This window comes from Mesoplodon densirostris, chromosome 14 (assembly GCF_025265405.1).
Source record: "Mesoplodon densirostris isolate mMesDen1 chromosome 14, mMesDen1 primary haplotype, whole genome shotgun sequence".
In the NCBI taxonomy this organism is placed as follows: Eukaryota; Metazoa; Chordata; class Mammalia; order Artiodactyla; family Ziphiidae; genus Mesoplodon; species Mesoplodon densirostris.
The window spans coordinates 58,219,308-58,291,396 of NC_082674.1; the positions used below are offsets into that span (position 1 = coordinate 58,219,308).

The 72,089-nt window shown below is 41.7% G+C and overlaps 1 protein-coding gene across 1 annotated transcript; it reads left to right on the top strand.

Moving 5' to 3' along the window:
- Window positions 1-20,897: 20,897 nt before the first annotated feature.
- Window positions 20,898-47,213, top strand: PLEK (pleckstrin). The gene is made up of 9 exons (XM_060117730.1): window positions 20,898-20,945; window positions 30,157-30,312; window positions 30,561-30,742; window positions 32,545-32,636; window positions 35,812-35,996; window positions 37,656-37,760; window positions 43,229-43,312; window positions 44,158-44,227; window positions 45,572-47,213. The coding sequence occupies exons 1-9, from the start codon at window positions 20,904-20,906 to the stop codon at window positions 45,706-45,708; spliced, it is 1,053 nt and encodes a 350-aa protein (XP_059973713.1). The 5' UTR covers window positions 20,898-20,903; the 3' UTR covers window positions 45,709-47,213.
- The last annotated feature ends 24,876 nt before the right edge of the window (window positions 47,214-72,089 follow it).

Consider the following 72,089-nt stretch of genomic DNA (forward strand, 5'->3'; position numbering starts at 1 on the left):
TATCTGTAGAATATATATATCTGCTTTTTCTATATGTCTATCATCACTCTGATTTATTAAATAACAACTTGATATTATTTCAGAACATATACATCTGCTCTTAATTGGCCACCTAGAATATACACACTTTAGGCCTTTGCCAAAGATTATAACCTCAAATTTTTACTGCTAAACTTTTATCTTAAGCACTTTGATGAAAGATGATTTACACGGAAGATTGTTTAAAGGATATTCCTCTGAGATTTTATATAGGTGTGTGTGTTTTCAAGTTTTATTTCTGGATTAAGACAGAGAGTTTTATATATAACTCCTATTGTTTTAACACCTTTTTTGAAGGTGAGCATTTATTTCCTTACCTCAGATTTGTTGAGAGATTTTAAGAAATTGCTATACAAAATCCAAGATTACATTTATCGTAGGGATATTTTATTCAGTGACTTTTGTATAAAAAAACACAGTAAGCATTTTTTTTAAATGAAGAGTCAATGAGGCTTTGTCTCTTCTTTTGAAATGGTGACTCTTTTTGGGGTGGGGTTGATGTGAATTTAATGATTGATTTCTCTTGGCTGCCAAGCACCTGAGCTTAAAGGGACGGTATGCCAGGTACTGTGTGGAGCTTGTAGGTTCTGGAATGAGACAGATCTGGATCAAATCCCATCCAATTGTCCTTATGAGCTGAGCTGCCTTGGGCAAGCCATTTATTTATTTGTTTGTTTATTTATTTATTTATTATCCAAGCGTTCTCATTTATTTTTATGAATAATGTTTGTCCTTTAAATAATTTTTAATTGAACTATAGTTGATTCACAATGTTTCAGGTGTACAGCAAAGTGATTCAGTTATACATATATATAGATTTTTTTCCATTATAGGTTATTACTAGACATTGAATATAGTTCCCTGTGCTATACAGTAGGTCCTTGTTATTTATCTATTTTATGTATAATACTGTGTATCTGTTAATCCTGAATTCCTAATGTATAGCTCTTCCTCCTTTCCCCTTTGGTAACTATAAGTTTGTTTTCTGTGTCTGAGTCTGTTTTGTAAATAAATTCATTTGTATTATTTTTTAGATTCCACATTTAAGTGCTATCATATTATATTTGTCTTCCTCTGTCTGACTGACTATCATATCATTAATATGATAATCTCTAGGTCCTTAGGCAAGTCACGTAACTTCTCTGTGCTCACTGCCTCACCCGCAAGCCAGGTATAATAACAGTTGCCTCGTTAGGTTGGGAGGATTAGATGAGGTTAAAATAAATGAAGGGTGAGCACAACACGTTCAATAAATCTTAGCTTATAATAATAATAATTATTATTATTATTATTTTGCGGTACGCAGGCCTCTCACTGCTGTGGCCTCTCCCGTTGCGGAGCACAGGCTCCGGATGCGCAGGCTCAGTGGCCATGGCTCACGGGCCCAGCTGCTCCGCGGCATGTGGGATCCTCCCGGAACGAGGCACGAACCCGTGTCCCCTGCATCAGCAGGTGGACTCTCAACTACTGCGCCACCAGGGAAGCCCTATTATTATTATTGATCCATGTTGATCAAAGTGTTAAGAAGTATGCCATTTTAAAAATGGTTTATAGCATTCGGAAGATTAACATAAGTCTTAGATGCACTGCTATCTGTCCTTCCCAGGAGGAGCTGAATTATTTCTCTTTCGCTATTGTCCTTAACATCCTAGAAACCAGGGGCTTGAAAAAGATCAAACTGTCAAAAAACAAACAAACAAGGGGCTTCCCTGGTGGCGCAGTGGTTGAGAGTCCGCCTGCTGATGCAGGGGACACGGGTTCGTGCTCCGGTCCGGGAAGATCCCACATGCCGCGGAGCAGCTGGGCCCGTGAGCCATGGCCGCTGAGCCTGTGCGTCCGGAGCCTCTGCTTCGCAGCGGGAGAGGCCACAACGGTGAGAGGCCCGCGTACCGCAAAACAAACAAACAAACAAAGCAAATGTGAGTGAATCCTGTTCATTTCATAGAATCTAGGTGTCAGAAAGGAATTTAGATGTTATTTGCTCCAGGTTCCCTTCCCAGAGTTATTTGCTAAATATTTAAATAAACCTCAATTTTAACTTTTTTCCCCTATAAATGAGACTAAGGTGTCTTTTAAAAGAAATGGGAAGTCAGTTTGAATCGGAACGAAATGTATATTATTTCTAATTTGTCAAATATTTTCAGAACTAAATCAGGATCTGATATTTCACTTGGTTTAATTCTTTTGGGAAACAATTTCCTCCATCTTTCATGGGAGGTTAGCTGCTAGAGGGCGGGAGATCTCACAGTGCTCCTGGCACCCACTCAGATCTGGTACCCGCTGTGGTCCTGCGCAGTCAGGCAGTAATCAGCAACCACTGCCGCTGCTGCAGAGAGGACGTTGTGCTGACCCGGGAATAACAGCTCTGAGTTGATGATGTCAGTAACTTTTAAAATAGCTTATTTAAAAATCTCTTCCGTGACCTCAGCTACATTTAATGCCACTTAGCTCATCTAGACATGGGCAGGAAATGTAAGAAGGATAGGTGACAACTGGAACTCCAAGCAGCTATATCTTCAGAAGCCCGTTTTAGGAAAGAACTTGTCTGAACGAGTTGAAGATTGAAGATACACTTTGTATCAAGTGACCGTGATGTAGATATAGAACTTGTGTATCCCCAGCCCTGCAAGTCTGGGGAAAATCTAGCTATACAACAACAGTTGTACATGGTATTTCTCAAGCTCTGCACATAACTTCTGTGAGGGGAGCTCTGGCTCCCTTCTCTGGTCCCCTGTGTATTTTGGAAATTCTGCAGGAAATGATTCATGAGGACTCATGGACAGCTCTATCAGTTACCGTGTGTTTCCCCCGTTGGCCCTTCTTAACATTCTCTCCTGCAGCTCAGGCTGCCACCGCAGCAGGCGATGCCTCCCTAGGTCTGCTGCATCCAGGCTGGGGATTCGTAATGCCAAAGATGCTGATGTCTGCACTGAGAGCACGGCCCCCACTTGCACAGCCACTTGCAAAAGGTGCCACTGCCAGTCCCTGAAAAGCTGTGCTTAGTCTTCTGGAGCCTTCAGTGTAGCTGAAGCAACACCAAACCAGAGGGCATTTTGGCATTTGTTATGCTATTTATCTGTTCATTGGACACCAAAGCTGTACCCCCAAATCTCCAGCAATCTATGTCTGTTAGTATTAAAATTTTTATAGATCATTATTAAACATGCTCTTATTAAAAATTTGACAGTTGATTCCACAGCACCTAGATCATCCCAGAACTCAACAACTTTTCAGCCTAATAAAAATTCCAAGTTGGGGGTTTCCCTGGTGGCACAGTGGTTAAGAATCCTCTTGCCAATTCAGAGGACACGGGTTCAAGCCCTGGTCCGGGAAGATCCCACATACTGGGGAGCAACTAAGCCCGTGCGCACAACTACTGAGCCCACATGCCTAGAACCCATGCTCTGCAACAAGAGAAGCCACTGCAATGAGAAGTTCACGCACCACAATGAAGAGTAGCGCCCTGCTCGCTGCAACTAAAGAAAGCCCACACAGCAACGAAGACCCAACGCAGACAAAAATAAATAAATAAATAAATAAAAATAAAGTTCCCTTTAAAAAAAATTCCAAGTTTATTCTGCGAAAATTAGCACATATAGTTTTGAACTGGTTCACGTCCTGTTTTTTTTCCCACTTATTTCTATTGAATGCCTTTATTTCAGTCTATACATGCTTTGTAATTCATTTAACCAACATTTTATTCTGTACATTTAGATTCCCCCTAACTTCTCATTACAGTGGTCCCTTGGTACCCGTGGGGAATTGGTTCCAGGGACCCCTCTCAGATACCAAAAATTGGCAGACGTTCAAATCCCTTATATAAAATGGCACAGTATTTGCACGTAACTTATGCACATCTTCCTCTATACTTTTTTTTAAAAAACAAATTTATTTATTTATTTTTGGCTGCGTTAGGTCTTTGTTGCTGTGTGCAGGCTTTCTTTTTAGTTGCAGTGAGCAGGGGCTACTCTTGGTTGTGGTGCGCAGGCCTCTCATTAGGGTAGCTTCTCTTGTTGCAGAGCACGGGCTCTAGGTGCGCGGGTTTCAGTAGTTGTGGCACATGGGCTCAGCAGTTGTGCCTCATGGGCTCTAGAGCAAAGGCTCAGTAGTTGTGGTGCACGGGCTTAGTTGCCCCGCAGCATGTGGGATCTTCCCGGACCAGGGCGCAAACCGGTGTCCCCTGCATTGGCAGGCGGATTCTTAACCACTGCGCCACCAGGGAAGCCCTTCATGTATACTTTAAATTATCTCTAGATTACTTATAATGCCTAATACAAAGTAAATGTTATGTAAATATTTGCTGATGCTTAGAAAATTCAAGTTTTACTTTTTGGAACTTTCTGGATTTTTTTTTCCTGAGTATTTTCTATCTGCAGTTGGTTGAATCCTTGGATTTGGAACCTGTGGATATGGAGGGCCATATTATAAACCACACTGCACATAACATCTTCATGGCTATATTTCCCCCTCACAGCTATAATTATTTCCTTAAAGGGGAAAATTCCTGATTGCTGAGTCAAAGGAGTTGTATTTTTTTAAGGCTTTTGCTATACATGATCTAGTTGCCCTCTGCAATGGTGGGACTGATTTACACTCCTACCATGCTCTTGACAACTCTGAGTAAATCATTAAAATAAATGCTTACTTTATTTATATGTAATTGCTGCAAGAATACATGCACACTGTAACAAGTTCAAATGATAAGTGATTAAAGTGGCAGGTGAAAACCTTCTGACTTCCTAAAACATTTGGGGTTATGTTAACAGTTTTTGTTTGTTTGGTTGGTTGGTTTTTTAGTTTTTAGTTTTTTGCAGTGAAAGCACAGGGTCCTAACAACTGGACCACCTGGGAATTCCCAAGGTTAACAGTTTTGTGTGTTTCCTTCCACTTTCCTGAGCAGTGCACCTAGAAGAAGGCAGTTCTGAGACTTTGGCATTTACCTGCTCTGATGTGATGAAAACGACCCTGTTGAATTATAAAATCACTGCTTTTAATGGAAAACACTTAAAACATCAATTCACCCTCTTTCATTTCCATATTTATTTCATTCCTTTCTGTACTGTTTAAAATGTTTACTGGTTTGTACTATTTTGATAATCCAAAAAAATCCATGAGTATATTTACAAATATGTTAGAATTGAGATGACCTCTAAGGGATGTCGCCTGTTCCCCAAAACCATAAAAAAGAAATTTGTTATATTTATTATAATGTATGCATATTACAGAGTGCTGAGAAAACTGTTAGAAATTTAGTTGAGGGGTTTTCTGTTGCTGTCTAGAGTTAAGGACAAAGGATCATACTGTAGCCTGTTCCCCTAACCTGCAAAAAGCAGGAGTTCCCTCCCTCAGATTAGGAGTGGACAAAATGGCAGGCACATGGGCTAAACTGAGCTTGCCACCTGCTTTTATTTTATTTTATTTTTTTTGTGGTATGCGGGCCTCTCACTGTTGTGGTCTCTCCAGTTGTGGAGCACAGGCTCTGGACGCGCAGGCCCAGCGGCCTTGGTCCACGGGCCCAGCCGCTCCGCGGCATGTGGGATCTTCCCAGACCGGGGCACAAACCCGTGTCCCCTGCATCGGCAGGTGGACTCCCAACCACTGCGCCACCAGGGAAGCCCCTACCACCTGCTTTTAAATGGCCTGCAAGCTAAGACATTTTTAATAGAAAAATCAAAAGAAGATTAATATTTAGTAATACATGAACATGATCTGAAACTCAATTTCAGAGTTCACACAGAAAATTTTACTGGCACATAGCTACACTCATTCATTCATTCATATATTGTCAGTGGTGACTTTTGTGCATTTAAATTTTGAGAGGTACCAACCACATTGTTCCCCAAAGAGATCTTTACTAATTTATATTTTCACTAACAGTATATGGAAGTGCACTCATGCTCTCACCATTATAAAAAAAAAATTTAAGTCTGATGGGCAAAAAATGGCACATCCTAATTGTTTGAAATTCATTTTATTTTTTAATTGAAGTATAGTTCATTTACAGTATTGTGTTAGTTTCAGGTGTACAGCAAAGTGATTCGGTTATACATATATATGTATATATCTATATTCTTTTATTTTTCTGATTCTTTTCAATTATAGTTTCAAAAGATATTGCATATAGTTCCCTGTGTTATACAGTAAAACCTTGCTGTTTCTTGAGTTGCATTTTTAAAATTACTACTGAAGTGGCAATTTTTTCATCTTTATTGGTCATTTATACTTATTTTGTGAAATGCTTTTTCATATCTTTTGACCCTTTTTTTTCTCTTCGGTTTTTTCCTACTAGATTGGTAAGAGTCCTTCCTGTATTATGAAGAGTAACTTTTTGTATTTCACACTTATTTCAAATATTTTTCCAGGCTGTCATTTATGCTTTCACTTAAAAAATTAAAAAACCTAGTATTTACTAAGCACTTACTATTCAATACATACCAGATACTCACCTAAGAGCTGTGCATACATTACCTCATTTACTTCCCATAGCATGTTTATGAGGTGGAGACTATTATTTTATTTATTTTTTTTAAGAAATTAATTTTATTGAAGTATAGTTGATTTACAATGTTGTGTTAATTTCTGTTGTACAGCAAAACGATCCATTTATACATACATATACATTCTTTTTCATATTCTTTTCCATTATGGTTTATCACAGGATATTGACTATAGTTCCCTGTGCTATGTAGCAGTACCTTGTTGTTTGTCTCTCTATATATAATAGTTGGCATCTTCTAACTGAGTCAGGGACTATTATTACCCTAGTGTTAAAAACAAGGAAACAGTCATAGACCACATGGCTAGGAAGTAGTCAAGCTGGGATTAGAACCCAGACAGCTGGATCTGGTGCCAGAATCTTCGCCACTCTTCCATACGGCCTTCTTTGCAGGCATCACCCAACATCTCCTGTCATCTTCACAACAGTCCTAGAGGTGGGTGCCGTCGCTATCTGCATTTTACAGATGAGGAAATGGAGGCTCAGAGAGGTCAGGCCATTTGCCCAAGGTGAGAGGTAGAGCTGGAATTTGAATGTGAATCTGTCTCCAAAGTCTGTGTTCTTACAGTTTCCCAGCATCTCCCACTTTGAGGACCTCTCCCAAATGGAGGAGCTCTCAGCAGAGTTGGCTGAGCTCAGAAGGGCTTGGGAAGACCTTGCTAGGAACTGCAGGAGTCACAGGGCTTTGTGTTCAGGCATCCTGAGCTCCTTTAAGCCCCGCCCAGTTTTCTGACCTTGATTATTTAGAAAACTCCCTTCCTCCGTCCTAAACTTGCCCCTGAATCACAGCGGGATATGGCATTTATGGGCTGGTCAGTCTCTAATGGGACCCTTGAGTCTGTAGGACATTTGTATCTCACAATGCCCCTTTCTCCTTGTTCTGGACCACACCCTGCTTCCTACCTACTCTTGTTTTTGGAAACAAAAATTAATGTGAGTGCGGGTGGGTGGTGCTTGAATACACCATCTGTGTGAAAGGAGATTTCAGGGTCTGTGGGCAGCCTTCAAAAACATTCACCTTATGGTGGGAGCTGGAGCAGGCATGTTAGGCCATGGGATGGAAATCATGTGTCAAGGAGGTAGGACACCCAGATCAAAGGGGTCTGGATCCCAAACCCCCAGAGCTATATTGCGACACTGGATTGTTTAGGTTCAGCTTGTCGTATGAGAGAGGAATAAATGTATCTTGTTTAAGCCTCTGTTTTATTTGCTTTATTAATTATTATTATTATTATTTTTGCGGTACGCGGGCCTCTCACTGTTGTGGCCTCTCCTGTTGCGGAGCACAGGCTCCGGACGTGCAAGCTCAGCGGCCATGGCTCACGGGCCCAGCCGTTCCCCGGCATGTGGGATCTTCCCAGACCAGGGCACGAACCCGTGTACCCTGCATCCGCAGGCGGACTCCCAACCACTGCGCCACCAGGGAAGCCCTTTGCTTTATTTTTAAAGTAGCTACCTTTATGCTAAGGCAGCTAATGAACATATGAAAATAATTTCAATTTGTAAGGCCAACTGGCCCGAGGCAGGGGAACGCAATCAGATTCACAGGTTGCATCAGATCGAAACTCTCCGGACCACCCAGTTCCAGGAACTGACCTGGGGACCTTCCACCCGGCCCAACCTTCCCGCCTTTCGAGGGGCGGGACTGATGTAACCAAGACTGATGTAACCGGCACCAGATGTTGCCACGATACCCGAAGAGACCACCAGATAAGGAATACCCTGCGCCCTCCCAGATTCACCACACCCCTTTCCCTTCTTCCCCTATAAAATCTTGCCCAACCCTCGCCCGGGTGCGACTTCTCTGGCCCCTTTCTCTCGGACCAGTGAACCTCGCCCGGGAGCGCCCCCTAATAAAGCTCACTTGAAGCTTTCCTCTGTTTCGCGGTGCCGTTTGTTAAGATCCGACCTTACACAATTGTACTGGTGGTCAGAGAAAATACAAATTAAAACCACAAGATGCTGTTTAATATCAACCAGACTGGCAAAAATTTTAAAGTCTGATACTACTGATTGTAGACAAAAATGTGGAAAACCCAGAAATTTGTAAACTTTGTTAATTTGGTAAAGCTATGTGAAACAATTTGGTGTTACTGTGTAAAATATGATCCAGTAGTCCCAATCCTTGGTGTATCCCCAACGTAAATGAGTGCACTTGGGTACCTAGGAGACAAGTACCCAGCGTTCATTGGATCATTGTTTGTAGAAATAACAAACTGGAACTAACTCAAATGTCTACTAACAGGGGAAATATAAATAAGTTCAAGTCTATTTGCAAAATAGAATGCTATATAAAGGTGTAAATTAATGAATACATATATATGTGCATTATTAGGAATATAATATTGAGCAATAAAGTAAGTTACAGGAGAATCAATATGACACTTCTGGTTTTTATGCAATATATTCTTTTAACTCTCTATAATTTATTAATTATAATAAATCTTTTTTCTTTACCTCATTGCACTATTTCTGTTTTCACACAGTTGTTTGGTTGTCTTGTTTATTTTCATCTCTGGTTTCAACTTAACATTTTTCTTCCTGTATCCGGTTATCTTTTGATGCTTTTCAGATTCAAAAATAAGGTACTAGAAATCTGCTTGTGCTTGGGTGGAACTTGTTGACTTACGTAGTGCCCTGGGGCTGAGTGGGCAGAGACCTGGCTGTTTGGCTGGGGATCTCCTCAGTGTCCATATGTGATGGTCATTTCCCCAGGGAGGAATCCCCCGATTATCTTCTTGATGGAGATCTGCCTGCCTGCCAAGACGGTTGGCCCAAGCAGAGGCACTGCGCCTGAGATCTTGCTGGTTGGCAAGCAAACTTCATCTCTCTGTTTTCAGCATGTGCTTTATCTCCATTCTCAGCTGTGACGGTGGTCTCAGAGAATACTTTCTTGTCTTTCTTGTTCAGTAATTCTCAAATGAGTAGTTCTAATAGTGTGATTCCCAGATCCCTGAGACTTTCCATTGTCAGCCAGGTTAAAACTGTTTTCATAGTAATACTAAATGTTATTTGCCTTTTTTACCATGTCGACATTTGCAGTGATGAGGCGAAAGCAATGATGAGTGTAATTGCCTAACACAGTCAGGGCAGTGGCACCAAACTGTAGTTGTGTGTTTTTTGCTGTGACACAGCTGCAGATTAAAAACACCAAAAACCAAAAACAAGTTTTACTTAGGAAGGTCCTTCATGAAGCAGTAAAATTTATTAATGTTATTAAATCTTTACCCTTGAGTACAAGTGTCTTTAATATTCTGTTTGACAAAATAAGTGTGCATAAAGCACTTCTATCTTATAGCAAAGTATGATGACATCTCAAGGAAGGGGACTTGTGTGATTCTTGGGGCTGTGAGCTGAACTAGCCCCTTTGTTTTTGCAGAAACGCAATTTTTCCTTGAAATAATGACTGACTAGCTGGTTATTCAGACTTGGGTATTTGCCAGACATTCTCTTGAAAATGAATAAAGCGAGCTTGTCAATTTAGAGACAATGGTATTCGTTGCCAATGATATAATTCAAAAGCCCAAATGAAAATTAGAAATTTGGAAAATCTGTATCTGCTACCATGATCTTGACAGCTTTCCAATATTTTAAAACTATTTTGATGAGGTTGGTGATGATAGTTTTTAAAATGTGATTTTATTTATTTATTTAAACTTTTTATTGGAGTACAGTTGATTTACAATGTGTTAGTTTCAGGTGTACAGCAAAGTGAATCAGTTATATTAAATGTAATTTTCAATATTATGGTAAAATAAACTGTCAGCATCTGGAAGGGTGAACCAATACTTTTCAAATGATCAATGAGTCATGCTACAAAACTGTCCAGGGGCTAAAAATATCCATTCAAAGTGCCAGGTAAACTAATAATTTTAATAGAACAGAGTACCAAAAGTCCATTCATATGGATTCAAATTCTATGTTGGAACTAACCTTTAAGAAACTTCTCGAGTTTTGGTGTAGTTTGTAAGAAGAATATCTAAAATTACCTAGAAGGGCTACTAAAATATACTCCTTTTCAAAAGAATATTAAAAAAAAACGTGTATATATATATATATCTGAATCACTTTGCTGTACAGCAGAAATTAACACAACGCTGAAAATCAACTTTACTCCAATAAAAAAATACTCCTTTTTCCAACTACATATCTGTGTGATGTCATATTTTCTTCATTTACTTCAACTGAGACAGCATGTCACAAGAGTTCAGACACAGAAGCAGTGCTGAGAATCCAGTTGAAAAAATGTAAACTAATGTCACTCATCACTTATTTATTTTATTTTAAAATTATCTTTATTTTATTTCATCACAATATGTTACTTGTGTTAACATGCAGTGGGGTTATTGTTACTTTAAAGTGAATTAGTGAATACTTTTAAAATTTCTCATTTTTTCACTTGTTTTAAGGATAATTTTATTTATTTACTTATTTATTTATTATTACATTTAAAAAATTGAAGTATAGTTGATTTACAATGCTCCAGGTGTACGGCAAGGTGATTCAGTTATATGTATATAACTTTTTAAGATTCTTTTCCGTTATAAGTTATTACAAGATACTGAATATGATTCTCTGTGCTATACAGTTGATCCTTGTTGTTTATTTTATATATAGTAGTGTGTATCTGTTGGTCCCAAATTCCTAACTTATCCCTTTAAACTGAAGCTCTTTGAGGTCTTCAATAATTTATTTGAAGAGTATAAAGGGTCCTGAGACTAAAGTGTTTGAGAACTATTGCTCTGCAAAGTAAACCTTTTTTCTTCTATGGAGCAGAAGTGGGCCAGTCTTTGGGGTGTGCTGGCTGGGTAGGGATGCAGCCTTTCCATAAATAGACTTCCAAATATATTTTTTGTCACAGCCCTTGTCTGGGCTTCAAGAAATAAGCTGATGTCCTTTCCTGTAAATAGTTAGGGTTGTTTTCATTACTTTTATACTTGGGCCCTATACTTCGTCAAGTCATTTATTTCTTTCTTTTTCCGAAAAAGTATATAAGTATATCTTTTCCAAGTCCTTAAACATATGAAATATCTTACTGAGCCTTTGAACATACATGACAGATTTGTTGTGAGTCTAAGACAATTTTTGTAGCTAGTTTTCTGATTCATCAATTCATTTTTCTGTAGCTCCCATTTGCAGTTCCTTTGAACTGTTTAACTTGTAACTACATGTTAAACCAGATCTTGAAGTTTAGCCAGAAAGGAGCTAACTGGTGTTAAATACCTTTACATTCTGAGTGAAGCTATAGACCAGGGGGTTGGCATACATTTTCTGTCAGAGGCAATAGAGTAAATATTTTAGGTATTGTGGGTCACATGATCTCTGTCACAACTGCCCAACTCTATCTTTTAATGTAAAAGTGGCTGTAAACAAGACAGAGATGAATAAGTTACTCTGTTCCAGTAAAACCTATTTATGACCCTGAAATGTGAATTTCATAAAATTTTCATGTGTCACAAAATCTTCCTTTTTTTTTTTAACCATTAAAAAATGGAAAACCATTCTCAGCTGATAAGCCCTACAAAAAACAAGTAGCGAGGGGGCTATGGCCTACAGGCTGTAGTCTGCTGACCCCTGTGCTAGACTATTCACAGAGCACTTGTAAAAGAGGCATACAAGCTCCACTCCCATCAGTGATCGCCCGGCTCCTGCCTGAGTATTGAGATTGGAAAGGTTGGGGAGATTTCCTTGGAGAGTCGTCCGTGTGCTGTACTCCCATCCCACTTCCCCATCCCCCATTTGGAAAGGGAGGACATGCTCCCTTCACCTTGGACCAAGTGGAGAGGATTCAGGGGTACTTTCGGAGTGCTCCAAACCGGAAGTGTTTAAAGAAGGGAGCCCATGGGTGGAGTACTTCTCACTGGGAGGCAGAGATGAAAGAAATGCACTGGAGCAAAACTGCAGTCTCTCTGCCTGGAGGCCCAGGAGCTTGGATTCTGGGGCCAGATGCAGACCCCTTGAGGGGAAGCCTGCCTGGGGTAGCTTAAGAAGGATCCTTTCCACAGAGACCAACAGGAGGGATGAAGGGACCCTTTAAGGACAGCTTATCTGGTGAAACTCACTCCAGAGGCTGCGGGGTAATGGCAGGGAACATCCAGGAGGGAGACCTTGTCCACATCGAGGGGATTGTTGCCATCATCAGCAATGGCGGAATCAGGATGTACATCTTGGGAGAGAAGGAGCCAGCCACAGTGCACCTGCCAAGTGCCAGTGCCAGCTGGTAGCTGTGCCAGTCAGGCAAGACCTAGTCCAGGGCTGACACAAATGGGCTCAGCCCAACTGAATGAGCAGGGCTGCTCAAGGTGAGTGAGTCCACTGGAAAGGAAGCTGCACTGTAGGGCATCTTTCATGCCCTTTAGGTTATCATGAAAAGCAGAGTTTTTCAAATAGTGTGTTTTTTTTTTTTTTTTTTTTTTTTGTGGTACGCGGGCCTCTCACTGCTGTGGCCTCTCTCGTTGCGGAGCACAGGCTCCGGACGTGCAGGCTCAGCGGCCATGGCTTACGGGTGCAGCTGCTCCACAGCATGTGGGATCCTCCCGGACCGGGGCACGAACCCGTGTCCCCTGCATCGGCAGGCGGACTCTCAACCACTGCGCCACCAGGGAAGCCCTTCAAATAGTTTTAATGATGTAAAAAAATGAGGAATTAAGGCACAGTGCCTAATAGTCTCTCCCCTCCCCCTAAGCCCAGGAGCTAAGGCAGCTGTCCCAGATGTTTGACCCAGGGATAGGCCTGATGATGTACCTTTCGTCATATCCACCTCCCCCTTAGATCCCGGAGAGTCCAGAAAACCTGACCTAACAAATAAGATTGGAGAAGATAGGGCGAAGAAGCTGATCAGAAACTTCCCTCTTCACTCCAGGGTTCAAACTGGGGCTGAGGAAACTCTGTAAGTTAAACAAACATGTTAGGAGTGTTTAATATTAGACTGGACTATAGTTAATACGATTGTTAGGCTGATTTGGGTTGTTTGTTTTTAAGGCTAAGAGTTCTTGGGAAATACGTGGAAACTGCCCAAGATTTCACCCAAGGGGCCGAGAAGGAACTAACTGATTGTCAGAGTGGAGCACTGAGAAAAAGAATAGGTACCGTGTGCTTGTACCCTACTGGGTCTAGCTCCTTCAGGAGCATGTTACAGTTGGCACTATCAGATCTTTTCAAATGTGCTGATTGTTTTGTTTGCTTGTTGTTCTTTAAGAGAGAGCTCTATATCTTTCAGTGTCAGAGTTGAAATGAACTCTATCCCTGTTCATATCTTTCAAGCCCATTTCAAGGAAGTAGAAAAAATGTTAGATTTACTAGTGTTTTGTTTTATTTTTTTAATTTTTTAATTTTTTTAAATTTGAGGGTGCCTAATACTAGTATTTTTTTATTAGTTTCTGCTGTATAACAAAGTGAATCAGTTATACATATACATCTGTTCCCATATCCCTTCCCTCTTGCGTCTCCCTCCCTCCCACCCTCCCAATCCCACCCCTCCAGGCGGTCACAAAGCACCAAGCTGATCTCCCTGTGCTATGCGGCTGCTTCCCACTAGCTATCTACCTTACGTTTTAGTGTTTTGTTTTAAAAGACCAGAAGCCTACTTGCTTGGGGTAGCGGCAAGGAAATGGAAGCGAGGAGCTTCTCCAAGGTTCTGTTTGAGTTGCCGCTTGGCAGTTGTTTGGGGAACTCCTTTGGGCTGCAGCTAGCCTGTGAAGGGTCTATTGTTCATGGCAAAAGGCACCCCCTCTGGGCCGAGCAACCTCAGGATCACTATGCTTAATTGGAGGAGGGTACTACTGCATACAAGAAAAAGGCATCCCTTCCCCAGGGCAGCAATGCCGGAGGTCTCGTCAGACACCTTGAATCTCAGCCTCCGATTGCCACCGTGGCAAACTGCGCGCGTGTTCTATGAGCCTGCAGCTTCCGCTCGCCCACCCTTTCATCCAACAGTTGCCCCTGTCTACAGGCAGCAGTAGCATTGCCCATTCTCCTCCTTCAGATCCACTGTCTGTACAAGGAGTGGGCTGACAGTGAGTGCCCAGCAGCGCTGTTCCACGGTGCTTGGTTTGCTGCACTTCTCCAAATGTGCTGGCAGGACTGGGATTTGGTTGGCATCGACCTTCAGCAGTCCATACTTCCAATAGCTAGTCCCCTCAGCTTGGCTGTATTAGTGGGATTCTTCTGCGGACCCATCCACTTAGTTTTTGGTTGTCATAGTTGGTGTAAGACGTTTATTTAATAATATCTCTAAAAATCTGAAATTTGAGTGCTTTCCATCTTTAGACAACTAGAGACTTACACACTGCATCAAAATCTTAAGATAACAAAGGTACACTCTTTTAAAAAACAGTGTTCTATATACCTCCATAATCTTTACAGGGAGAGGAAGAACTGACAAAACGAAGTTTCCACTGCAAAACAGTCCTGAATGAATTTAAAGCCTTTCTGAACAAATGGGATGTAAACATAACAATCTGGAAAATTTTCCATCAGAATCTCCATCTGAATTGGATAAAAATTAAGAAGGTGAAGATAAATCGGAAATGCTTTCTTTTTATCACGGTATTGAATACATTTTAGAATAGTTAGATATTTACAGAAAAATTTAGATAGTATAGAGAGTTCCTATGTGCCCTCTACCCAGTTTCCTCTATTATTAACATTTACATTAATATGGCATATTTGTTACTATTAATTAACTGATATTGATACATTATTATTAACTAAAGTTGATGCTTTCTTTAGATTTACTTGGTTTTCCCTTAATGTCCTTTCTCTGTCTCGGATCCCATCCCACGTTACATTTAGACCTCATGTCTCCATAAGCTCCTCTTAGCTGTGATAATTTCTCAGAACTTCCTTGTTTTTTGATGATCTTGACAGTTTTGAGGAATACTGGTCAAGCATTTTGCAGAATGTTCCTCAATTGAGGCTTGCCTAATATTTCTCTCATGATCAGATATCAAGAGTGCATACTTTCAACCTGACTTATCACCGTTGATGTTGACCTTGATCACCAGGCTGAGGTTGTGTTTGTCAGTTTTCTCCACGATAAACTTACTCTTTTTTTCCTCTTTCCATGCTGTACTCTTTGAAAGGAAGTTATTATAAGCGGCCCATGATTAAGGAGTGGGGATTTATGCTCCATCTTCTTGAGGGTGGAGTATTTACACAAATTAGTTGGAATTCTTGGAATAGATTTGCCTTTTCTCCCTCATTTATTTATCTGTTCAATCATTTATTTATCTATTTTATTCTTTGGGCTATAGTCCAAGAGTGCTTTATCTATTTTGTTGTTTGAATTGTTCCAGCTTTGGCCATTGGGATGTCTTTCCGTTGGCTCCGGTGTCCCTTTGACATGACCCATCATTGTGGTTTTATTTATTTATTTAAAAAACTTCTAGCACTTCCTTGCTTTCTGACACTACAAGATGCTCCAGGCTCATCTTGTATATTTCCTGTCCCAGTCCTAGAATCATCTGTTTCTCCAAGGACCCCTAGTTCCTTTCATTGGAGATAGTGTATCAAGATCTGGGCACTAGTGTCTCGGTCAGTTTAGGCTGCTGTGACAAACTACTGCAGACTGAGTGTCTGATAAACAACAGAGATTTATTTCTCACAGTTCTGGAGGCTAGACATCCAAGATCAAGTTGTCATTGTAGTTGGGTTATGATGAGGGCCTCCTCCCATGTTGCAGACTGCTGTCTCCTCATTTTACCCCCACATGGCAGAAGATCAGAGAGAGAGAAAGCAAGCTCTCTTGTGTCTTTTTATTAGGTCACTAATCCCATTCATGAGTACTCTACCTTCTTGGAGTAATTACCTCCCAACGGCCCCATCTCCTACTACCATCACATTGGGGATGAGAATTTTGACATTTTGGAGGCATATAAACACTTAGTCCATAGCACTGTGAATGCTGCTACCAGGGTGTTGTGGCTTCTAGGCTCTCAGTTGACAGAGCAAGGAAATATATGTGAAGCAAATGGGTCTATGCATATATATACTTTTATATTTCTTTTATCATTTCCCCATGAATTCTGTGTCTGTTGGGAAGAATTGCTTAATATGTGCTCTCAGTTATGCATTTTGAGCTGGAGGCCCATTGGGCAGCAACTAGATATTCTCTAATGGGTTTAAAGAAATTAACAACTTAAGGCTTTCCTTTCATTGGGAGATAATTCTCCATGGATCTCTTGTTCTTCTTTACAATTGGCAAGGAGAGGCACTATCTTTTCACAGATGTTTTTTTGTACAGTGAACAATAACCTTGGGAGATGGAGATAGGGTCTCTCTGCAGAGCAAGGGCAGATTTGTTTACTGCCCAGTATAATAAGGATAATGTCTCCTTCTGAGGCAAAGTTTGGGCAGGTTTGCTTGCAGCCCATGGTCAAAGATTTGGGTTCAATAAGCTCCTGTATGTGCAGCATCCATCTAGGCTGCTCCATCTTTTCTCACAGCAACTGGGGACAAGAGGAACAACACAAACATGAAGCCTATCTTGCCTACTGTGTTGTGAGTAACAAAGTCCTTTGTCAAATTGTAAGGTCTGGAAGTCTGGTGTCTTCTAGCAGCTTCCACAAAACTGTGCAGACTAACTTGTAAGCTTGCACGTAGGTAAACCTCAGACTCTTCTCTGGTTCTGACACCTTCATTTAGGTTGAGTAGTAACAGTATTCTGATATTTCTCAGCTAGACATAAGCCTTTTTTGGAGTTACCAATGCTGAAGAATAAGTTTTTAAAATTTTAAATTAAAAACATTTAAAACATTTCAAAATAAAATCATGACTCACACATAATAAGAGGAAAATTTTATTTAGCTCATGAATTAAAGTGGGAACCAGCCAGCTGTCACAACTGGTTCAAAGGAGAAGTCAAAGACAAATTGATATAGAGTGAAGGAATGGTAAAATCAATTTACAAATGGACAAAAAACTGGCTCTTTCCATGGGGAGTAGGGTGGGCTTGAACCTCCACCAGACAGAATTTATTTGCATGTCCATAGACAAGAATTATTTGCATTGTTATCAGGTATCCACAATTTATAGAGTTGTAAAATAATTCAAATACATGGAAAGCACAAACTCCATAGAATCAGATAACCTGGAAAGGTGTGCTGTAAATGATGCCTAGTTTTCCGCTGGAGACATGCAGTAATCTTTTTTGCTTATTCCAAAGTCTTAAATATTCTTTACACCAATAAAATGTACTGTAAGAATTGTTTCCAAGGTATTGATCCAATGTGAGAGAATTAAAAAGAGGACAGAAAGAGATTATTAAAAGTAAGCCTAGACACATACACATAAAAAAGATATTGAAAGAGGTTCTAATTATCAGATGTGGGAATAGGATCCACCAGAGCAGAAGAGCATTTGCTCAGACTCCGTCCAGTAAGAGAAGGAAGTCCTAACATGGCATTGATTCAGACAGTTCCCCGTACTGACCACTAGGGGTCGCTAAGCAGGCATTTTGACCCCTGACCGGAGAGGCAGGGGTGGCAGCATCTAATCCAGCCATGGTAATGCTCACCTGATTAACACATTTGGGAAGCTCATTGGTGGCAAGACATTTTTACCTAGTCCAGGGACTGGCACATAGTAAGCATTCAATACCTATTTCTTGAAAAGAATTATTCAGAATGCAGGGGGTGCTTTTACACTGTAGGCATCTAAGAGATATGATATTTCAGAGTAAGGATTTGTTAAGACTTCTGGTCATATTAGGACAAAAGGAGGAAACATTATAAATTAGAAGTCACTAGGTTAATTAAACAAAAAGATACATTTAACCATGAAATTAGACTTGGTAAATCTGTGAACAGTTTCCGTTGCCTGTACAAACAACAACGTAGCAAAGTACTTGTTTCAAAGCAGACCAGGCAGTCCTCCTTTTCTTTGTTTCTGTTTTGCTCAGGTGCCATCAAATGTTGATTCTTCCACTCCTATCCCCCAAAACTTTCTAATTTCTTACTAATTTAGGGGTAATGAGAAACTGATGGCAAGTCATCTATAATTTTAAGGAATCGATTAGGATAAGATGAAAAGTGAAAAATAGAGGGGCAATGACTATGGGTTAGATCCACAGCTGGAAGGAAGGAGGAGAGCGAATCAGGAGGCTCTTAGAAAACCCCAAGAACAGATCTTCTCCCTGCCCTTGACTTTCCTGGCTCCTGACGTGCCTTCTGTGGACATCTGTTGTTTTTGCCTGCCTAGGGGCCCTTCCCTCTTCTACTGTTAATAGTGCCTTGATTTTACCCTGGGGGGACAAGCCCCTCCCCGACTGGGCACGGTCCTGATGGGGCTGTTCGTTCACGTGCTCCCCCCATCAGATGGCTGAGGGGTAAGCACTAAGCCAAGCTAGGCCAACCAAAGGTCCGGTCACTGGAAACTCTTGTAGAGCCTGAAAACCACTGGACTTCTTTCAACTTGGTGTCTCAAAGAGACCGTCCATTACTTCTTGCTTTGTAGAATCCCACAGCTGTGCTGTTTTCCATCCTTTCAAAGACCTGAGTCTTTATTTTTTCCTTCAAGTCCATGAGCCACCCCACATTCATCTAGTAAATTCCTATTTGCCTATATAAGCCAGAGTTGGTTTCTTTGTGACTGCAGCCAAAGAATGCTGACTGATGTAATGGGAAAAGGGAAGGAGTCAAAAACCTAGTCCTATGTTACTTCTATAATCTCAGTTGAACTTATCATTGAAAAGGACTAGCCGTAAGGCAATGGAGACTCCTTGAAAATGAGGCATTACTAACATTTATGAGCGCATTATGTTCTAGACACTTTTCTAAACATTTACAAGTATTCTTATTTAAGAATACTTCCCTAAGAATAAGCCCATTGAATAAATGTTATTTTTTCCCATTTTACAGATGAGAAAACTGAGGCACAGATGATTAAATAACCTGCCCATTTTCACATGGCCAGGTTAACATTCTGAAAGTTTATTCTGTAGAATACAAGTTTTTCAGACGTGTATTAGTTTCCTAGTGCTGCTATAACAAAGCACCACAAACAGGGTGACTTAAAACAATAGAAATGTATTGTCTCACAGTTCTGAAGGCTAGAAGTCTGAAATCAACTGGCAGGGCCATGTTCTCTATGACTGCTTTAGAGGAAAATCCCGGCCTGCCTCTTCTAGCTTCTGGTATTTGCCGGCAATCCTTGGCATTCCTTGGCAGGTAGAGGTATTCCTCCCATCTATGCCTCTGTTTCTCTCTGTGTGTCTCACTCCTTTTCTCCTAAGGACACTAGTCATATTGGATTAAGGGCCCACGTACTCCAGTATGACCACATCCTAACTGATTACATCTGCAATACATTATTCCCAAATAAGGTCACATTCTAAGGTACTGGGGGTTAGGACTTATTTTGGGGGTCAGTCATTTTTAGATATTCATGTTAAATATGTTTTTGAGGGTTTTTTTTTTCCACTTTAACTCGTCACAAGAATGTTGATAGCAATTGCTCAAAAAAGCATTATGTGGTCAAATAAATTTGAAAAACACAAGATTAACCACCATTACGGTAGGATTCTCAGCTGTAGTGCTTTGGGAGGGTCTTTAATTTGTTAACTGAAAGGGAGCCAGCAAACTGGGACTGTAATGTACAAGTTCTCAAACATGTTTGGGTATGAACTTCTTCCTGCTGTGGGATTAGTGGTCTGTGTGACACAGACCACAGGCCCGATGCGAGGTAACTGCAACCTGTTAAGGACCCTCCCTACTTTTCTGGGTTTGCCTCTTTCCTGCTACGTGTCCTTAAGACAACTGCTTTCTTCTCTGAGCATGAGTTTCCTTATGTCTAAGATAGAGGCAAAAATATCTTTTCCCCTGTGGGTTTCTTATAAGAACTATGCTAAGTGAGGTAGGTTGAAACACACCTAGGAGAACACCTGGGACAGAAATAGACATTCACTTAATAGTAGTTGCCTTTGTTATGCTAACCAGACAGTTCTGAATTTCTTGGCATTTTGATTCAGCCTTTCTAGACTCTCGGGTATAATTCCTAAGCCAGGAAAATTTCCACCAGTAGGGTTTTCCTGTTCATTTTCCTTTTCCTTTCACTATTTTTTTCTCTTTAGGAGAATTATTTCCTTTATGATAATAAAAATTGACCTTAGGTAAATATTCGACCCAACTGTACTTTTGATAAATCTCCAATGTTAGCAAAGAATGGGTTGTTTCACTCTGCAGTTCCTTATTCTGATCTTCCACCCCGTTGAGGGGAAGAGGATGTGATCACGCGATTGCCAGCAGAGGGGAAACTGTGAAAGGGGACTCGCTCTAGAAAAGCAGCCCACAACGGCCCCAGCTCTCAGAGGAGGGCGAGCTTCTGACGCGACTTCTGCGGGGGGACTCGGCCAACTCTTTGTCCGTCCGACATGGAACCAAAGCGGATCAGGGAGGGCTACCTTGTGAAGAGGGTAAGCAAAGTGCCACCTGCAAGGGTGTCCCTGGAGATAGGGTGAGGGAGGATTGGAGTCCAGCTTTGCACTCTCTATCTGCTGAACCTATTGGGCTGAAATGGGAGAGCATTGCAGCCTGTAGAAGGTTGGAGTGGTGAGGAGAAGCCAGTACGTGTTCCATTGCCTTCTGGTTCTTAAAAGTGAATTAATCCAGCTCAGGCGTCAGCACAGCTTGATTTTGTGGGGCTGAGAATTCCAGACGACAGGGTCTGGAAATCCTTCAGGATTTAAAGCATCCTTTTCAAGAGTCACACATATGTGTTATGCTAGAAGACTGAAACTCTTCTTCTATAGAGGTTACTAGGAGAAACCATTTGTTATTTAAATTCTTCTTCCCCTCTTTTTTTTTGGAAAAGAGGAAGAAGAAAATGATTAAAGATGAGCAGATATAATGATACAGTAATGGTAACTTATTCATCCTTTTTATTGGACTGAAATCTCTTCACTCACAGTTCTTAGTGAATTTGTATAACGTGCTGTTAAGGTGGTAGGTAGATGCACCATTTTAAAGATTAGAAAACAGAGACACAAGTTTACTCAAAAATGCTTGGTTTCACTGGTGTGGCATCAGGAAATTGAATTTCGTTAGCACTGCTGGTTTTTCTCCTGATGGTGGGTGTATGCTGTGTCACTGTGATACTCCCCAAGAGGGTGAGTTCACACATAGGGCTTGTTGGCATCCTGTGGACAACACCTATATGAACATGTAACTCACACTGACCCAAGTGAGTTCAGGGCGTTAGAAGTGAACTGAATTCAGTACATTCCTTTAAAGGCCCAGTTTTTAATTGAATGAGAGCATAATGGGACTCTGTTTTAGGCCATTCATTGTTTAACATTTTAGCCTGAAAGTTCTACTAAGAGGAAGTTAAACTGCTCACATTACTGCCTGATTCTGTTTTGATTTAAATCTGGAAGGGGCCTTAGACCGTCTGACCTCATTCCCTCATTTCCACAAGAGTAAGCTGAGACCCAGAAGCTGGGTGACTGCTCCAAATCACATGGCTGTGACAGATTTGGGACCAGAAACCCACCCCCTGACTCCTGGCGCTGAGTTCTGTCAAGTACACAGGGATTTTCATTGAGTAAATTCAATCTAAGTTAGGGTTTGTAATGTGTCTATGGTCGTGAGAGTTACGAGTAGATGCCAGAGAATAAATGAGCCCTCAGCTGGTATTCTTTCTAGCTAGCCATATTTTGAAACATCCTTCAGAAAAGACACATGTATATACACAGAGGTGTATGTAGACTCCTTGCAATAGGCACTAATACTCTCTTGAGAGCCAACAATAATTAATGTTGACATTTCTTTCCTGGTCACTTAGGCTAGTATCCTGAGAAGAGCAGGTGAATGGAAACATTTTCTGCAAAGGTTTTTTGTTTGTTTTTTTAAAAAAACAATTTAAGCATTTTGTAATTAAAATTTCTGTTATATTGTATACTTACATTTTAAACTCTATAAATTACAAAGGATTAAAAGACTCAGTCTCTAATAAGTGAATCTGCCCCACTAGAATATGATGATGAAAGAGTTAGGGTTGTCAAGCACATGGACTTAAATTAATAAATTTTTAAATCAGTGAGACTAATTCTCTCAGATCATGGCTTGTAAAAGTCAGTCTAGAAAAAGTACTTAGAGAAAAACATGGTGAAATTTCATATTGATTTTTCCAATTTATATCTCCCATAATTTTCATGTGTACAATTTACATCTTCATAATTTTTGCATTTTTCTCTGGGGCCTTTTGAACACTCTCTGTTATCATGTGTTAGGATTCTCTAATTTGTTATTTTAAAGAAATGCTTGGTTCAGAGATTCCCTTTGTCAGCTGCAGAACTGAAGTCAGAATTTCCCAGTAAGGTGTTAAACTTCTTAACTTCTTTAGACGTCATTTTTTTTTCTTCCAGATACTTCATATACATGGGTGAAAAAGTATATGTCAGGAACCTAGCACACAGTAGATGGTACCTAAGTCACAATGATTATTAATATCGGTATTGCTATACACTTCAGTAGATAGGCAGTCCTCTCCTAGATGCTATTGGTCATATGCCCTGCTTCCTGGATTGGTTGCCAAGTTAATAGTGAAGAAAGAAGCATGAAGATCTTTCTCTGACAAGGCTGGGAGATGCCTTGGCTATAGTCATTGATGTTAAAGCATGACAGGCGATAATATATGTCTCCCTCGGTTCACCTTTTTTTCTTACACAGTTTAAGATATCTGGGTGGTAATAGAGAATATATTTCTCCTTATTCTTGTTTTATGACATAATTTTATCGGATATGAAGATGTTTTGGGTGGAAAAAATATAACATTAGAATATGCTAGTACAAGGATTTTGTCAAGCCAGTAATCCTGGGGTCGGTAGTCAATGGCATCGACTATATAATGTTTCTGCTTTTCTTCTGTGCAAGATAACAGTCCACATTTCACAGTTCAGGTTTCCTCCTTTGCCTCCCTCCTGAGATCTTTAAATAGAGTTGATGGTTAAGAGCGGAGGGAAAATACATGATTCTGTCATTTTGCAGCTTTTTCATTCTAAAGCAGACCCAGATTTTCTTGCCTCAAAGTCTTACCACTTTGACTTCAAAAAAAAAAAAAAAAAGGAGCACTTAGAGCCTGTCATGTAGCAGCTAGCCACTGTACGAACTCCATCTCATTCAATCCTATCCACCCTATGTAACAGTACCCTTATCCCCATCTTACAGATGAGAAACTGAGGCTCAGAGAGAATAAGTGTCTTGCCGGTAAGAGGACAACCTGAGTTTCAAACCCAGGCTTGCCCAACCACAAAGCCCACCATCTCGTTGATCCCAGGCAGCCTTCTGAAAAGCAGGCTTCTCAAGCCAGCAAAAGGGAGGTGAGATGAACTTTGCAGAGCCAGAGTGGGGCCTGGACAAACTGTACTGTGGGCAGGAGTGTGTGTAGTGACCTCAGCCTCCCTTTTCCTCTGATTAGGGGGTTACTTCCAGCTAATAAACATATTTTGGAGGTCCTTGAAAATATACTACTGATTTGGGTATGTTTATAATCATAGCTTAAAAAAAGAGAGAGGAGCAGGTTACATGCAACCAATAACCTAGACTCCACCAAGTCACGTCACCAACCAGCCTCATTCCTAGAGGTTTATACAGCTAACTGTTGTTTCTATGACAACAGCCAGCATGGTGAGTGGCAGGACTGCCCCAATGAGTGTATTAGGAATTTAGGTGGCCTGTGAGGCTGGGGGAAAGTACAGGAATCGGGGTGGTGAGAAAGAGAAGGACAAGAGGCTTGGTCAGGAAAGAAAAGGGCTGAAAAAAAAGCTGATGTACTGATAGAAGGAGGAAAGCCTGGGGCAAAACAGAGAGCAGGACTCAGAGGTCTTTGCCCAGCAAGTCTTTCGAACGGCTACCTTGTCTTCCAGACACCATGAAATAATCCCTCTTGATTTGCACACATTGATTCATTGTCATCAGAGTAACCAACATACGTAGAGCTTACCCTGCAGCAGGGACAGATCTAAGCATTTAATGCATTAATGCAATATATATATAGTGGGTACAACTATTACCCTTACTTTACAGAGGAGGAAAGTACGGTACAGAGAGGCAAAGGGCCTTGCCTAAGGTCACACAGCTATTAAGTGGCCGAGATTGACTGGAACCCAGCAGTGTGGTCCCAGTGTCACAGAGAGCTGTGCCTAACCGTGTTATACGTGGCCCTCATGGGCTCAGATTGCAGTGATTTTCTTTTCCAAAGCACTGTTGTGATGCGTGGTGCCCGGGAGAACCTTAGGCCAGAATGACTTCATAGTATTGCCTACAAAACTGTGTCATCTTATCTGCCTATATGGTTACCGTTTTTTGAGCACCTACTACAAGCTAGGCATAGTGATCAGCTCTTTGAGTGTATTATCTTATTTAATCTTTATAACAATGGGAAATTGGTAGTATTATTATTTTCATTTTATAAGTGAGGAGACTAGGTTTTGGAAAAATGAAGTAACTTGACTAAGGTCACACAGCTTAGAAGAGGCAAAGTTGAAATTTGAACCGAAATCCCTAAGACTCCAGACGCTTTGTGTCATTTTTCTATTGCTAACCTAATATGTTTTTATTGAGAAATTGTCCAACCTGGAAGAGTTTTTTTATGTAAAAAAAATTCTACTGAACAGATTTGTTTCCTTGCCTTCAAAGTATTTAAATTGGCACAAAATGACCATTGATCTGGGATGTTATACAAGTGATGTCATAGATCAGGCTGGACAACTAGATGAAGCAATTTATGATGTAGCAGAAATAAGGACTTCACAGAAGCAGCACCAACTTAAAATAACATGTCCCATGAGTGTGGGAGAACAGATGATACTAACTCATAGTTCTGCTTTAGTTCAATATGTTGTTTTGACCATCATATAGTTTTCCTTTAAATTCTAGCTGTATGTCAACATAGGAAAAGAGAAGTTTGAAGAAAAGGAGAAGTGAAAGGAGGTGTCTTCACTTGGTGGGAGATGTCTGGGAGGGGCTCGGCACCACAAGCAAGCTGTCCCCTCCCTCGGCGATGAGTCATGGCTTCTTTCTGTGAAGCCACACATGCGCAGGAAGGCCTGTCTCAGTTTGTGCATTCATCACACCGACCTGGAGTTGCAGGTCAAGGTCACTCTCTCCCCTGTTAGATTGTGAACATCTTGAGAGCAAAGATGGCGTCTTGTTCATGTTTATACCCTAACACCCAGGCCAGTGTCTGAAGCGTGGGAGCTGCTTTATCTATCATTATTTGTAGAGAAACCAAAAATATCTCGGGGGTTCAAATTATAGTAACTTAAAAAAAATTTCTAATGGGGTCATTTTTAGATATTCATGTTAAATATGTTTTTGAGGGTTTTTTTTTTTTTTGCAGTTTTGTTTTGTTTTTGCTTGCAGATGAAGCCCAAGTGTTCAGATGAAGGCAAGGCCATCTGGAATTAGAAGACTAAAGGCATAATAGTAATAACACGTGTTTAGAACAGATGTGTAGAATCTGAGGATTGAAAGGAATGTAACATATTTTGATAAGCCTTTAATTGAACTTCTCATCTGTGGCCTGAATTTCTTTTACTACTCTATTCACAAGCGTGCTAGAAGACCTCTTGTGCCAGGGAACTCACTAATTTAACTTTCTCCCTTAAGTTATGCAGCAAACTGTTTTTTTCTGAAACTTGCACCTACTGAGACTTCAAAACAATCGAAATGTTTCACACCCTTGAAGACAGTCCTTATCCACTCTGCCTGTCCCTTTTTGGGCTAAAACCTACCAGTTCCAACAATTTCCCCAAGAGAGATGCCATCCTGTCACTCCCTTTTGAACAGGCTTCATTTTATCTGTAGCTTTGAGGTTTCCTGAGCTCAAGTTCATTCTCCAGGTGCAACCATAAGTATAGAATTACAGGGACTAGATAGTATTTACTGGGTGCTCCCTTTGTTCTGGATATTGCCCTAAGCAATTTACGTGGATTATTTTATTTAATCTCTCAATCATCCTAAGAAATAGGTGGTAGCATTATCCTCATTTGCCAGATGTAGAAAATGAGGTTTGAAAACTTCCTTAAGGTCACATTGCTAGAATGGGGCGGAGCTGGGATTTGAGCCTGGGCCACCCAGCTCCATGGTCACCTACTGGTGATGCTCCATTTAAAGTTAGAACATTACTTTCCTATGCTTCTATTTATATAGCCTACAAATCACTTTAGTTTTCTTGATAGCCCACATCAAACTGCTGACCAATAGAGCTCCATTTTTTTTCCCCACACGCCCATTTTCCCAAATCTTCACCAATACATTTTATAAATCTTTAAAAAAAAGTATTGAAGAATAAGTTTATATTTTGTTTAATTTGCATTTGTTTAATTGCTGTTGAAGCAGTACATTTTTATGTTTATTAGACCCAAGCATTTCTTCTTTTGAGAATTGGCTGTTTCTATTGTTTGTCCATTTAAAAAAAAATTGAGAGGGTTTGTATATTTCTTATTGATTCTAAAGGGTCAAAAAATATATTAAGGATATTAATATTTAATTATATGATACTATATTATAAATATTCATACCTTTTAATTTGCTTTTCAGTTGTTCAGGGTTTTTTTGTTGTTGTTTGTTCATTTGTTTTTTTACTGTATGGAAATTCAATTTTTTTAAGTGGTCAGATATCTTGAGCTTTAAGATTTCTTCTTTTGGTATCATGCAATGTCAGACTCTTACACACTAAACTAACCACTTCCATGATGATGTATAGTGACTCACTTGGAAACTTTAAATTTGACTCAACATTTAAAACCTGCCCATTCTGACATGTAATTGTATAGGTTTTGGTCTATAATGGGAGAAAACAGGCATATGCCACATATATATTTACTTACATATATAAACCTTATATATTTATAGTATCATAAAACATATTATTATATAGGATCATATTATGATGTGATTTACAATTTAGATATGTTTTATGATTTTATGTACACACATACACACATATATGAGGTCATATATATATATAGCTGGCTAAGCGGCCTAAAAATTGATTTAGATTCCAGAATGACTCAGTGAGAACCAAAATGAAGATGGCATCTAAGGGGAAGTGGAAAGAACATAAAATTAGGCATCAGGAGACCTGGGTTCTAATCTCAGTCCCACATTAACTGGTCAGGTATACTAGGCCCAGTCCTTTAAAGTGGCCTCAGCTTTCTTACGTGTATGATGAGGGTGTTGGTAGATGATCCTAAATGCCTTTCTAGCATGGGCAGTCCATGATCACACTTCTCGGTTTGCTCTTGGGTGGGCACAAAGAAGGTTAAGGACAGAGAAGGGTAAATATAGCGGTCATGGACAGGAGGTGCTGTCAGGTTATCCAGGGAGAAGCCAGAGGAGAGAGATGACCCAGAATTCCATCATCCTAACCTAATGAACCACTACCAAGCCTGGAAGAAAGTCCCACTTTATAAGCTGTCCGATTTCCCTTGTTTTACCAAGTATCAGCCTCCTCAATGGGCGTACTGCCCCTGAATCCGAAAGGACACATCCTCCACCCAGTGAGCTGTCAGACCCTGAGGCTACATTTGAATTAGTAAAGCACAAACTCATTTTGAATAGTTGGCCCCGGAGTAGTTTTATTTTAATGGTCTACGGAAGGAATGTAGTGCTGGCTGACGTCTCCTAATTTTATCCCGGTTCCAAGGTCAAAAGCCCTGAGTGACTCTGGCAGTTATAAATCTTTGATAGGTCTGAAGTGGAATATAAAATTGGAGACTTGAAAGGCATTTCAGCAGTCATCTAGTCCAACTTCTTACTCCTAGCTCTGTGAATGGATCTTTTATTAATTTCATTAAAATTTTTTAGACTTGTCTATACATTTCCCTAAAAGCACATCCCAAATTTTAGTATGTAGTAGTATCATGTGTTGTTCATTTATTTATTAATTTTTCCCAATTATTTTGAACATTTTCAAACCCACAGAGAAGTGAAGAAAATAGTATGACTACCTATATACTCTTTCCCTAGATTTATGAATTGTTAACACATGGCTACATTTGTCTTATCTCTGTATTTCTATAGAAATATACACACATATTTTTATGCTGAGATATTTGAGAATAAGTCAGCTTATCATGCTCCCTCATGCCTAAATATGTCAAAATATATCTTCTAAGAATTAGAACGTTCTCCACAGTTTTCCAAATTGGATGTACCATTTTGCACTCCTGCCAGCCATGTATGGGAGTTCCAGTTACTGTCCTTGCCAAGTCTTGCTCTTCTCAAGCTTTCAAAATTTTAGATGCTCTAGTGGGTGTGCAGAGGTATTTCATTGTGGTTTTAATCTGCATTTCCCTGATGGATAATGATGTTAAACACTTTTTCAGAGGTTTTTTTTTAATGTAATGCCTCTTCCAGTCTTTTGCCCATTAAAAAAAATAGATTATTTGTATTTTTTCTTATTGATTTGCAGGAACTCTTTATATTCTGAGTTTCTCTCTGATAGATGTAAAACAGAAGGACATTTGATTGAAATTATTTCATGAGTTGGCATAATGTCTGACCTTGCCCATTTTTTCAAAAAGGGAAATAATTCAGTGTTAGCATGAATAATTATTCTGCATGTTCAGAAAAGAGATAGTTTGTATTAATTTAAAACTTTTTTTTCAGTAACTAAAACAAAGGAAACACTTGGACAAGCAAAATAATAGTCCCACAAGTATTTATCTTCTTTGCATAAATAGTCTTCCTTTTGGGAAACTGGACCTTTATATAGAGGCTCTTGGTATTTTAAGATAAGCAGCAGGATCTTCTGGGAACTTGATGATAATCCCATTTTGTGGTAGTCATGACAGGGTGACATCGTGGGTTCAAAGATAAGAGGCATAGAACCCTGTTCTCTTCCTTTTCCAAAACCCTCCCAAGATATAGATAAAAAAGAGAGACTTCCTTGATGTAGTCAGAATGGTTATCTGTTGATAAAGGGGCAGTTGGCATTAAACCAAACTGAAAACTTTTTAAGTAAGGATATTCCTAAAGGCCACACTGACATGACAGCATCATGCTGGCATTAGAGATGGTTCTGCAGGTGATTTTCATACCTCTTAGCCATGCCTGTACACAAGGCTGTGCTCTGAGTTTCTTCTTGATGTTCACATCCAGATAAAATCTGATTAGACCAAAGGATGGAAGTAACTGCAGCTAGCATGCCACCATTTATGGCACATGCTGTTGATGGTGGCACTTTTCCAGTGAGTCCAGCTTCAGGCATCCTCTACTCTTCAGTCTGAATTGGCACTTGAGGTAGAATCTATTTGCCATCCCTAAGTTGAATGGAACACAATGGGCAAGGTTGGGAGAAAATAAGCCAAAGATAGTCAACCTGAAATGTACAAAAAGGAGAGTTGAGATTCACACCCTATTCCCTTGGTAATGGCCCAGGAGAGGCTTATGGTCTAATTCTAGATGTGTATATATTTTATCTTAAAACTTTTAAAAAATGTTCCAGCAGAATGGTATTCCCCTTCTCCCCTGAAGGCTGCTTTCCTAGCAGCCTGGTCACACAAATGTGGGTCGCCTGTGTCCACACTGGCCAAAGCTAGGATATTTATCAAGCCCTTTGCCACCTATAGAAGAGTTTTAGAAAACATCATTACCCAGCTCTTTCTGTTGTCATTACAGGGGAGCATGTTCAACACCTGGAAACCCATGTGGGTTGTATTGTTAGAAGATGGAATTGAATTCTATAAGAAGAAAAGTGATAACAGCCCCAAAGGAATGATTCCCCTGAAAGGAAGCACTCTGACTAGCCCTTGCCAGGACTTTGGCAAAAGGATGGTGAGTTGATGTTGTTAACCACAATGAATACCTTGTCAGGCGCTGACCTTTGAGCCCATGCATAGCCTGCAATGTGAATGGAGCTTCCTGGGCCAGTCCCTCTCCCCACCACCCACCCTCTACCCTGGGCATTTGGGTCTCTCTTGGCCAAGCACTTCCAGAACAGGGTTGGCTCAACTGCTGTGCTTCATAAGAGACCTCAGCCCCTTGAAAGGAGTCATTCCTAATGGGATGTGTTTTGATTTCAGTTTGTGTTTAAGATCACTACGACCAAACAGCAGGACCACTTCTTCCAGGCAGCCTTCCTGGAGGAGAGAGATGCCTGGGTTCGGGACATCAATAAGGCCATTAAATGCATTGAAAGAGGGCAGAAGTTTGCCAGGAAATCTACCAGGAGGTCCATCCGACTGCCAGAAACCATTGACTTAGGGTGATTTTCTTTTATTTTTAATTATTTTTAAGTTTTTAAAACATCTTTACTGGAGTATAATTGCTTTACAATGGTGTGTTAATTTCTGCTGTATAACAAAGTGAATCAGTTATACATATACATATATCCCCATATCCCAGCCTACTTGCATCTCTCTCCCACCCTCCCTATCCCACCCCTCTAGGTGGTCACAAAGCACCGAGGTGATCTCCCTGTGCTATGCAGCTGCTTCCCACTAGCTATCTATTTTACATTTGGTAGTGTGTATATGTCCATGCCACTCTCTCACTTTGTTCCATAGGGTGATTTTCTATGTTTCCTTCCCTTCACTCTCCCCTCTTCCCGCCCTGCTTCTTGAGGAAATCTCACAACAAATCCTGCTCCAAGGCCTGCTTTGGTCACCTCTGAAGGCTGTATCCACCCTTCCAGGTCCTTAGTACTGGCACTTGGTGTACTAAGATGTTTACCTGGGTCTGAAGGAGTGATTGTGGCTTCTCTAAGGTCTAGCAGCTGAGGAGAGGAGGCCGTGGAATTTAAATTCCCTCATTTTAGGTAATCTTGGCAGAGAGAGAGAGACAGGGGATGGAGAGAGAGAGAAAGAGAGAGAGAGAGAGAGAGAGAGAGAGAGAGAGAGAGATGCATCATTGTATTTATGAAGTATCTATAATAAGTTACTCTTAAAAGAAAGCTTCAGGATCTACAGGTAGGCAGGAAAAGGCACGGGCTGTGTGTCCTAGTAGGTAAGGTTTCAAGTTCAAGTTCACACATTCAGCAAGGGTGAACACCTCTCCTAGCAGGAAGCCATTTGTGCCTTGGCCTAGTTTAATGACCTCTGATGTAGACTGGCCTGGAATTGCAGGTGACGGTTGTTGCCTGAAGGTTGATATCACATGAGCCCCTTCCTCTAGGAGTCTCTTTACTTTTTGCTGGTTTTTGCTTTTATGTGGAACATATCCTGTAACAGGAGCCCTGCCAGGAAGAATTCCATATTGGCTACTTAAAGCATCCAACCAGGATTCTGTTTACAAAATGGGTGGGGGGTGTCCTTAGGAGGGGACTGAAAAAAGCCCTCTGCATGCCTCATGCAGGACATGGCAGGTCACAGGAGTCTGATGAAATTTGTGCATTGAGCTTAGAGAGAATGAGCACTTTCTCTCACCAAGAAAGCTTTTTGGTAAAGACCCAAGAGGAGTTGCCTAGTCTAGCTGTAGCTGTTGGGTGGGGTGGTCAAGTGACCACATTTCTAGCCACAGCTGTCAGAGCTAAGTACGTTGCTTGCAATTTCTCTGATAAGGCTATCTTTAGTTTATTACTTCAAAGACAAAAATAAGAATGTCTCACTGTTTTGCTTTATCTCCTAATTTTTAGGATAAAGGGATAAGCTTAGTCAAGACATTCACTTTCTGGGAGGCAAATGTCTATACCAGATGGTCTCTTGAAGGACACAAAGAAATGGGACATGAGGATTGAGCCCCAAGAACCTTTAATCTTTGACACCTAACTGGGGACAACTCTCCGTCTCAGACACTAAAAATTAAACCAGGAGAGTTTAGTGAATTTAAGAGACATTAAGTACCTTCCCAGTACATTTTGCTGAATGTTGCTCAGGCCACAAAGTTATGCAATTATGAACTCTGCCCTCTAATGATCTACTTATGATCTACTGGAAAGATTAGGCTCAGGGCTCACCTGGGGAGGGGGAAGCTTGTACTCAGGAGCAGCCCCTTCGAGGTGGCAAATCCCAGAGAGGACTTGGCCATTCTGAAATGCTCTTGCTCATCCATGTGTTTTCTTCCATGCAGTGCCTTGTATTTGTCCATGAAAGACACTGAAAAAGGAGTAAAAGAACTGAACATAGAGAAGGACAAGAAGATTTTCAATCACTGCTTCACAGGTAAAAGGCCTTGTGAGTCTGAAGTAGGGCTTCCGGGGCAGGCAGTATGGAGGCCTCGCTCAGCCTCACATGTGGGTGATGGATGTAGAGCATGGGGGCGGGGAGTGGGGTCATGGAATGCAAGCTGGTGGACGTGATCATTGAACTTCCCCAGCGTGGAAGGAGAAAGAAGGGTGAAACAAAACTTTGTCGTTCAAGATAAAAATCTCAGAAGTTCCAGCTATATCAATCAAAGGGTCATATTTTGTTTTCCAATAAATGGCAGGATGTTGAAATAGACACAGAGTTGAATAAGGTGATAAACAGGAATCAAGATACCCAATGTAAGGTCTAGGTGGCAATATTCGGGATGTCTGAGGCTGCACAGGGTGAGGCATTATGTATTATGGGTTTAGGGAGGTGGTGTAGTGGTTTAAAACATGTTCTTTGGAGCCAGACTTCCTTGGTTCAAATTCTAGCTCTTCAGCGTACTAGCTGTAAAACCTTAGGCCAACAATTTAGCCTCTCTGTGCTTCACTTTCCTTGTCTATCAAATAGGGATAATCGTAGTGCACCTACATTAAGGCTTGCTGTAATTATAATGTGTTTAGAACACACACTAAGTACTATATGGTGCAAGCTCTCAATGCAGTTATTATGATTAAGAAGTCACATGTCTGCACAATCAATTCTGTGTGTTCAGAAAAGAGAAAGAACTCAGGGGTAGTTGGGATGAATAGAAGGTGGTGCCTAAATTCTACTCTGAAAGATGGGTAGAATTTCTTTAAGTATTTGTGGGAAGGAATTCTGATAAGGATAGTTAGGCTGAGCAGATGGTGAGGACAAAGTTATGGGGCTGGGATTTCCAGAATATTCATCAGGGAAAGAAAATGACCAGCCTGGTAGGACTGATGTTTCCTTAGGGAAAAAAAATGAGAAGTACAGTTTGGGACTAGGTTGTCAGATGTCAGACATGGCTGACTTATGGTGACAATAGAGGTCAAGAGAGGACAACACTGAGAAGATACAACAGATGGAATCCGAAGGGCTGTCCAATCAATAGATAATTCACAAAAATGGTAGAGGTCAAGGTTAGGAAGGTGGAGGATAAAGGGTGTGATCTGGGGTAATGGGGGGAGGGTGGGTGGGTGGGTGGTATCCCAGGGGAATTCAGCCTCAGAGAATCAAGGCAGTAGTCCATTAGCATCAGAAAAGCCAGGGTTGAGATTTGGAGTCAAGATACCAAAAATAAGGCAGGGCCCTAACTCAAGTAGGACTGAGGTCACTAAGACAAAGCCTCTGGAAAAAGAAACCAAGGGGAGGTTCTGACATAGATCTGGGCACAAGGTCCAGGTTAGACTTATTTCCAGTGAAATGTCTTACTGAGTCCAAGAGTACTGGGCTTGAACTACTTAAGTTCTCTCCATTGAAGGTCAGACCGGGTTCTAGAAATTCAGGTGGCTTGAGCCTTCATGTGGGACTCGGGTGGTCTCAGCAGAGAGACAAGTCTGTGGCAGAGACTGGGACTCAGGTACTGATGACATGTGATGGAGGACCTTGAATGTCAGGTGATGGGGAGACTAGACTGAAATTGTCTTTCGAGCTGCAGCATGCCTAGCTGAACACATATGGAATCTAGGATTAGAACACTTAAGTGAAGGCCCATTGCAGGTGTAACTCAGGCCTAAGGTCACTTAAACCCTCTGAGTCTTAATTTTCTCATTCTTAAAAGAGGTCTGTAATTACCACCCTACCTCTTTTACAGGGTCACTACAAGGATTAAAGTCATAAGTGCAGTATTAATTAGTTTATCCTTCTAGAGAAAGAAAAGTGGGCAAAGCATTTTGTATATGAAATTCATGGAAGGTACACTAATCAACTGCTTTTACTCTTGTTTCAAGGATGGCATACCCTACTGCTCTTGCTTTGATGAGCTGGGACCTGTTATGTTGGCTCCCTGGTTGGCTACATTTGTACAGAATACATATGTGTGTGTGTAAATATATATATATATATATATATATATATATATATATATATATATAGTGTTTGAAAGAAATATGTTTTATTTATTTACTTATTTTTATTGAAATATAGTTGATTTACAATATTGTGTTAGTTTCAGGTGTACAGCGCAGTGATTCAGTTATACATACATATATATATATTCTTTTTCAGATTCTTTTCCCTTATAGGTCATTACAAAATATTGGGTATAGTGCCCTGTGCTATATGGTAGGACCTTGTTGGTTGTACAGAATATTTTTCATATAAAGTTTCATTATAACCTGCTAACAATCCAGTGGATGGCTCCTTGCAATCCTCTCTTGAGGCAGAAGGCTGTTTGAATGGCCTCTCAAGGTCTCTGCTAGACCCTTGTCTAAGGCGCGACATTCGGTGCAAGGGACATCATCAAATTCGAATTTAGGACATACACGTACTGTCATGGTGTTTTCTGCTTAAAAACTTGCAATAGCTGTTCACTGCCAAGTATCCTAATGTGCCGTCAAAGCTCCCCCACTCACACTGGGCCTTCCTCTCGCTCTCTTGTCTTCGTTTGCCTTCTTTCCACCAACTCCTCCCCCCACCCACCAGCGGGGCTGCTTCCTGCCTGTGTGAGTCTGTTCACACTGCAGCTCCCTCAGCCCCTGCTGGTTCCTCTCGACCCCTGCCTGAGTAGATGTTTGGCAAGCATCCAGTCAGTGTCACTTTCTCTGTGAAACTTTTCCTGATGGCTCACACACGGTAGCCCTTCCCCCACCCACCCCTCCACACCTTCCTGCAGATTTGACCCAGCGGCTCCCTGTATCCATCCACAGCAAAGCACTTGTCACAACACTTATCACGCAGATCTCCTTTTTAGGTTCCCTGAGGAAGCCTCCCCAGCACCCATCACAGAACTTAGCTCCTAGCAGAAGTTCTAGGTCATTAAGGGAATAAATGAGTGGGTTAGTAAAAACTATTTCCTTATGCATGCCTTGCTGCTTAAGGAGCGTGTAGATGTTTTTCGAAACATTTTACATGGTTCCTTTTGTACCCAGATATCTGTCCCTCGGATTTCATTCTTCCTTCTTGGAGTAACAGGGAAGATGAGACAAGTCCAACACCTGGGTCATCCGGAGCTCTCCAGGGGCAACTGTCAGTGGCTTGTTCTTTGGTAAAGAGAGCTAACAGTCCCTCTGATGGTCCCATCCAGGTAACTGTGTCATCGACTGGCTGGTTTCCAATAAATCTGTTCGGAATCGCCAGGAGGGCCTCGTGATAGCCTCCTCCTTGCTCAACGAAGGGTACCTGCAGCCTGCTGGAGACCTCTCCAAAACCTCAGTGGACGGAACTGCTGAGAACCCTTTCCTCGACAACCCCGACGCCTTCTACTACTTTGTGAGTGAGAGAGCCCCCCATCTACTCCTCCTGGCTTGGGGGCTGCTCCGGGTGGGTTCTGGGTTGGTCTCAGTTCATATCCACCGTGAAAGAAAGAGCCCAGCCCTACAGCATTGATCCATGTCCCTGACTTGACAACTGTCCTCCAGGCCACCATGCCTGTCACATCCAGTGAGATTGTTTAAAGGAAAATATTGTTCACTTGAATAGTTTTCTTTATTCACTTAAAAAAATTTGCTATATCTATTCTTATTCTAAGCAAGAATTCTTTTATAAAAACTTATGAGGCCCAGGGGCTTCCCTGGTGGCACAGTGGTTGAGAGTCTGCCTGCCAATGCTAGGGGACACGGGCTCGTGCCCCGGTCCGGGAAGATCCCACATGCCGTGGAGCGGCTGGGCCCGTGAGCCATGGCCGCTGAGCCTGCGCGTCCGGAGCCTGTGCTCTGCAAGGGGAGAGGCCACAGCAGTGAGAGGCCCGCGTACCGCAAAAAAAAAAAAAAAAACTTATTAGGCCCAAGTACATGACAGGCACCCACCTAGACAAAGGAGATACAGTAGTGGAAAGAAAAATAACAGGCTAAAATTATGGCCCTCTGGGAGCTTCCTTTCTAGAGGGAGATGTGTAAAATCACAACGGGCCAGTTTTATATTTCCAAATAAACATTAAAATATGTGACTCAATACAAAATGTGTTCACCCAGGTTCCTTCCCCCTGCACCATGAGTATCCCCGGTGGCATGCTTACCACAGATTGGGAAACACTGTATTGTACAATATGGACTTAATCTTGGGTTACATGAGAAATCTGGCAAAGTGGATTTCTAGGGGGATTTTGGCAATTCTGTTTCTATTTGGGGTCAGAGCACAAAAGTAAGGAAGCTGCTTATAAAAATGAAGTGAATGTCACAGAGAGAGTTTCATTTCACTTTGGGGAAGTTCCCCTGTCAGAATTTTTTTTTTTTTCAGAATTTTGATCTGGTTGTTTATAGCCATTTAAATGTGGGACTCTAAAAATATCCAGCATAGTGGCTCCTCTTCCTCTGTGTGATTCATTGCTCTCTTATAGCTGAGCAAGGCCCAATTCCCTCCTGACCTCAGAGGATGTGGCTGGACACGTGTTCTTGGTCTTCTCAAAGCGGATGAGCTGAGTGGCAGAGGACATTATGGAGATTGTGTTGTGTGCACAGTGTCTTATAAACTAGCCAACTCTGCTTTCAGGGATTTGGCCATAAGGTCCCAAGAGAAGAAAGGCTTTGAAAAAAGATGTGCTGAGCTAGACTTCCAATATAGCTTGGGGAACCCAAGAAAATGAAAGGATATTGATAAAACCACACTTGAGCGGAGACAAGAGAGCATCTAGCAACAAGAAATAAGCATCTAGATGGGACTTTCCTGGCAGTCCAGTGGTTAAGACTCCGAGCTTCCACTGCAGGGGCGCGGGTTCAATCCCTGATCAGGGAACTAAGATCCCACATGCCACGCTGCAAGGCCAACCCCCACCCCCCAAAAAAAACCCCAGAAACTTTAAGGTTGGAATAAACCAATAAATCACAGGCGGGAGGAGCAGCTGGAGGGGAGAGGGAGATGGAGATGGAGATGGTATAAGTAACAATATGCCTAAGATTGGGAAAATAAACTTGCTCTTTGGTTCCCCAATAGCCAGACAGTGGGTTCTTCTGTGAAGAGAATTCCAGTGATGATGATGTGATTCTGAAAGAAGAATTCAGAGGGGTCATTATCAAGCAGGGATGTTTACTGAAGCAGGTGAGTGGTCACTATTATTCCATCCTAATCTTTCTCCCTTACCAAGTCCTTTGTATTCTAAATCACCAAATGGTATTTTGTTTGTTTGGTCAATAGTCAATTAGAAAATGACACCCACCTGGTGAAAGATAGACAGATAGTTAAGTAGATGATCAAAGTGGCATTAGGTCAGGAGGACTGAGGCAGGCAGGGCAGAAACACCTTAAAATAGGGAAATTCGGGATGCCCCTGGCAGTCCAGTGGTTAAGAATCCACGCTTCCACTGCAGGGGGTGTGGGTTTGATCCCTGGTTGGGGAACTAAGATCGCACATGCTGTGCGGTGCAGCCAAAAAAATTAAAAATAAATAAATAAAATAGGGAAATTCTTCTTCTATCCATGTTTCAAGAAAATGTTGACACTTTCATTAGCTGGAGGATATCAGCTGGCTAAGAGATGCCTTCAAAAGACAGGGATGGGGCTTCCCTGGTGGTGCAGTGGTTGAGAGTCCACCTGCTAATGCAGGGGACGCGAGTTTGTGCCCCGGTCCAGGAGGATCCCACATGCCGCAGAGCAGCTGGGCCCGTGGGCCATAGCCGCTGAGCCTGCACGTCCGGAGCCTGTGCTCCATGGTGGGAGAGGCCGCAGCAGTGAGAGGCCCGCGTACTGTAAAAAAAAAAAAAAAGACAGGGATGTTTCATAGTGAAAGTACTTCCATTGGCCTATCCCTCCTTCCTGCTAAGTAACCAGGAAATAGGAACAGGCCATACCCAGAAGAGGAGCATCATAAACCACTGAGAGCAAGGAAGTACCATTTCAGACTGTGGGTAGGTCATGGTGAGACCAAATCCAGACCAGCTCTGCAAGAGCAGCAGCAGACAAAGCTCAAATCTGCTCAGAGGGCATAGACTCAGTAATTACCCAGTGTCCACCAGTACTGGCCACTGTCAGTCTGGAAGACAGGGGCTGGGGTGAGCTAAAGAGCTCTGGTTAGTTACCAGGCTCCAAGGCACGGGATGCCAAGAGGTAAGAGAACACAAGGGCTGGAGCTGAGTGAGGAAGTCAGGGCCAGCACCTCTACAGGAAAATATGCGAATATTCAGGGTGAAACAACTGAGGCTAGCGTATGTTGTTGAGAAGCCAAAGCTGCTTTTTAAGGCCAAGGCCTTGCCCTCGTGGCTGTGCCGTGAGCTGTCTTAAAGGCACTTCTCAGTACGTAACAGAGAGAATCTGGTTGCCGTAAGGAGATTTCCATGCATTGTCTACAGGTCCCATGGGACTGAGAGATTTGACTTATAATAGGACCCTGAACTTCCAGGGTGAAGAGAGAAGAAGCAAAGTTGAGCGTATATTTATACTTAAAAAGGAGAACGTTGATATGGATTTTGAGTTTCACCAGGGGAAGTAGGGCATTAGTGTGCAAAACTTACCTTCACATCAGGCTTTGAGAGAACGAGGTCCTAAGGAATAATACAGCCACGGTTTAGAAAGGATTCTAGACTATTCTAATAACTTTTATGACAGGGTGCTCACTGACTAGATTAAAGGACGAGCATAGGAGCAGGGCCAGCCTTATACAGGGAAGGATCTGGCAGTTGCCCATAGGCAGAGCTTGTCCATCACCTGCTTTCTCATTTGTTCTGACAAACGTTCCTATGTTATCTGGCTCTTTCATTACAGGTGCTGAAAGGTGCCTGTTAAAGCAGGAATCACTTGGGGGGGAATTTCATTGTTTCCTTTTTGTTGATGTCTTCTATAATTCTATATTGTTATCAGCCATGAAGGACTTTTCTTGAGTTAGTTGATCTGATAAGCCTTAATTTAGAGTGGAGCCCTGAGGAAACTGAACATGAAGGTTGAAAAGGGGTAGACAAAGTCCCAGCTGGACTGGAGTCATGTCCAGGCAAAGGGCCCAATGGAGATGCCAGATGGCCAAAAGTCAGCTGAGGGTAATGGTGCGAGTGTGTGTTGAAGGTAATAGTACTGGAAGTAGGCATACTTCCCTGTTTTCCCTCGCCTTCTTTACATGGCCTTTGGTAGGTGCATGTTAGCCTTTAGATTGCCCAGTTGGTGCACATTTGAATCCTCCAGGGATCTGTTAAAATTGCACCCCAGGCCAATTAAATCAGAGTCTCTAGATGTTATAGGTCCCCAAGAGATTGTGGCCAATGTTAAGGACCGCCTTTTTCTTAAAAGTTAATTTATCCTATTATCAAAGTACCACTGTTTAAATAGTCAGAAGCCTCCTTTTAACATGAAGGAAACAAATCTTTGTGCATTCAGGAATTGTGTTCTTTTTCAATATTTTCCCCTCTAATTTTGGGGGGAGGTAGAGGGAAGAAAAACCTCTTCTACTTGAATTGACAGCCCTCTTTTTTTTTTTTTTTTTTAGATTTTATTTATTTATTTATTTATGGCTGTGTTGGGTCTTTGTTTCTGTGCGAGGGCTTTCTCTAGTTGCGGCGAGTGGGGGTCACTCCTCATCACGGTGCGCAGGCCTCTCACTATCACGGCCTTTCTTGTTGCGGAGCACAGGCTCCAGACGCGCAGGCTCAGTAATTGTGGCTCACGGGCCTAGTTGCTCCACGGCATGTGGGATCTTCCCAGGCCAGGGCTTGAACCCGTGTCCCCTGCATTGGCAGGCAGATTCTCAATCACTGCACCACCAGGGAAGCCCGACAGCCCTCTTTAATGTTTCCAATCTCTCGTCTTGGTGGTTTACAACCCTGCTTCATAGCAGAATCACGTGAAAATTTTTTGAAAATCTTCTCTTTAAGTACCACAAAACTAAACCACCCTGTGTCTACTGTTGGAAGTTAGCCAGGGTTACCTGTGTAGAAGGCTTATCTTGAAAAAGGACACCTGTGCTCCATACTTCACAGGTGGGAAGTAGCTGCATCCAGCTGCTGGTCAGTCCCCTTCCCACCCATTTCCCCCCTCCTTCTCTCATCCCAGAGGAAGTAATTCTACCTGGGGGACTGAGCAAGTTTGAGGATGAATGATTTTGGATTACATTCAATATAATCCTTTTCATATAATTCATTCTGTGACGACAGCGAATAAAATATCTAGTTTCTCAACCACGTGTAGATTCTTTGATGAGGAGATTCTTTCTGTTATATGTTTTTCTTGTATCTGCTACAGAGTTCAGCATCCTTCTTGGTCTGTAATAGGCAACAAATATTTTTAGAGTTAATTAAATCGAATATAAGCACAGCCGTTCCTCAGTATCCGCAGGGGATGGGTTTCAGGACTGCCACGGATACCAAAATCTGTGGATGCTCAAGTCCTTTGTATAAAATGACACAGCGCATAGATGACGCTGACAGAGCAGCAACAATTCTTGGAAACCCCAGGCATGCATGCATTCCTTAAAATACCCCAGGAAATACTCAGTCAATGAAAGATAACTCTTCAGTGCATCACATTGTGATGCCAGTGAGGGCTTAAAGATAATGTGGTGGTTGGCCAGGGTTGGCTGATTTCACATCCTCTTGTACCTTGCTCTTCCACTGACTTGAACTTGATATTCACCCAGTAATTGCATAAGAGAACGTGACTTGTGTATCCATGGATCTGGAGGAAATGGCGTGGGGCAGAAGCCTTAGTATCCTCAGCCTATGGGCAGCATCAACTAAGGCAAAGAGCAGGCACTCATAACAAGAATTCTAGAAACTGACGCTTTACAAAAGCCATTCTGTATGTGATACTGCAGATAGAAATATTCTCTGTTCTCCCATATGACTCTGCAGCATTCCTGGCTCCATGCTTCAGGCAAGTAAAAGGTTCTTTGGAGCTGAGCTCCTTGACCAGACGACCTGCCAAATAACTTAGACCCATTCTTGAAAGCTCTCTTTAAACTCTTCTGACCTGGCATTATGAAGGAGACACAGTTTGCTAAAATCACAAACGCTTCATTGCTTTCTATACAAGCGCAGTGAAAAATTTTGGAAAATTTGTATGTGTGCCTCTTAGCATGTGGTGCTTCAGAAATAGCAGACAATATTCTTCATATTGGCAAGATAGAAACTATATATTTTCTAATCTAATTTTTTTAGCTTCTGGAGTTGTCATTTGAATTTACTGTGGGAAATCATAGAATCAGGTTTAACATAACATTTTAAACAACTGCTATCAGCTAATTGAAATAACTGGGTAATTCAAGGCAATTACAAACAGATATGAAGGGGCTCCCGTGTGCCAGGCACGGTGCTGGGCATGGGAGAAGCAAAGATAAACAGACACAAATCCTGCCTCAGAACCCACAGTCTAGACACTGTCAATGTTTAATTCTATGGGGAAGGGCCAAGTCCTATTCTTCTTCATCATGTCTGTCACAACCACTATTGCTTCCAGTTTCCATTGCTGCTACCCACTGTTAGTCCCTAATAATTTTATGCCAGGATTATTGCAATCATTTCTTGATAATCTTCTTATTACCATATTATCTTACCCCTGGCTTATATTTAAGCTAGCCAGCTGGCCCATCCTGTATGTTGTCACCATATTAATCTTCCTAAAATGTCACTGTTATCTTTTCACTTCCAACTCAAAAGCCACCAATGACAATACCCCCATGTTTCATTTTTTACTGTTTGCTTCCACTTTTCCAAACTTGCCTCTGCTGCTTCTCATGAGCCTTGCCTTCTAGCCTGACTGGTCTTACTCATCAGGGACTGAATATGCCTTGGACATTCCCACCGCTACTTTTTTTGTTGTCAGTGGCCTTCCCACCCACCTCTTTCTCACCTACATAACTCCTGTGTGTCCCACATGGTTAAATGTAGGTTTTTATGAGGCTCTCTTTGACATCCCAAACCCACAATTACATACCCTTCATTTAAATCCTTTGGAACCAGGACCTACTGTAGAGCACAGGGAACTATGTTCAATATCTTGTGATAACCTATAATGGAAAAGAATCCAAAAAAGAATATATACACATGTGTGTATATAACTGAATCAATTTGCTGTATACCTGAAACAAACACAACATTGTAAATCAACTGTATTTCAGTAAAAATTTAAAAAAACCAAAAAGCCAAAAAAACCCAAGTTAAGTTTCCAAATAATAAACAATAAATATTTTTAAAATCCTTTGAAACTCATTACCTATACATGTTATTTGATTTGGACATTTGCTATTTTATATTTCCACATAGGTTATAAACTCTTTAAAGAACAGGGTCATGTCTTAAATCTCTTGATAGCCCCCCATTATCTAACACAGTACGTTGTACATAGTACTGTCTTATATAATGCTAAAGCTGTAAGACAATCTTAGAAATAACTTAATCCACGATTTAATAACATCTATCTACTGCTATCTCTCTGACAAAGGTCTGGGTTGTGGCCTGGTTTCTCCTGGAGTTAGGATTTCATCTTTATTTTTTTCTTATTTCAACTCAACAAGACATCACGTAGGTACTAGGTGTACTGAATGATGCGAAGAACTCATCCTTTCTTTTTCTGTGTTGATCTTGGATACAGGGGCATAGGCGGAAGAACTGGAAAGTGAGGAAGTTCATTCTGAGAGAAGACCCTGCGTATCTGCACTACTATGACCCTGCTGGGGTGAGAGGCTGTGCTCGATAAACCCATCCCACTAGAAGCCTCTGCTGCTTCTATTCACTGGGCTTCCCAGGCCCCTTTCCGCTCTGTTGAAGCCCCTTTCCTCTTCGCGATCCTCTCTTCTCTTTCCTCACCCTCCTCTACCTTTTCCTACCCCTTCTTATTGCAGAGCTCTGAGATCTTAGGCTTTGAGGCCAGCAGAATCACAGGGATGGGAGAAAATATCACTATCTGGTCATTTATTTGGTCAACTCAACATAATTTTCTTTGTTTGCCCCAATCTGATATTTTCAGAGGAACTCAACCAAGCCAACATTGTGTTCTTGGCTTCATATGCAAAAAAGTGATAATTCCTCTTCTAGGCCTACTTCAGTGAGAACATTGTTGGAGTCCAGCCATTTGGGCTGTTGATTATTCAGAAGAGGGCTTTTTCCTCAATAAAATGAGCCATGTCCATCTGGGTTGGGTCCTCAGCCTCGCTTGCAGTGCAGGGCTCTTCGGTTCCCTCCTGTGTAGGTTATACTACTATGTCTGTTGCCTGGGGCCAAAGGGCTCTGGAAACGTGTGGTCCTTCTCTCATGGGATGTGATGATTCAGCCTCACTGCCTGCTCTGCCTGCCACTTTCCTCCAGATGTGAAGCTCAGATTGACTTGTGTCTCCTCTTCGAGCTTCCACACCTCCCCACTGTGTGAAGTGAGGGATGGAGGATCCAGAAAGGGGTTCTCTTTCATCTCTTTCTGCTCTTATCTACACCACAGCGAGTCTGTGTGGCTTTTGCACCAACAGGATAAAGTATACCCATACATTTTACTTTGGAAACATACTGAAGGACTCCTCTCTCCTTTAGGGGGAAGATCCCTTGGGAGTGATTCGCCTGAGAGGCTGTGTGGTGACCTCCGTGGAGAGCAACCCAGATGGTAAGAATGAAGTTTTGTGGGAGAGAGGTGTGTCTACCCAGGCTCCCTTCCTACACCTGGGCGCCCTGAGTCAACAGCACTGACTCCTTCACTCCCTCACTCAGGCATGAATGAATTTACTGTCTGAAAACTTTAGAGAGACCCAAAGCTATTCTCTCCCAACTGCTGCCCTGGCTCTCTGGGCTTCGGGGACTGGGAGTGGTTTTGTGAATGTCTTGAATGAATCCTAGTGCAATGCTGAGAAAAATCCATCATCTCAGAACCGGCTTAGGTGGAGACACTTGTTACCTCCTGATGCCTGAGCCTGAGCCATGACATTCCTTAAAGGGGACCTTTTACAGACCAGGAAATATCCCACAAGAAAAGGAACATGTGTGCTGTGAGGCAGTGTGGAGAGCAGGAACTGCTCCTGGGTTATAGTTAGGTCTAGGCTAGTTAGTGCGTGGCACAACTGTGCGTGAGTTGCCTAACTAATCTGAGCTCTCCCGTCTCCTCCGAGAATGATGGAGTTGCACCAGATGACCCTTGGGTCCTGATCACAAGTCTATGATTTGGTGATGAAATGACCGTGTCTCTTCAGGTGTAGGGATGAGTGGTGTCAGTGGGAAGATGCGGTTCAGACATCCAGACCCTGGCTTCTCCTTGTCATTTTGGGTTTATGAGGATATGGAGGCTGACAGGAAAACACTGCAACTGCAAAAGCTGAGATTTTTACTATTCCTGGATCTGCTCACCCGCCTCTTCCCCTAGAGTCTTCCTTAGTGTTGGGGTGGAGAGCGTGCTGCTTTGTGATCTGAGATGGATGTGTTTTAAGTCTTGTCACAGTCCTGGAAGGTTTGCTGCCTTCCAATCTTTCAGCAAAGAGTCTCACTTAGCCCTTGATAAAAACCAGTTCAGGCTATACTGATGGCACTGGTGGTGAATCTGGGTTTTTTTCGATGTTTTAAAAAAATATATGGAGGTCAGCTCTTGGTTTATATTGTGAGTGGAGGAAAGATACTCACTGGACACTATTACAGGGTTACTCGTTAAACACTATTTGTGTGCAAAAGTGAGAAATTTAGTTTGCTTATAAACTATAAAATGTTTCTCCTTGAGTGTTTTATTTCTTAAACACACATACACACACACGCACACAATCATACTACATACCTGTATATATAAGCACCATATATATAATCATATAATAAATATGTCTGATCATACAGTGATGGTAAGTTTGAAAATCACATACTTAATTTTCTTGGAACGCTTGAAAAATGAGGATTTCATTGCTTGCAGAAGGAGGGTGAACTAGGTGGCCTTTCTGGTGCCCATGCCCACTGTCACTTTCTCTCTCACCAGGCAAGAAGAGTGAAGAAGAGAACCTCTTTGAGATCATCACGGCTGATGAAGTTCACTATTTCTTGCAAGCGGCCACCCCCAAGGAGCGTATCGAGTGGATCAAAGCCATCCAGGCGGCCTTCCGGACGGGGAAGTGAGGACACCGGCGGCCTGCACCACCCCGCTTCCCGAGGGAACCTCACGGATCAGCTCGGTCCAGGACCTGGCCACTTCTGCGACAGATCAATGAGAAAGGGCCCAGGGGTGGGACATCGTCGTCTTCAGGGGTCCTGAATGTAACCAACCACGTGCTGCGTGATGTTTGCCTACACCGACCGCATTGCTCACTGAACCCTCTCTGCCACTCTCTGTGTCCCCCAGGCAGATATGACAAGCCGTGTGGCCTGGGGACATTGCTTACCCTCTCCAGGACTCAGGTTCCTCCTCTGGAAAATGAAGGAGCTGAACTAGGAGAACCCTGAGGTCCTCCCTAGCTTCAAAAGCCCCTCGATTCTAATACCCATGGCAGTGCAGCCGGAGTCCCTCTGTGACCAAGTCTTGGCCTTCAGAACCTGAAACAACTCTTCCCTTTAAAACTGTTTCCCATCTGTACTAAAAGCACTAGGTACAAACCTCTTTTTTTCCCTTTTGCTGCCTTCTCTTGCTCTTGGCCACAAGATCATACATCACGGTCAAGGAGAACCCTCTTCCTTCCTTGCCCTACCCAGAAACTTCCTGAGAGCCAGCGCCGCAGTGGTGGCTTTTAGCTTGAAGCCTTGTGACGACAGCCTGGAAAGTTATGACTTCTGAGAAAAAGACCCGAGGAAACCAGGAGTAGCCCAGGGTCCTCTCCACATCCGGAAGCTGCCCAAAGCAGGCGTGTTCCACTCGCACTGGAGATTGATCTGACTCAGGGCTATCTTTGTCCCTTTCCAGAGCATTTCTCTACCATTTTTTTCTAATTAGGAGCAGGAACTCCAAATCTGCAAGATTCTGTTTCATTTGAGTGTTTACAGAAAAAAGTGGCCAGAGGGGTTTTCTCTATAGGGTCTCTCCATGGGTGAAGGAGCTGGACAGCTGCCCGCCTGAAGTGTCCCCCCACCCCAGCTCCAGAGGGTGGAGGGGCTGGATCACAGGCCAGCTGATTGGATGATGAGTTTATACAAAGACAGCTCTGAAAGGACTTACATCTAGACAGCACGTGGAGGGGGCCGTCACATTGTGCCGTGCCTTCAATTCTTGAGTTAAAGATACTATGGTTGTGCCTTAAAGCATATGCTTTAAGGACAAGCTGTCCGGTCTCCTGCTTGGCCTCTGAGGGGCCTCATGGACCCATCATCAGCCAGCGGGATCTGACCTAGATTCAAATTGGGTACCTGTTTCCAATTTTTGACCCCGTCCACCAACTAGTGATTCTAAACCAAAATTGAGAAGGAAATCTGGTATGTTGTGCAGGTGTATTTTCCAACTTCAGATTTTTAATTTTAAGGCCCTAGTAAGGAAAGTAGAGTAGAAAATTCTTCCTGGTTTTATCAACTCCTCTCTTTCCCTCCCTCAATTCTACACAATATCCTTGAAGCTATTCCTGCCTCCAGATTGTTTTCTCAATGGCCGAGAGATGAAAGACTACCTTTTCTCTGATTCTTTAGTAAACTGTATTAGAACATGCATAGTAGTTTTTCTAGATTCAGTGTTAAAAGTATTTATTAATATGGAATCAGTTTTGAGTTTTGAAATAAATGTTACCATGTTTAGTGTCTTCTTGGGACCATGACTCTGATGTTTTGCCTGACATTAGTGACTCTTCTTTTTTACCACCTACTTTCCCTTACTGAGGATAACACCATCTGTCATCTCTCAAGTTATCCCAATGACTTTGCAATTTTTTTAAAAACAAAGTTAGTGTATTCTAGGGAGCAAGATTATAGGGAAAATAAAATATGGGGAAAATAAAGATAAGGCTTAGGGAAAAGGAAGATATACAGACAGTATATCTTCCTATTTCCTAAGCCTTTATCAGTAATTTTTAATTTATGAGACCTTGATTATAATGTTTAGGCAAGCAAGAGAGTCTATAAGTGGCCATTATTTTTAAGAATGCAGAAAATGATTTACATTAGAGGAAAAGAAGTTTCCCACTGAAATGTTACTAAGTATGGTTGTGCAGGGTGTGCACTGCTTAACTCCAGGGAGCATTAGTCACACTGTAGTCTAGGTGATTGTCACCTCTTGGGATTTGCATTGTACAATCTGCACATTTGTATATTGTGGTCTGCAGAGAATTCAAAGCATCATTATGGCTTCCTAACAGGGGCAACTGGAATGAAGGTGTCACTTGCCAAAGTAAATACTTAGAGTACAAGTATAGATATTATGTCTGAACCTCTTTGGCTTAGAAGTCATACTCAGGCCCCTTCAGCACAGAAATAAGCAAACCCACACAGGGCTGAGCCCCAGAGTGACAGAGATTGCCCTCGGTGATATGGGTCAAGGAAAGTACTACCTGTCAATTCCATTTGAAGAACATTAGAAACTGGAAAAAGGGCTGCTCAGCATTTACCCAGGATTCCAATTTAGAGTGGGGAGAAAAACAAATTGGAAGAGAATCATTTATGGGAGAATTAGGAAAGAATATATAAAGGGGGGAAATGGCTTCTTGCATCACGTGACTGATAGCAAGTCAGAAAAATAAAGCATTAAATCTGATAAATCTAACACCCTTTTGGGAAAAAAAAATAGAAGGAGACCTTGAAAGGTGAGAATCTTCCACTTAGGTGGAGAACAGAGTACTAATTTAAGGAAAGACGTTAAGTGTCTCATAGACACACATGACTAAAATCCTACCAAAGGGAGACGGCTTTCGAAAGCAGAATGAGGAACTTGCTTAGCTGAAAATGACAACCAGTGTCCCAGTGCTTGTTTGTAGACGCTCGAGAAAGCTAAACAGCGCATCCACATCATTTCCTGTGGATTTCAAGTGAAGCCTCCTATGGACAAACCCTCTTCCACCGCCGGCTGCCACCGCATGTCACCCTTAGGGTAAAAAGGGAACCAACCATAAAAGGAATTATTTAAGATTGCATGTTGTGTTCTGCTATGAATGAGGAGTTTCAGAACTGCATAGGGTGCTGCGCCCATGTTTACTGCAGCATTATTTACAATAACCAAGATATGGAAGCAACCTAAGTGCCCATTGATGGATGAATAAAGATATGGTGTATGTATATGTATGTGTATATATATATATATATATATATATATATATATATATATATATATATATAGTGAAATACTACTCAGACATAAAAAGGAATGAAATCTTGTCATTTGTGACAACATGGATAGACACTGAAGATATTATGCTGATTGAAATAAGTCAGAGAAAGACAAATACTGTCTGATCTCACTCATATGTAGAACCAAAAAAAAAATGAACAAGCAAAATAAAACAAAACAAACTCTCACATACAGAGATCTGACTAGCGGTTACCAGAGGGGAAGGGGGTTATGAGATGGGCAAAATGGGAGAAGAGGGTCAACTGTGTGGTGATGGATGGTAACTAGACTCATGGTGATTACTCTGTAGGGTATACAGAAAAGGGAATCCAGTTGTTGTGGGCTGAAAAAATCCAGAGAATATAAATTACTACTTGTGAAGAGACTGATACTTTCTTTTTATTTTAATATATCGTAGGAAAACATTAAAGAGCAGATGCATGGCCATTTACCTTTGATGTTCTCCAGAGTTTTACTTTACACTGTAATGCTGTACACCTGAAACTTATAAAAGAAAACAAAACTGCACAGGGTGAATTAGGAGATACCACAGAGGAAAGGGTGGAGGAAAAATAAAGTTCGAAGAAGCTCGGTTACAAGAATAAACTCCACTTGAAAGGATGGCCCTCAGTGATTTTGGCTCAGCTTCAGGGCAAAGGGAAGGTAAATTCAGATTTCACTGGAGGAGAGAAATGAGGATGGGAGAAGAGTGCTTATGACGCCACATTTTCTACTGGACTTTGTTTGACCTGCTCTAAGTTTCAGGAGAAAGATGCACACGGGTGTTTCTGGGGCAATCAGGTGATACAGTGGGAAGTACAGTCATCTGGGAGCCTGGGACCTGGGTTTGAAAGCCCTGTCTGTGGCTTACTGTGTTGGCAACACATCCAACTATTGGCTTCTTTATCCCTAAAATGAGAATCATAACGTCCCCCTAATAGGACGGTTGTTAGGACTCAGTGAAAGAATACCTGTCAGTCCCCTGGCACGTGTGGCCACTCAGCAAATCCTAGCTTCCTTCCTTCTGACCTTTCTGCCATAGAAACTGTTCGTGGTAATCCAGGTTTTCAAGGCTCTGTAGCAACGGCTTTCAACTTTCGAATAATGTCAGAACAGCCTGTGGAATTCTTTCTCTGAGCCTCTGTGTCAGGGATTCTGATTTCCTAAGTGTGCAGTGGGATCTATAAATCTGCACTTCTACTTTTTAACAAAAACGAGACGTGTCATTTTAATCAGCATTAAAGTTAAAAACTACCAATAAAGTCCTTCAATCCCCACTGCTCTAGTGTAGACATTGAAGCAATAGCCTAGCTTTAAAGACTTTTCAAGAACTGGCCTCCACCAACCTTTCCTAACTGATTGCTCCTTTGCCCCCTAATCTCCACCTGCCCTCTCTCCGGTCCTTGGGAGACCAGCACCCCCAAGGGCACCCCTGAGGCATAGAGCATTCTGCTCCCTGTCTCTTTGGCGCTCTCATTTTCTTTTTGCGGTACGCGGGCCTCTCACTGCTGTGGCCTCTCCCGTTGCGAAGCACAGGTTTCGGACGCGCAGGCCCAGCAGCCATGGCTCACAGGCCCAGCCGCTCCGTGGGATTCTCCCAGACCGGGGCCCGAACCCACGTCCCCTGCATCGGCAGGCAGACTCTCAACCACTGCGCCACCAGGGAAGCCCGGCTCTCTCATTCTTATTCCTCCCTCAAGATCCAGCTCGATGCCATGCCTTAGCTCCCCACCCCTCTCCCTTGTCCTTCTCTCCAAGTCCTTGGTAGACCTTTCACCTCTGAAATTCTCCATCATCTTTTGCATCAAGCATTTAGGAACAGTTGCATACCGTGTTTCTTGAAGTTACCAACCACGCTTCCTGATTTAGGGTTTGTGTTCTTTGGGGTAAGAAACGTACCTGTGTCTTACAACTCTTTCACTCCCTCCTAACACCTAGTTGAGTGGTTTGCATAGCAGGCGCACTATAAATAGCTGTTGGTTAAGTAATGTGAATGAAGTAATCACTAGTCACAGTCAGGAGGCTCCTGATACATCGCCTTGAGCTTAGGGAGATCACTGCAGCTGTAACAGCAAACAACTCCTGTCTGCTACCACCATTCTAAGGACTTTGCAGACATGAACGCAGTTAATGTTCATAATAACTCTAGGACATTTATCCTGTATTATTCCCATTTTACGGATGAGAAAATTGTGGCCCAGAGAGGCGAAGGGACTTGTCCAAGGACACACAGCTAGGAATTGTCAGAGCTGAAGTTCTAGCCAGCTCTGGTTGACCCCAGAGTTCATGCTTTTAACCCCTACTTTAGACTTCCCCTTCATAAGAGCTGAAGTTTAATTAGTGCTGACTATGAGTGCTAGGAACTTGGCTACATACCACACAAGTTTTTCACTTAATTTGTACAACAATCAATTTTTTTTAAAAAAAACTGGGAGATATATTTGAGTCCAGGTTCTGATTTTAACTTGCATCATTTCACTGTAGTTAGTAGCAGTTTATGGTAGAATGACTCCACTTAGAATTAACCCAACCATGTTGTGATTCCATATCTGCCTTTGTCTAGATGAATGCTAGTTTGCGTCACCTTTTCCAAATTAACCTGCTAAGCTCTTGATAAATATTAGCTTCCTTATACTTAATCTACAGGTAATGGAGGGCATTATTTTGATTGGAAAGCAGGGCGGCAGGCAAAGAGAGAAGTTGCACGCTATAGAAGTGACGCCGTTGGCAGAGTGGAGGAGCAATTGGAAATGGGGTAGACATTTGTTGGGCGATGAAGGAAATGAGGTTAATCATATTGCTCAAGGGCCCCAAGCTGGTCGCCCAATGAGATTCAAGCACAGGTCAGCCTGGCTTCAGAGTCCTGGTGCTTAAGTGTTCTGCTCTGTCGTGGATATATCTGGCTCTTACCACCTTTTGACTCTCTATCTTGTTGCCATGGGAACACCCAGCTTACTACACCCACCACGCATGCTCTGTCAGCTGCAGCAACACTTCCTGTTAGGCCAGGGCCACCCTCTAGGCTTTTCTTTATCTAAAGGGAAACCTCTGTGGTTAGATAGAGCTATGCAAATAGCTCTGCCCTCTTGATATTGGTTTTGAGGCTTCTGAGGAGTTTATCCTCTAACGTTACATGTGGCAAAACATTTTCCTGAGTTGATTACTGTGTATGTGTCTATATATGTGTGTGTATAGACACACACATATATACTTGTGCGCTTATTTGTGTATTTAAACTCTTTTAACCTAACTCTACTGATATCACTGGGTGTATCACAGGAAAAACTGCTATGTGGTCAAAAGCCATGTTTTGTCAATAATAAGAAAACAAAAGATAATAAAAAGGGGGACATTTTACTGAAGGCATGTGGTTGGCAGATAAGCACATGGAAAGGTGCTCAATAGCATTAGTCATGAGGGAAATGCAAATTAAAACTGCAATGAGATGCCAAGGCATGCCTAGTAGAATGTCCAGAATTACAAAGGCTGACCACTCTGGGTGTTGGCAAAAGTGCAGAGGAACTGAAACTCTCGTATGTTGCTGGTGGGAGAGTAAAATAGTTGCAACCACTTTGGAGAACAGTTTGAGAGTTTCTAAAAAACTTAAACATACGCCAGCCATTCCACTCCTGGATATGTTTCAAGAGAAATGAAAGCATATGACTATGTAAAATTTATACATGAATGTTCATAGCAACTTTACCTGTAATAATCAAAAACTGAAAACAACCCAAATACACAATAAAAGGTTAATAAAGAGACAAATTATGTATATTTATACAAGGGAATATTACTCAGCAAAAAAAATATTACTCAGCAAAAAAGAAATGTATATTTATACAAGGGAATATTACTCAGCAATAAAAAAAATGAAAAAAAAATATTACTCAGCAATAAAAAAAATGACTGAGCAATATTATTTAGCAACATGGATGAATCTCAAAATAAGTGTGGTGAGTGAAAAAAGCCAGACAAAAAAGAGTCCTACTGTATTGATATAAAGTTCTACAAAATGCAAATGAATCTACAGTGACAGAGAACAGTGGTGGCCTGGGATTGCAGAAGAGAGCAGAGAGGAGTGGAGGTGGATAAGAATTTCAAAGGGAAAAGGACATTTTTGAGAGCGATGGATGTGTCCTTTTATCTTGATTGTGGTGATGGTTTCGCAGACACATACATAGGTCAAAACTTACCAAGCTGTATACTTCAAATGTATGCAGCTTTTTGTATGTCAGTTTTATCTCAATAAAGCCATGCTTTGCACATGAGAGGCTTTATATTTGGGGTTTGGCAGACACAAGTGTCCTGTAGCATGAGTAGCTGCTCATGACTTTTTTAGCTGGACCCCCCTGCTCTCAGCACTCCTGAGGGGCTAGTCCAGAAGTCAGCAGAATTTAAAGCACCTCCCCTTGTTTTCTTCCCTAGTGGGATGAGGAGCAGCTGAGAGTACAATCTGGATACCCAGAATGCTTTGGGAGTGTTCCGGCTAATGCAGATTTCTTGCTCTTTGCATATTAAGCAGGCAGCTTCCTAATATCAAGTGTTTAACTTGATAACCTTCCTAAAGCTGTAAGGCCAGGCTCCTGCCTTCCTAAGAAGTGCAGTGAAGCTGCCTGAGATTCTCTTTGCTGACTCAGGAGCTTGCCTTACTGGAGGTGGGCCTTCTGGGCTTCAGCTACCATTGCCGGGGGTGGGGCAGGAGAAGGGAATGGGCAAATGTGGAAGGAAGTGGTTGCATCCGGACGGAGTCAGGGCACCACTAGGAAGCTTTCTCTGAAACACCCCATGCCCCCTCTCCGCCCCCACTCTCTCACATTGACCTGCTGTCTTGTGACTTGCCTCTTTATTTTAAACTGTAATATAGAAGAAAGTTCCTGTTATTTTGGAGTTCTGATCAGTTGGGTCTTGTCCAGTCAAGTGTTTCCTATAGTTTCCATAATCAAATTTCCCTTTGAATGGCAGCTATGAGGAAATAGATTGTCTGATGTGTGCAAATCTGTGAAGCTGAACACACTTCCAAGAAAGGCCAGAATGACAGAAAAAATGATGGGTTAGCTGATGAGCTCACATTAAAATTGAAGTGTGGTTGGCTTCATGTTCAGACAAGGAAGACTGTAGTTCCTTTTAACCGGGCAATTTTAACAGAAGATCAACCCACGGAAGTCAAATATTTTTAAATGAGTGTGAATTTTTCTACCCCTACTGCAAAAGGGAGTTTTATCTCCCAGTCAGTAGGCAGATCAAATGCCAGACCTCCTTCACAAGTTCCTAACTAACCTCTTTGAGCCTTGCATATGCATCTGTAATACAGGGAGGCTGGCACCAACGTTGCACCATTGACCTGAGGATTAAATGAGATCATGGAAGTAAAATGACTTAGGCGGGCATGGATGGTCAACATACAATAGTTTAGCAAGATGTTAAAATGGGATCCTTTTTTTTTTTCTATTTGGCTGATGCCCTTAAAAAGCCCAGGTACTCCCACATCAAAACAACATGGGGGGCTTCCCTGGTGGTGCAGTGGTTGAGAGTCCACTTGCCGATGCAGGGGACACGGGTTCGTGACCCGGTCCAGGAGGATCCCACATGCCACGGAGCTGCTGGGCCCGTGAGCCATGGCTGCTGGGCCTGCGCGTCCAGAGCCTGTGCTCCGCAGCGGGAGAGGCCACAACAGCGAGAGGCCCGCATACCGCAAAAAAGAAAAAAAACAAAAAACAAAAAACAAAACAACATGGAACTTGCAAAGGAAGGATAAAAGCCAGATGTACGGCACTTTGCTCATCTCCCATCTTGAAGATCTAAACGAGAAGAATTTGGAGAGATCAGTTGGAAATCAGGGAGACTGTTTCTTTGGGGAAAGCACTTGCAATGCAATGGAATTTTCCTTTTGACTCCATGGGGATGGCGTGAGGGTATTTCCCTTCAGCCTAAGTAGACCGTGAAAGGCTTCAAGAAGTCTCTGACTTTGACCTGTATCCGATGGAATCCATGTAGCCCAGAGGCTAGTGGCAGATCATGCCTGGAAACAGCCTAAGTCCTGAGGCTGTGACTGGTGTGCCCTGGTGGCAGAGGCAAGGAACAGAGGCTACCCTGGAATCAGCCTCTACTCCTGGATTGTTGGAGCAAAGCCTGTTTGAATGAGTGCATCCCAGTGTGGGCCACAGGCAAGAGAGGGCCACGTGAGGCTTTAAAAAATTCTGCCAGAGAGGACTGCCTGAACAGGAGGGATATGACCTCAACAAATGGAATGGACCACCAGATTCTCAGGGGCTGAAGGAGAAAATGTAGGCAGCCAGCCATGGGAACACACATGGCCAGCCTCATGAGAAGTGCATCTTAATGCTGCTTGAGGTAGATGGGGGGCAGTGTCTTTGGGAACCCACCAAAACCTCCCTGAAGAGGCAGCTTTGAACTTGCACAAGTTGAGAGGAGAGTAACACAAGGTAAGGTTGGTAACAGGAAATTAGAACCTTTCCTGTCCCTTGTCTTCCTCGCCAGCCCTCTCCCAGCCCTTTTTACTTCTGGAGGAGCTGGAAGAAGCAGGGGCAGGGGTACAAGGCAGAGAAATGGAGCGGAACTTGCCATACTGTCACCCTTTCTCAGCAGAGTTCTCAAGCTCCCCAGGCCTGGGCCATAGCATCTGTATATAAAGCTTAATATGCGTGAACTGTATAGATGATCCCTGTGACGAGATTATACTTGCATTTAATACCATAAAAAGTACGAAAGTGGAATGGTTGAGAAAAGTCTAGAAAACCCGCTTGAGGCTCTGTTTATACTGAATGAATAACTAAAGAATTTGAGTTTTCCCTTTTTCTTTGGAGGCAATGGGGAGCCATTTGTTCAAGGGGGCCTGGATTATAGGTAGCTTGAGGGCAGGTGACTCAGGGGCTAGGAAATCAGTTAGTGGACTCTTGTCCTTTATCTGTATGGCAGGTATTAGAGTGTAGGCAGTAGAAATAAGGATGAACACAACCATTTCAAAGGAAGAATCCACAGATGGTAGTGACTGAATAAGATGGTGAGAGTTGAGAGGTACTCAGAGAGGACTGTAGTATTTTGATCCTCTGAGAAGAGCAGTTCTTTAGCAGAAAAAAGAAAATCATAACATGAGGGTGGGCTTGGGACATGAGTTTGTTGTAAGGAGAGAGACTGGAGATGTAGGGGTCTGCTTAGAGTCATGAGCAAAGAAGGCTTGCAGTCCTAGGACATGGGTTCGCCAAAGGAGAACATGTAGAATTAAGATGAACACAGCTTTATGTCAGGCAACTGGGAAAAGCCATGGATGGAGATCAGAAGCAGGAAGAGGGGCCAGCAAAGGGGTTGATCAAGATGTGGTCAGGAGAAGAAGACTGTCAGAAGCCTAGGGAGAAGCATGATTCCGTAAGAAGGCATGTGTGACATGCCTTCAACAGCGTCAAAACACGGTGGGTGAGAAGGCCAAGGCCTCCAGAACGCAGTTGGGTGTGGTCATGAAAGCACATGGTGACCTTCAAGGGAGAAGTTTCAGAAGGATGGTGTGGGGAAAAGTCGCAACACAGAGAAAATGGGGTGGGTAGTTAAAAGGGGAAGCAGTGGTTGCAGATGATTGATTCATTCTAGAAGTTCATTACAGTGCATTATAGGGTAGAGGATTGGACTGTAGCTTCCAGAAGTATAGTAACTCATTCATTTATTTGTTCAACAGGCTCATATTAATTAGAGTCCACTAGTGCTTGTTCACTGTTAGGTAAATAAGGCAGGCAAGATCCTCACGATCAGGGAGCTTGCATTCTAGTGTGGAGGGAGAGTCCATAAACAATCAAGACAACTTCAGATACTGAAAGTGCTATCGATGAAAATAAAACAAGGCAAGAAATAAGTACATTCCAGTCTGTGGAAAGAGAAAGTGTATAGATCCTGAGGCAGGATTGAGCGCTGCATGATCAAGGAACAAAAAGAAGGCCAGTGTGTCTGATGCTTGATAAACTAGGGGGGAAGTGATAGGAGACATCAGAGAGACAGGGAAAGAACTTGGGTTTTATTCTAAGTGCAAGAGGACATCACTGATGGATTTTACAGAAGTGACATGATCAGATTGACAACTTTCAAGTTCTCTTTGGCTTCATCAAGAATGGACTACAGAAGGCAAGAATTAAAGCTTGCAAACATGGGAAGCTGCTGACTAATTCAGGCAAGAGGTAAGGTTAGTTTAGACCAGACTGGTAGCACTGAAAATAGAGAGAAAGGGTCAGATTTGAGATATGTTTTGGTGGTAGGATGATCAATTAAGATTTGCTAAATGATGTTAGGATAAGGGGAAAAGACAAATGAAGGATGACTCCTAGGTTTTTGACCTGAGTGACTGGACAAATGGCAGAGCCATTTGCTGATATGGGGAGACTGGGGGAAGTGCAGATGTGGGGTGTGGTAGGCTGGTAGCATCAGGGGTTTCATTTTGCTCACATGTGGCATGCTCTGAGTCATCCAAGTAGAGGTGAGGTCCAAAGGACTGGTTAAAACCAAGTGAAATATTTTTTTCTTAGCGGAACACTGAATATTTGTAAATCGTAGACTGGGAGTAGGAATATGCTGGAGAGGAGAAGAAAGGAAGAAATGAGGAAGAAAGAGGGTAGAGCTTATGCTGACTGCCCTTGACATCTCTCTAAAGCAAGAGAGGAAGTCACCTGCAGAGGGGGATTTGAGTGAGAGGAATTGATGGGAGCTTGAGGAGAGAGGTTTGGAATAGATATTTTGGAGACTCAGCTGAGAGTAAAGATCATCAATCTCTAGATAGTGCAAGGAGGGAGAAAAACAACTGACATCTTTCAGAAGTCCTTAGTGATCCTAAACAAGAATAAGGAATCCAATGGAAATGACCTGGGCACACAGGTTGGGATAGAGACGCTAGAAGGAAGTCAAGGGTGTGTTGATAGACTAGGTTAAGGACATGTGTGGGATCCGGGGAGGGGATCTGGAGTAGCCAGAAGAGCCTTAGTGTGCTGAGTGGGGCTGAGGAGTTAGGTTCCTGATGTAGGCAAATGCTGGGTGAATCCTCTGTGGGATAGAGATGTGAAAGTGTGGCTACAAGTGTGGGCCACGGACTGGCAGCATCAGTACCCCTGGAAGCCTGTTAGAAATGCAGAAGCTAGAGTTCCAACTCAAATCTCTGCATCAGAACATGAGTTTTAACTAGACTCATCAGGTAATGTCCTATGCATATTACAATCTGTAATGAACTGCTCTAGGGAATGAGCTTTCAAAGGTTAAACATTTTTTAAAAAAAGATCTGTGTATTTCTGCTGAAGATCAGAGGATCTTTCTTATAGGTTAATATATTTTACTTTAAAAAATATCTATGTTTTTCTGATTTTAAAAAAGAAGGTATACTTGTTTTAGAAGTGGAAAATATGGATATGTGTGAAGAAAACCATAATTCGAAAAGATACACGCACCCCAATGTTCATTGCAGCACTATTTACAATAGTCAAGACATGGAAACAACCTAAATGTCCACTGACAGATGAATGGATAAAGAGGATGTGGTACACACACACACACAAACACACACACACACACACACACACACACACCCCGGAATATTACTCAGCCACAAAAAAGAATGAAATAATGCCATTTGCAACAACATGGGTAGACCTAGAGATGATCATACTAAGCAAAGTAAGTCAGACAGAGAAAGACAAATATTATATGATATCACTTCTAGGTGGAATATAAAAAATAGTACATATGAATTTGTTTACAAATTAGAAACAGACTCACAGATGGAGAAAACAAACTTATGGTTACCAAAAGGGGAAAGGTGGGCGGGGGGGATAAATTAGGAGGTTGGGATTAACAAACACACACAACTATATATAAAACAGGTAATCAACAAGGACGTACTGTATAGCACAGGGAACCCTACTCAATACTCTATAATAACCTATATGGGAAAAGAATCTGAAAAAGAATAGATATGTGTATATGTATAACTGAATCACTTTGCTGTACACCTGAAACTAACACAACATTGTAAATCAACTATACTCCAATATAAAATAAAAATTTTTTAAAAAAGAACATACTCTTGTTTTAGAAGTGGGAGATATGGATATGTGTGAAGAGGCGGATGCTCAGCCACATTCTTAGGGCCTGTTCCAATAGTAGAATGAACAGAATAATAACTGGGAGGGTCTCTCAGATGTTCTGTCTCCCCCAAGAAGTATCCCTGGAAGGTGGTATAGCCGCAGAGCAGCTACTTCCTGGTAGGTGACCTTCTGTCAGTTACTTATCCTAGCCTCTGTTTCTTTATCAGCAAAATGGGTATGCAAATAATAGCACATAGGATAAATGTAAGAATTCCATTAAAAATTCATGTAAATGCCTTAGGACAGTTCCCAGCACATAATACAAAAAAAAAAGTTATCATTATATAATAGTACTGTACCAGGATGAGAAATCACTAAGCAAAGCAAATTTTTAGCACAAACAGATGCTCCTGCTTGGAGGTCTTTGGGCCACTTCAGGTACAGACTATTGCCTTGAAGGTCCTCACCGGCCATGCCAGTTCAGGAGAACCCTGGAACCCTGGAGGACTGAGGAGACAAGATACACCCCTGATCTGAAGGAGCTGGTCAGGAAACGAAAACCAAGGTCTATTCAAAGGCGAGCAAGATGTGGAAATTTTGATGTGGAGAATTAGAAGCAACAGAGGGAAAGCCCAGGTCCTGGGATGGAATGCAAGGTTCTCCTGGGGCCTCTTCCACTTTTTACTTGTTATATCTTTTCTTTTTGTTACATAAGCCCATAGCAGCAATGCAATCGCTTTTGTAGTAACCCAGTTACAAATGAAAACCAGGAAAACCAGGAAATAAGGGGATGAGCTGCCCTCCACTGCCCCTGACTAGAGGGTAAGCAATTTGGAAATCTCCCATTTTCTGATGGTGGCGTGTCCATACATTTAAATGAGCACTGATGAAACACTATGTTACGTGTTCAACGTAATGATGTGTGAGGCTACATGAAATGTTTAATTTGCCATGTGACACATGTAGGGTAGAAAGAATGCATACCTTCTAAGACATTTAGTGAATATGTCCTTCTTTTTAAATTTCCTCCGATTATAGGTTCTGCCTGAGCTATAGCGATACTGTGTATATACGTGAGAGAATAACGAAGAATCCTGGTCTTGCTTCTTTAACGTCCTTTGTCTTTCTTGGGGGACGAATGATGGCTTGAAGTTATTTTGTGGACTGGAAGATTTGTTTGCAAGGGCAAAGGTGGTACAATTTTGGTGGGCACTATATTAAGCACATGCTTGCAGTTCTTCTGGGGGAAAATGCACGCTATCATTTTTTTCCTTGAGGTGTGACACATGTGATACTGGAGTTTCCTAGGATTTAATAAAATAACAGCCATTTACAGAATATGTAGCCTGGGTCAGGAACTCTGCTAAGGACTTTGCAAACATTGTTTTATTTCAAACTCCCTCTAAACCTCTGAGGTAGCTCCTCCTATGATGTGCATTTTACAGATGAGGACACTGAGGCACAGAAGGGTGAAGTAAGGTTACACGATTAGACTAGCAGAAATGGGATTCAAACCCCGATTGTGCACTTTTCATTTTGTTATGTTTTCTCTTTTTTTTACCCCTCACACTCTTCCTGGGCATGTCACTCAAATCCATCGCTTTACTTAGCATCCACTGTAGCAGGAATTCTCTAGCCTCTACGGTTACACTTTCTTTTTTTTTTTTTTTTTTTTGCGGTACGTGGGTCTCTCACTGCTGTGGCCTCTCCCGTTGCAGAGCACAGGCTCTGGACGCGCAGGCTCAGCGGCCATGGCTCACGGGCCCAGCCGCTCCATGGCATGTGGGATCCTTCCAGACTGGGGCACGAACCCATGTCCCCTGCATCGGCAGGCGGACTCTCAATCACTGCGCCACCAGGGAAGCCCATAGGGTTACCCTTAGCAGCCAAATAAAATGACTTAACCCTGTATAACTTTCTTTAGCAACCTCACCAACTTTTCCAAAAATTCTCAAGAGTAGGGGAGAAGACTGACATTCTTTCATCCCTTCTCATTCTGAGTTCTTCTCCTGTCTTAGTTCTCATCACCTGCTCCCTAAAATACAGCAGTTATTATTCACTCTCTACATACAGCCTCACCCTACAGGTGCGCACAGTTCCTCCTCCTCCATTCCCTCACACACCCCGCTGCCAAAGGCCTAACACATCAGCTGGGTTCTCTGGAAAGCAGATAACTGAGACAGAATCAGGAATGGAGGAGGTTTACTGGGGAGGAGGGGGCGGAATCTCATGAAAGATAAAAGAAGAAGAAAGCAGAGCTGGGTAAGGAAAGCCTTCAGACTGCAATGCAAATCTGACTAGGGTGGCCTTGAAAGACGTGGTAGAGGGTAGTCTTCCCAATGGACAGATCTTTGAGCTTCATGTGGAAGAAGAAACGGCCCAAGGTGATAATACATATGGGTTTGTGAACAGTGGTAAATGGCCTGTACAGGTAGTCAGGGTCCTGCAAGGAAAAAGACTGGAAGATCAGAGACAAGAAGTTCTGGGGTAGTGGTGTATGGTCATATGGGAGTGGCCTGAAGTGGGAAGATTTCTGTATGTATGTCAACTCCCCAAGAGCATCCACCCTAAAATTAGTTGGCCAGTTGATGTTTACCTGTCCTTGTCTAAAGTCACTACAGAACTGGCACATGAATAGAGTGATCACGGTGGCAGAGATGGTGGCCATGGTGGCAGAGATGGTGGCTATGCATAGTGTCAAAAGTATTGACTTCCATTTTCCAAGGCTGATCTAGCTAATGCCACCTCTGAATGCCCAACCTGTCAGCAACAGAGAACAATGCTGTGTGCCCAGTATGACACTATTCTTCAAGGACACCAACCAGCCACTGGGCAAGTTGACTAATTGGACACCTTCTATCTTGGAAGGACCAATGATTTAGTCTCATACAAATAGGCATTGATTCTGGGTGTGGGTTTCCCTTTTCCGACCCTAGAGTCCTCAACCAGCATCACTATCCAAGTGTTTACAGAGTACCTGATCAGAGGCATGGGGTCCTATACAACATAGCATCCAACCAGTAGACCCACTTTACAATGGGGGAAGTGAGGAAATGGGCCCATGACCATGGGCTCCATTAGTCATATAACATGCTGTACTATCCAGAAGTTGCTAGAGTGGTAGAACATTGGAATGGCCTGCTAAAACATAGCTGAAATGACAGTTCAGAGGTAATGCTCTGCAAATATGGGGTCCATAAAAAGGATACCAAATATCAACTGAATCAGAGACCTCTATATGATGCTGTGTCTGAGAACCAAGGGGTGGAAGAGGAGTAACCTCACTCCTCACTCAGGTGCCCTACTGGTAGAACTTGCTGGAAATCCACCCTCCAGGATGCTGGGGAAAGCTGTTCACAGGGAGGTCTCAGAGGAGGGATTCTGCTAGGATATGCCCTGCGGGTGGTTCTAGGGCAAGATGCTGGCCAAAGGGTACCACTGATCATCCTGCATGTAGGTGCCTGGTGCTGGAGATAGGGTGCATTTGGCAGGAACCTGCAGAGAGAACACACTGGAAACCTAAGTGTCCACTCCCTTCTGCTGATAAAGTTTAGTATCACACCAGCTGGCAAAGAAAATCATTTAAAGGGACCATTCCATTTTCACGGAGCAGGCAATGAAGGGTGAATCTGGGGCTAAGAGTGAACAAATTGATAACTGACACATCCCCCAACCCCTTTTGTCCTTCTTGAGCCTATCCTAGTCCAACTATTGCCAAGTCCTTAATGTATGTTGAAGCCACCCTCTTTTCTCCATCTTCACAATTCTGTCATTAGCTTACCTGGATTTTGTCAAGAGCCTCCTAACTGGTTTTGCTGTCTTATTATTGGCTCCCTTCAACATATTTTCTGTACCTACAGAGTCAATTATTTTAACTCTAAACTCCTCCACTTAGGATGAAGGACTCTTGAAAATTTAATCCCACCCGTTTCCCAAGTCTCAGCCTCATCTCTAACCATTCCCTTGCTTAAACTCTGTGATGAACACTAGTGAACTATGGGGAGTCCTCGTTAGTCAAGCACTGCTTATTTCAATCACCAAATCCAGAAGGTTCTATTGGATACAAAACCAATACAACACAAAAATTTAACTAGAAAGCAGACCGTTTTTAAAATTATGCCCCTCTCAAACATCCTTCTCACTAATATTAATGTCCATGGCCTCACATCACATGAGTGTATTGTTGGTCAGCCAGGATGTTGGCTGGGATAAATATGTGGTAATAGAGTGAAAAAAAAAATTTCAGGAATCCCAAAGGATGCAGGGTTCTAGGAGACCGATAAAAGCATTTCAACAGTGGCTCAAAGACTGTGAAAGCTAGCAATAAAGAACCTAGGGGCAAGACGGGAATAAAGTTGCAGACCTACTAGAGAATGGACTTGAGGACACGGGGAGGGGGAAGGGTAAGCTGGGACAAAGTGACAGAGTGGCATGGACATATATACACTACCAAACATAAACTAGATAGCTAGTGGGAAGCAGCCTCATAGCACAAGGAGATCAGCTCGGTGCTTTGTGACCACCTAGAGGGGTGGGATAGGGAGGGTGGGAGGGAGAGAGATGCAAGAGGGAAGAGATATGGGGACATACGTATATGTATAACCGATTCACTTTGTTATAAAGCAGAAACTGACACACCATTGTAAAGCAATTATACTCTAATTAAGATGTTAAAAAAAAGATTATATTGGAAGAAGCAAAATTCAGTGGTGTTTATGCGAGATAGACACTTCAAAAGAGAATGATTTTTTTTTATTAGTTTCTGCTTTATAACAAAGTGAATCAGTCATACATATACATCTGTTCCCACATCCCTTCCCTCATGCATCTCCCTCCCTCCCACCCTCCCCATCCCACCCCTCCAGGTGGTCACAAAGCACTGAGCTGATCTCCCTGTGCTCTGCGGCTGCTTCCCACTATCTATCTACCTTACGTTTGGTACTGAAACCATTTCCACTAAGATCAGGAACAAGACAAGGCTGCCCACTCTCACCACTCTTATTCAACTTAGTTTTGGAAGTTTTAGCCACAGCAATCAGAGAAGAAAAGGAAATAAAAGGAATCCAAATTGGAAAAGAAGAAGTAAAGCTGTCACTGTTTGCAGATGACATGATACGATACATAGAGAATCCTAAAGATGCTACCAGAAAACTACTAGAGCTAATCAATGAATTTGGTAAAGTAGCAGGATACAAAATTAATGCACAGAAATCTCTGGCATTCCTGTACACTAATGATGAAAAATCTGAAAATGAAATCAAGAAAACACTCCCATTTACCATTGCAACAAAAAGAATAAAATATCTAGGAATAAACCTACCTAAGGAGACAAAAGACCTGTATGCAGAAAATTATAAGGCACTGATGAACGAAATTAAAGATGATACAAATAGATGGAGAGATATACCATGCTCCTGGATTGGAAGAATCAATATTGTGAAAATGACTCTACTACCCAAAGCAATCTACAGATTCAATGCAATCCCTATCAAACTACCACTGGCATTTTTCACAGAACTAGAACAAAAAATTTCAAAATTTGTTTGGAAAAACAAAAGACCCCGAATAGCCAAAGCAATCTTGAGAACAAAAAATGGAGCTGGAGGAATCAGGCTCCCTGACTTCAAAAGAGAATGATTTGAAGATCAAAATGTTGAGGCCACAAAGATTTCTACAGAACATCTTAAGTTCATGCTGAAAAAGTAAACTGAAAAGAAGGATCTTGTGTTATGCAATCATACTCTTTAGTCACAAAAATTAGGTCCTTAAAAAAGAATCATCCCTGGATTCTCTTTTCATTTGCTCTAAATATTCAAGGTTCAGATTCAGGGCTGTTTTCCTGCCTCTCCCTAAGGTGATATCTGCCTGTGTGAGGGCTGTGGTGTCTATGCACCATCACAGCAGTTGGGGAAAGGTATTTGGTCTATATGGATTTTTAAAAAAGCATTTCAGAAAATGTCCTTCTATATCTTACCCTGAGATTTCCCTTGTGTCTAGTTAACTTTTAAATGAACTGCATCTCATCTTGCAGCTTTGACTCAATTGAACATAAAATTCCTTTCTTCTCCCAATAAAACCAAGCACTTGCTAATGAAAACATTGGCTTTCGTAACTATTATCTTGAAAATGGGTATCGAAAGCCTAGTTTGGAACTAAAAGCTGAACACTGTTTCCCTTTTCTGTAGCTGGGTTCTGCTCACCCCTCTGAAGAGCCTAAGGGAGTAATAAAAATTGCCAGGAATAAAATGTGCTCTGACAATATTTCAAATTATTACCCTGCATGGATTAACCTCATAGATATTATGTTGCATGAAAGAAACTGGCCCCCAAAGAATATATACTGTATGATTCTCTTTATGTGAAGTCTAAGATCAGGCAAAATTAATGTTCATGAAAATCAGAATATTGTTTACTTTTAGGGGTGTAGTATATAATCTGGGAAATTGCAGGACGGAATCTTATAGGATGCTGGAACGTTCTATAACTGGGAGTTGTGTATTAATATGTGGAAGACAAAATTTTGATCTGCACACTTAAGATTAATGTGCTTTTTGAATTTAATTGTATGTTGTCTTTCAATAAAAATTTAGTATATTAGTTTCCTGTTGCTATTGTAATAAATTACCACAAATTTAATGGTTTAAAATAGCACAAATTTATTATCTTATAATTCTGGAGGTTAGAAGCCCCAGATGAGCCTCACTGGGCTAAAATCAAGGTGTTGGCAGGGCAGCGTTTCTTTCTGGAGGCTTTAGCGGGAGAAGCTGTGTTTTATTTTGCCTTTTTGAATTTCTAGAGGCTTCTCACATTCTTTGGCTCAGAATCCCTTTCCATTTTCAAAGCCAAAAATGGCCACCTGATGCCATCTGCCTGCTTCTGACTCTTCTGTCTTCTGCTTCCCCATTTAAGTACCCTTGTGATTGCATTGGGCCCACCTGAATAATCCAGTGGTCTCTCTATTTCAAAGTCTCACCAAGTAGCCTAATATATTCACAGGTTCCAGGGAATAGGATATGAATGTCTTTGAAAGGGCTCTTATCCTGCCTACCACAATTATTATTCTACGATAGTTTCTTACTTTATAATTAAAGTTATCAAGGTAAAGTCCCAATCAAAAAAATTTCTTAACTATTCACTATCAAATTTGATCCCATTTTCAAGTGGCATCTTCTTAAATGGACTTTTCCTAGTACCGATTATTCTTGGATAAAAGGGTCCTCTTACTTAGTGCTCACATGTTGATAACATGCCTCATGACGATCCAACCTCCTTGTCCTGGCCATTCTTTGAAATATAATAGAGAAAATTCAGCTATAAAGAATAAGGAACATAGGTTTCTATGGGGAAAAGAATGGCAAAATGCACATCAAGAAAGAAAAATCGGTTGTGACTTCCATTTCAAGAAACACCAAGTTCAACTCAACCCTCAAATAGTTTTATTTTCCTTTTGATGGAGAAGGACCTTTCCAGAAGCATCACAAATATGCAGCGACCTCCTTGACTAACCCAGAAGGCTGGCTCTGTCCTTGGTGTGGACTGGGCCTTTGTTTTCTGGGACTTCTGCCCTTTGCCTGTTATGCCATTCTCCTGGTGAGACAGTCCAGCAAAAGTTCTTCAATGGTAATGATTCAGTATATATGGGGCATTTTCCAAATTTTTAGAAAACATTTATAAAAAACATATTTTCTGGGTAAGATAAGGCACACAATTAAGGTTGTTTATGCTGCATTTAATTTCAAGCAAGGTTGACTGGTCCTTGCTCTCTTAGATCTCTAATGTTCCATTGGTGAAGCACCGCTATTATGATGGTAATTTTGTAATCCTGTGTAATTTAGAAGTAGAAACATGCAGTTTGATCACAAATAAGGCAATGGGATGAAGGCTGAAAAACTCCTAAATTTGGATTTGACTTAAACTTCTGTTTTTAAAAGAGCTTACGGTATAAAAATGGAAGCTTTTAAATCAAGGGTGTAGTATTGATTTTTCCAGGCCCATCATTGTGAAATTTAAGAATATCAGAGGAAAAAAGAAATAAAAGTAGGGCACACAGAAGGAACTGGGAATAAGAATGCTATTGGACTCTTCAACGGCAGCATTAAAACTATAAGACAGTGGATCAATGCCTTCAAAGTTCTGAGTAAGGGCTTCTCTGGTGGCACAGTCGTTGAGAATCTGCCTGCTAATGCAGGGGACACGGGTTCGAGCCCTGGTCTGGGAGGATCCCACATGTCGCAGAGCAACTAGGCCTGTGAGCCACAACTACTGAGCCTGCGTGTCTGGAGCCTGTGCTCTGCAACAAGAGAGGCCACGACAGTGAGAGGCCCGCACACCGCGATGAAGAGTGGCCCCCACTTGCCACAACTAGAGAAAGCCCTCGTACAGAAACGAAGACCCAACACAGCAAAAATAAATAAATAAATAAATAAATAAATAAATAAATAAATAAACTCCTACCCCCAACATTTAAAAAAAAAAATTTAATTCTTAAAAAAAGAAAAATTCTGAGTAAAATTTATTTTTGACTTGGAATTATGTATCTGTCTTCCTTAAGGCATTGTGCCTTCAATTTCTGAGCCCTTCTGTGTTTCCACCATGCTCTTCCCTCACATTCTTTTTGGTATCTCTCCCTGCAGGCAATGAAGATTCCTTTTCCTCCTTCTCTACCAAACCTTTTCCCATCCCTCCATGTATTTTCTGTTTTCATACTGTGATTCAGTCTTAACGAAGATGCAATTTGTATTGCTGTTTCTTTTTCTTCGTGTTGTTTTGGGTTAATCTGCAAGTAAGAGCGTAAAAGCCTTCACCCTGCTCCCTTAAAATGGAAAGTTCCTTTTTCTTTGTTTTACTTACTCATTCATTCAGTCTTTCAACAGATACTTATTGATTTGCTGCTCTCAGCAAGGCTGAGAAAATAAAACAACGGTAAACCCCTAATGGCCTTTATTACAACCTATTGGCAATTCTAATTCCCTATTCTTCCCATGCAGGTAGATGACTAGGTCAGGTTTTCATTCTCAGGAAGGCAAAAGAGTAAGACACGTTCAAGTTGTTAACTCTATCATGTTACTTGTACATTTTCACACATTTGTGTGGCTATTATTACTCATCCACGCATCTGTTCTAAGTGTTCTCTCTATATATGAAGGATGATCTTTCAGGTCCACTCTCTTATCAGAAATTGGAAAATACCTTCACAGTCGATCCCCCCACCCCATCCCACATTCTCTCCACCTTCACTCTTCATTTGCATTTACCTATGAATTTCTTGCCTTGGTCAAATAAGTCAGCAAAGATGCAGATGTCCCCTTATTTGACTTGTTTCAATGTGACACTGAAGCAAGGGTGCCAGGGATGCTGTTCTAAAGTCCACGTTGTCTGTACATATGGCGCCCACATGCAAAGTGTCTATTTATCTTTTCTACTCTATCTGGACACCCGGATGTTGGCTAAAAATGCTAATTGGTTGAATGCTTTGTGTACTTTCTCTTACAAAGTTTGAAAGTTTTTTAAAGCTGAAATTTCTAAAATCAGTAAAAGTGAAGTAAAAAGTTAAAGTGAAGCTATTATAGTGAAGCCTCGAAATAAAATATTGGATGTATAGTTTATTAAAGAGTTAACTTAGGCAAATTACCATTTAAAAAGAAAGAAAATTGAAAGGAATATATAGGCATTATTATTATATAATTCCTCTATTAATCAGTGTTTAAACAAAAGCTAATATAGTATATATTTTCTTATTCATTCTAAATGGAATCAAAAACTTCAGAAACAGTTGTTACTGCATGGTATTCAGAAAATGGGAAAGAATTCACACTAGAGCTTTGAAGAGAATGCTCTCAGGCAGCCATTTACATCTTGATAGATAAAAGTGTGTGTGGGGGGATGTTTGCAAGACATTTGCCTTGTAGATTCTAAAAATATGCCCCTTAACCAAAGTTGGTGTTTTCACCGTTCTTGGCAGATGAATAATTATGCTGTATCTAGTTACTGTGAAAATATCCTGGCCAGTTATTTTTCATTCATTTCATTTATTTAATTAATGTTCATTCAAAATATTTATTGAATAACCACTGTGTCAGGCACTGTTTTGGCTTCTGATCTCATTGAGTTTATATTCTTGATAAATAGATAAATTATAATATGGCAATAATTGTTACATAAAAAGTTAGTTAGTAGGAATAAACGGTTGGGGGGTCAGTGGCTAGGTGTACTCTTTTAGTGAAAGGAGTCAGGGAAATCCTCTTCAATAAGATGGCATTGGAGCAGAAACATAAAGGAAGAAATTGAGCCATGGTGATATCTGGAGGAAAAGCATTCTAGATAGAGGGAACAGCAAGTGCAAAGGCCATGAGGTGGGAGTATGCTTGAGGAACATCAAGGTTGACAGTACAGTAAAGGCAAATATGAGTGGGAGGTGGGGGAGAAAAAGGTCCTGAAGGTAAGATCAGAGCATCAGTGGAGTCCAGGTCATATGGGACCATTTTAGGAAATACCACAAATAAGTGAAAATTTCCATGCAATGTGTCCTATAAGTTCTCAGGCATTTTCTCAACTCTTGAGCAACAATATTTCCAATTAGATTTATAAATGCAATAAATTACACCTATCAGTTTCTTAGACACATAAGTGACCTCCACATTGTTCAAACCAATGGTCCCAGTGGTCCTATTATTTGACGTATCAGTGACACCTGACGTCATTGATTCCACCTACCTCCTTAAAGTATTTCACTTTACTTCCTAGTTTTCCTTCTACTTCACTTCTCAGTCTCCTTTGCTGTCTCCTCTTCATCCTCTTCATTTCTGAATCATGGGGTGTCTCAGGGCTCAATCCTTGGACCTTATCTACTTAAGCCTGTGTTGTGAAAATGTTTTAATGTAATTAATGTGTAATTAATGTTTTAATGTGAATTAAATGTTTCAATGTAAGCTGATCAAAATGATTATGCTCCTGCGAAGGTTGGTGTTAACGCTGGACTTATTACAAAACTTAAATTCAGAGACAAAATATTTTGCATGGATCTGATGCATTCAGATGTCCGTTACAGAGTCATCAAGAATACTCTGTCTTTAAAATAAAATATGGAAAACACTATGAAAGCATCACTATGAACTAACATGGCCCCATTGCTTAATACCCAAATAATTCTATACTCTGCTTAATAAATTAGCTGCACAATGTGACAGCAGCAATTGAATGATTTAGTTCTGCAAAATGTTGAAGAGACTGTTTAAAATGTAAAACAAAACAAAGCAAACAAACCAACTTGTTTTATGCCATTGAAAAAGAATCTCTACCTTAAATAACCAGCAAGATTGGATCAGAGGCTTGGTCATTTAGTTGACATTTCAACTCATCACACTGAATATTATCCTGCCTGGGCATCCTTAGGTGGTGACATAAACATATTATGTAATCTACTTATTCCTGGAGAAGTCTTTCTTGAGGAAACTCAACTGGCGCATAATAATCTGACCCACTTTGCTACACTGAAGTCAGTCTCCAAAAATAGAAATCATCATATGAAGTATAATTGTGAAACCAAGAACTAAATTTCAAAAAGTTCTCTGATTTAAAACTTTATGAAAATGAGCTAAAACTGTTCCTTTTACCATCTAACTGAATATTGATAGTGTGGAAAATTGCTACAAAGGGAAGTTACTAAATTGCAGTTAAACAAAATCATAAAGAAGAAATAAAGGGATTTCAGAAGAACAGAATTTTACAGATATCTTGAGTGGTTAGTCTAGATATAAAAACCATGGTGCAAAAATTATATCCATATTTGGAAATACCTATTTTTGTGGTCGGCAGATTTCATTATGAATAAAAATGAGTATCTCCCTTACTTAAAGGATTTAAGGCTAAATTTTGCATTGCAAACTGTAACAAGAAATACAAACCTGACAGTGATGTCTTAGTGAGGAAGGAAATGCGTGAGATTTTAGTTCCAAATTAAAGGAGTAACGTATTTTTAAAAAAATGTAATTTAACAGAGGTGACATTTAGAGAAAAGCATTATTGTGCCTTTTCTAGTATATGATCATTTCCCTAGTTAACCGTGATCTGTTACAGAAGCAGTGTGAGAGTAAGAATAAGGTAATATTCCTTTTATGACATTCTTTGAAACTTACAGCAAGAGAGTAGGCTTAAAATCCAGTTAAAGGTGAGAGAGAAAGGGTTTAAGTTTTTTAAGGTCTGAACACTGAGATCATTACTGTAAAGAAGACACTGCTGGGATGGCAAGGTGGTGAAACTAGAGCACAGAAAGCACTGGTGGTCATGGAAACCTGCCCATTCTAGTTCTGGGATTGTGGGGAAAGGCAGAGAGAAAGAATCAGGAGGGATAGAGGGAGTGTGTTGTGATTGCCCATCTTTGGGTCTTGGTGTGGACAGTGGCAAGACTCAGATAAATTGAAGGGAGAGTGGCTTTTCCTGATCCTAGTTTGAGGTTCTGGAGGAGACTCCTGTGTAGAGGCTCCATGCCAATATGGGTGAACCAACACATCCAAGAGAGCTGCTAGGCATGGCCAAGAAGAGAGTAGCTCTAGTTTAGACACCAAGTCTCTCTTGGTTCCATGCTGAGAGCCAGGGGGCTTGTCATCATGCCTGCCATTGGTAGGAGCAGGTTGCCCCACAGCAGATATTGAGGGTGGGGGACCAACTGGCTATGAGACTGTGTGGAAGACCTGGAGGAGACTCTCAGGTCTACAGCCAAGCAATAGCCAAAGGTAGACCTGAGCAGCATGAGACTGCAGAGAAAAGACCATGTATGCAGTAGATGTATGTCAGTAGCAGGTGCCAGTAGAAAGCCCTTGGACAGTCCTAGTCAACTATGTATGCTTCAGCATCCATAAGACCAGATGACAGGAGAACAGATGTCACATGACTTCTTCTGGTGCAAAATCACGTGAATCCCTTTGTCCCCAGGAATTCGTTACCATTTTGAATGACAGTAGGGTAGTAAGCAATGGAAATACAAGGTAATGAGTATTTTTCTCAAAAGTCTGAAATTTAATAATACTTTCTGTTATTGGATTGGTCTAAGGTTTAAACAATGGGTTGGATAGTAAATCTTTCCCCTTCTGAAACTCAGAGGTAGGGGCTTGCAAGGAACACAGTTATATCAGTCAAATCAGCGGTCCCCAACCCCTGGGCCACAGATCGGTACTGGTCCGCAGACTGTTAGGAAC

Coding starts and splice junctions, on each gene's coding strand:
- PLEK (XM_060117730.1), top strand. CDS start 20,904: ATGGAACCAAAGCGGATCAGGGAGGGCTACCTTGTGAAGAGG. Junction 30,743..32,544: donor CCAGAAACCATTGACTTAGG/GTGATTTTCTTT, acceptor TCTTCCATGCAG/TGCCTTGTATTTGTCCATGA. Junction 32,637..35,811: donor TTTCAATCACTGCTTCACAG/GTAAAAGGCCTT, acceptor GGTCCCATCCAG/GTAACTGTGTCATCGACTGG.